At 42.2% G+C, this 72,089-nt stretch overlaps 2 protein-coding genes across 3 annotated transcripts in view; one reads left to right on the top strand and one right to left on the bottom strand.

Annotated features, from left to right (window-relative positions):
* Nucleotides 1-10,372, bottom strand: part of Trmt10a (tRNA methyltransferase 10A) — a 12,962-nt gene extending 2,590 nt beyond the window's left edge. Inside the window, exons 1-6 of one of the 2 annotated variants that reach the window (XM_051165792.1) lie at nt 10,219-10,372; nt 6,412-6,617; nt 5,486-5,648; nt 4,487-4,558; nt 3,942-4,016; nt 2,215-2,364 (exon numbers count right to left, since the gene is read on the bottom strand). In XM_051165792.1, coding sequence (XP_051021749.1) covers nt 2,215-2,364; nt 3,942-4,016; nt 4,487-4,558; nt 5,486-5,648; nt 6,412-6,596 — 645 coding nt within the window. In that variant the 5' untranslated portion in view covers nt 6,597-6,617; nt 10,219-10,372. The remainder of the gene's footprint in view (nt 1-2,214; nt 2,365-3,941; nt 4,017-4,486; nt 4,559-5,485; nt 5,649-6,411; nt 6,618-10,218) is intronic. The other variant, XM_051165793.1, reaches the window with a different exon arrangement.
* Nucleotides 10,373-22,618: 12,246 nt separating this feature from the next.
* Nucleotides 22,619-63,562, top strand: Mttp (microsomal triglyceride transfer protein). The gene is made up of 18 exons (XM_051165752.1): nt 22,619-22,785; nt 28,702-28,889; nt 30,350-30,493; nt 37,445-37,552; nt 39,218-39,334; nt 39,645-39,784; nt 40,221-40,371; nt 41,339-41,496; nt 43,044-43,212; nt 43,913-44,020; nt 47,803-48,015; nt 49,791-50,002; nt 52,000-52,097; nt 52,188-52,309; nt 53,297-53,524; nt 59,413-59,537; nt 61,424-61,594; nt 63,027-63,562. The coding sequence occupies exons 1-18, from the start codon at nt 22,725-22,727 to the stop codon at nt 63,199-63,201; spliced, it is 2,688 nt and encodes an 895-aa protein (XP_051021709.1). The 5' UTR covers nt 22,619-22,724; the 3' UTR covers nt 63,202-63,562.
* Nucleotides 63,563-72,089: the final 8,527 nt, after the last annotated feature.

Here is a 72,089-nt window from a genome sequence, read left to right as displayed (position 1 = left end):
CTCTCTTTCCCATCCCCTAGCACCTTTCTCTCAGCTGAATATGAGAGGCGCACCATCATTCTTTCTGTGGGAGTAAAGTATGTCAGCGTTCTGGGTTACCTGGGTGACAGATGGAAGAGAGACACTACAAGGTGCACTGAGGCTTCTCAGCAGCAGGGTGATCAACTTCTCAAGGTCTGAACACTGGCAGCTTCAAGCTCTTTATTGTTACACAAAAGGCGGGAAGGCACGTACACCGAAACCTCATATCTGACCTAGGGGTTGTCTGCAGGAACCATTAGCTAAGCAATTCTCAGCCATACTTGTGGGTTTGCCAGGCCTGTCAGGACTAAACTATGCAAAAGCTCTGAGAGTCCTTCAAAAGAACAGCCCCATAACATCTCAGATAACACTAAGTGACTATTTACAAAAGGCTACTTCAAAGCCTAGGTGCCATCACTCCAGAATCCATGCCAGACACAATGACTCTGCTACAAAAAATATATAAAGGAAATTCAGAAAAGCCGGGCATGGTGGCGCACACCTGCAATCCCAGCACTCAGGGAGGCAGAGGCAGATGGATCTCTGTGAGTTGGAGGCCAGCCTGGTCTACAAAGTGAGTCCAGGACAGCCAGGGATACAGAGAGAAACCTTGTCTCAAATTGCACTCCACCTCCAAAAAAGAAAGAAATTCAGTTTCGATTGTACACCAAGACATAAAAATGGTAATGAAATGAAATCCTGAGTGAAAAATATTTCAACTGTCCTTATACTCTATTTTTCCCTTTCAATAAACTAAAAGACTGTTAGATAGAGGTTTTATATTTTTCTCAAACTTAAAATGCTTGAAATCTGTATTTATCCCAGCCGAAAACTCTCATAAGACTGTCCAGGAAGTATAAGCATTTAGTATATGTGGGAGTAAAAGATGGGAGAGCCAGGGGCTTGCAGAATAGACGTGTTTTATTAGAGAAACAGACACAACCTGAGCAGAGAATCTGTTCATGCATAAATTATAAAATAGAATTTTCTACTGAGAACAACAGAAAGGCTAAACACCACTGTGACGAGGGTCCTGTAATGCTCTAAAGTTGCTCATCCAATGCTTAGCCACACCTGACAACTTTGAGATTACAATTAAAAAAAAAAAAAATCAAATTTCTCAGCAGTATTACACCTAGGAGCTCCAGAGCCATGCAGCCACCATGGACAGGCAGATATGGTCCTCTGTGACATGGCAGAAAGTCTATGTACACACTGCTGCTGGAGAAACACTTCCTTCATATACTGTACTGATAGTATTTCTTCACTTAGAAAAAAATACCCTTTCTTTAGAAAGATGGGATGAATTGAGCATGTTGCAAAATACACAATAATGTTCTCTTCAGAAAGTGGAGTTCTGCAACTTTTTATCTATATAAAAGCATAAGGTGAGAAAAGAAAAAATAATTTCAGAAATCATGTATTTAAAAACTAGTATAGGGGGCTGGAGAGATGGCTCAGAGGTTAAGGTCGGCTCCTCCAGGGGTCCTGGGTTCAATTCCCAGTTACCACATGGTAGCTCACAACCATCTATAGTGTTATCTGATGCCCTCTTCTAGCCTGCGGGTGTGCATGAGGGCAGAGCACTGTATATATAATAATAAATAAATCTAAAAAAACAAAACAAAACAAAACAAAACCAAAAAAACAAAAACAAAAAAATCCCCCAAAAAACTAGTCTAGGGCTGGAGAGATGACTCAGTACTTAGCACTGCTCTTCCAGAGGACCCAGGGTCAGCTCCCAGCACCCTCATGGTGGCTCACAACTGTAACTCCAGTTCCAGAGGATCCGACATGATTTCCTGACCTTCAAGGCATCAGGCGAGCACATAGTGCAGACATACATGCAGAGAAAATACTCACACACACAAATAAAAGTGAGTACTTTATGAAAATTGGTGTAAGCACCAAGGGCTCGTCAATTCGCTAGCATCCAGCCCCAGCAACAGACACGCCTGACACAGGCAGCCTGTGCAGCAATCTGGCCATTTCCCATAATCTGCTTTGCCACCTACCATGGTTGACTTTAGGCTTAATTTCTTTGTTCCTCGGATCCTGCAGCTGTGAAATGTAGAAATAGCTGCACTGACCTCCCTAAGCTGCAGGGAGGGTCAAGCAAGTCAACACGAAGCCTTTTGCCTGGCTTAGGTCACTACCTCAGTGGCAGGTGTTGGGCAGGAGCCGAGCCAGTACCTTATGATGGTTGTGGTCCACTAACCCTCCAATCACGTAGGCCTTGGACTCATCCAAGTCTTTCAGGACATTTGGTGAGTCTGACGTCAGATAGACCAGGTCCTCTTTTTTTATGACTTCACTGTAGTGCTCCGACTTGATGTGGATATCCTTCAAGAACAAAAGGAGAGCAAGTATACTCAGTAGCAGGGTCCTGTGAAAGCTGGATAAAATGGTTACCCGCTTCCCTAGTTCCCCAAAATAAACCGAAATCCAGATCACCTGAACTCAAGCCTGAGAGGCTATTGCTAGAGCAACATTAAAATCCATAACCAGTTCCTTACCTTGTATCTCAGCCGTGGAAATAGTCTACGAACCTTATTTCCTTGGCTGGGCCTCAGTCTCTAATCTAACCCCACACACTTGTAAAATCTAAAATCTTACTTGCATTATCCAGCCCTTTACTGTGGGGTCAACTCCAACTCTGCAACTTAGGAGCTCTCTTCTGAATATGGTGTCAGCCTACCTTTCTCACTTTTTCTCTGTTCCAAATACAAAAAATAAGAATGCATTTCCCTGCCTTCTTGATCACACAGTTTTCCAGACAAGAAATGTGTTTTCTAATTAGCATGCCCCATGAGATTCATCAAAAGGAAATCATCTCAACTTAATTAATAGAATGTGTCTGTTTCTACAAGGCACATTTGAAAGCTTTTCTACCAAACTGTCAGTTCAGAGGTAGAAGACTCAGTAAGAGCTGTAAGACATTTCAGGTCACATTAACTGCCTGATATGTCACCAGACTAAAGAAAATCAAATGAAGCAGACACTTAGATGGTATGGTACTGATTAATTACTTTTCTACAAAACAGTATACTATAAATCTGACTCCTATACTTAGTAAGTACTTCAAGAGGAATCTGAGTAACTACGGGCCAGTGATCTGTATTTCTCAAGAAAACTGAGGATGTAAACAGCTTGGCAAGATACAAACTATAAAGTATGCTTGCCTAATATAGTCATTATTCCTTAGAAAAAGAGACATGAATCTAAAAGACTTGCTAAGAATACCTTTCTTGCAAATGCAGCTTAATTCTTAAGCTTTCTTTTTTTTTAAAAAATATGTATCTTTTTCTTAATATTTATTTATTTATTATTATGTACAGTGCTCTGCCTGCATGTACACCTACAGGCCAGAAGAGGATGTCAGATTCCATTACAGATGGTTTTGAACCACCATGTGGTTGCTGGGAATTGAACTCAGGACCTCTGGAATAGCAGTCAGTGCTCTTAACCTCTGAGCCATCTCTCCAGCCCCAAGCTTTCTTAATAAATGCAGCTATTAGATTAGTAGGTATAAGTGGGAAAGCTGGAGTCTCGGAGCTATTTTTCACATCTCAGGAGTTTATAACAATGTTTGGCTAATGGCCACAAAATAGAAAGCATGGGTTTAGGAGAAATGAAATAGAGACACTTCCAAATGTTAGAGTGAATTTGCTTCAAAAGACCCTATCAAGTCTTCCAGATGATATTTATTTTTTCAAGAGGTGGCTCTAAGACCGCAGACATGATTCCTGAGGGTAATTACAAATGGGCAGGCCTGCCATTCTCTTCCCTAGCTTCTCCCCTCGTAACTTTGGGCATGGGTGTGAAGGCACGCAGGGTTTTGGAGCGTACCATTGCCGAGAACTCAGGTAAAACTTTACAAAAGCCTTTCAGGAGCTTAGGAACTTGGACCATTCTACTACCTTCCAGTTGACCCATCCTTTGTCATTTTCATTCATGTTCTTCTTCAGTTGGCCTCCGTGGCTTGTCAGGTAAAACTGATGAGTGATTGGCAGGCAGAGAAAAAGAAGCAACATGATCAGTCAAGTGCAAATTTTACCCCATCACTCAGCCGATCAACAGTGAAACCCAAAATATTTTTCACTGAGCTAGAAAAGAATTCGTGATTAACCCTGAGATGGGTGGGAGAAAGAGCACGTGTTAAGGTGGTGTCCTCTTAACCAGTGTCAGGGCGTCTCACCCCTCTTCTGGCCTCCAGAGGCCCTTATAGTTACAACCTGTCTGTCACTGATGAGAAACTGGTGTGAAAATATGCACATGCCCTTAAACAAAGATGGCCCCAGAGCACAGCAGGGCTGGGGATGTGGAGGGTCGGGGATGGCACTCGTGTTCAAAATATTTTTGTAGAAAAAGTGATCAAACAAGCATTCTGAAACTCTCAGGCAAGGGCAGCCTCTTGTCATGGGGTGGGAAAGGGCACTGGTCTCCTTTAACCCTTCATACACACCTGCACGGGATGTGCTGCTCGCCGGTTTTCTGCATAACATCGTTGAATCTGTTTATGAAGTTTCTTAATATCCTATAAAACAGCACAATTTAAAGGACAGGGTTATCAAAGTCATCTAAGGCCATCCCACGGAGCTAAGGGAATATAATAAGCAGAGTGAGCAGACAGGCACAGGCCTTTCTTTTAAAATGTGAGGCCACTGTGATCATTTTCGTTTGATTTTCCTATAGACTAACAAGATTACCATATGTAACATCAACACTATGTAATTCACCTGTCCTTTTAAAGTTCCCATCTGCTCGAATGCTAGTTGATGCTGGTTTAACAGACAACCACCAAAAAGCTTCTTTTAGAATCATGCTATTTCCATACTTTAACCCAGTGGCACTGGTAAAATGCCATATTTAAAACAAATAGTGTGTGCCTGGATATACGTATGTGTGCCACGTTCATGCAGGGCCTGAGGGGGCCAGAAGAGGGGTGAGATGCCCCGAAACTGGGGTTACAGATGGCTGTGAGCCACCATGCTGGTGCTGGGAGTCAAACCTGGGTCCTTTGCACGACCAGCAAGTGCTCTTAATTGCTGAGCCATCTCTCCAGTCATGCTACAGATTTTTTTTTTCCCCTTTTAAATTTGAGACAGGATCTCACTAACTAGTCCAGGCTTGCTTCAAATGTGCTAAATCCTAGGCGGGTCTAAGCCGCTGAGACCCTCCTGGTTCAGTCTCCCAAATGGGAGGGCTATAGACATGTGCCATCACACTGAGTAAGTGCATAATCTTTAACTAATACGTGGTTACTTAGTTTTATTCTCTAACTAGAGGGTGAATGTCTGTCTATGCATATATAAGCATACACATAAATACACTATCCATATAAAAGCACTTAATTTAGGAGTAAGAGAGCTTGAAAACCTTAAGGTATAGTTTAGTATATAAATAATAACACCTATGAAAATCAAGTGCCTTAACCTCGTTCACATAAAGGACCCCGTGATACCTTTAACACCATTAAGTCATCAAAGCTGCAGTCGATGATAAGGCGGAGGCTGCTATGAACAACATCTCTCCGAATACGCTTTCTGTCATTTCCATCCGAGCTGGATTCCAGTTGACACTGTCGTTCTAATTTCTTTCTCTTGCGTTTTTCTTTTCGTTTTTCTCTAAAATAGCAAACAAAACAATGTTTTTGCTCTTATTTGTACTTTTAGACATTCACATTTAAACTTCTAATTAAGCAAATATTACATTTTAAAATAGGGTTATATGAAATATATTTCTTCTGTGAGGAAAAAAGGTCAGATATTGGCAACTTTATTTATTCCATGCAATAACAATAACTTTACACATGAAAAAATTATTTTGCAAAGATAATATAAAGCAATTAGTGAATAACTGCATTATTCAATAGTTTCATTACTAGTACCATATAAGTCTAAGAGAAACTTATGAGTTATGAATAATTACTCACAAGTCATCCCCTAAACAATTTTCTAGTTCAATATCACAGAGAATACTACAATTTCACTAAATTTACTAAAAGAACAGAAATATAAGTCCAACTTTTTAAAATCTCTTTTTAAAATGTCTTTGGAATTAGACAATGGCTGCAACAGAAATGCTTTCATGAGAACCTGTTTTAGCCACATCTATGTCAAGCCAGAGTTTGACCTTCCTGATGGTAGTTTTACCGGGATCCAGGACATGGCTACCAGCTCCCTTGTCTGAGCAGTTCCGGCAGGTCTGCTCCTATTCAGGTCATCTTAGGCGAGAACAGGTGCTGATCTGAGCTCATCAGTACACCAACTAGCTAATAACATGCAAACCCTTATTTTCTCATCCTAAGTTGAGTTTCAGTGCAGACAACTTTCAACAGGACCCGGCACGCCGATCAGGGTCAGAGGGCACGTGCCCTGAAGTACGCACTTGCGCTGCTCTCGCTGCTCTTCCCATTGCTTCTGCTTCAGCAGCTTCTTCATTTGTCGTTTCGACATTGTCTCGGTGCCTGCATCAGTTCTTGGCTCCTGTCTCTCCTCTTCACTGGCACTCCCGCCCAGCTTGCTTTCTACACTAGCAGGCTCAATAGATGCTGGCAGCGTTTCAGATGACATAGTTGTTGTTTCTGAAAAAAACTGAAAAGCAAAATGCTTTACACGAACAGATAACAAAGTAAAATAGCCCAAATGGCCAATAGATGCCAACAAATGTTAAACTCTATCACTAATAAAAGTACAAATTTAGATAGTTAAATTCCATTTATTGGCAAAAATCTTTAATTGTTTGTTGACAGTACTGGTAAAGGACTGAAGAAATAGGTTTACATATAGCATGGAGGGTCATCACACATTTTCTCCAGAAGGCGAGTTATGTTTTGAGTGTTGTGATGCACTGATACTATCCTGGTTAGCTTCCACTGTCAAGTTGTCACAGCCCAGAGTTAGGAGAAGAAGGCTCAATGGAGTGCGGAAGTGGGGCAGGGAGCTGGGGGGAGACACAGACAACATGAACACAGATGGACCCTGCCCAGATGATACTGGTCTGTGGCCACGTCTGGAAGGACCTGTCCTGATGGCTTATTACTGTGGAAGTTTATTAATGGGGTAGCGCTATCCCTGGACTGGCGGTCCTGGGCCATGTAAGAAGGCTAAGTTAGCATGTGGAGTAAGCCCACATGTAGCAGCCGCCACACGGTCTGCTTGAGACCCTGCCCTGACGCCCCTCCGTGATGAACTGTGATCTGGAAGCACAAGCCAGAGACACCCTTCCTTTAACTTGCTTTTGGCCAGAGGCCTTTATCAGAGCAACAGAGAATTAAACTAGAGCACATGCTTTCTGGCCTAGCAATGTATTTTCTTAGAATTCCTGTAAGAAAGTCAAAAATGTACATTAAACTTTGCATCATAATTTATTCATCCTAGCATTATTTTTAACTATGAAAAGTCAGAGTTTACTTTAGTGTCAGCAAAAAGAGTAAATAAACTATGGTTCATCTATAATATAAGTTAGAGATACATACTAAGCAGCCAAAAAAAAAAAAATGCTATTTCCAAAGTTATGCACTGGTAAGAGGAGATGGTTATATTTTAAATCACAGCAAATACTAATATTCCTACTATATCAAATTACTTTTAAAAAATACAGATGCATATACATCTTCAACTTTTATTCATGGATATCTACATTTCCTAACTTGAATAATACAGAGAAGATTTTTTGTCTCGCTAATAAATGTCACTGTGTATCTGTAAACACTTTAGTTATGGCTAAAAACAAAATATAAAAATTGATTCTATAATCAGTCTGAGAAATTATTAGGGTTGAACTGAAATACAATCATTTAAAGCCAATCGTACATATCTTTACCCATGTTAACTAGACCTGAACTTGCCGATTAGGGGAGGGTGACTACACTGCCATGTCCTTTCTCTTTAATACAGACTAACAACAAAGCTTAGCTGTGCCTGTTCATCTCCACCAAAGACTAAGCATGACCTACTAAATCCTGTATGGCCTTAAGGAACACTGTTTCTTTTTTACAGACCTAGTCTCTCCACAATTGAAGCCGAAACAAAAACAACAATAAAACAAACAGGTTGTAGTAAAGAGAGGACAAAATCTTTACAGAACATGATTTAAACAGTAGTTTTATTAAATGATTCTCACTTTCTTTGAAGTGCAGTGTCACATTGCTTGAAATTTAGTTGATTCTTACTGAGCGAGGAGTTGGAAGTTTCAATGATTTTAAAAGAAAATGAAGAGAGTAAAGGCAACGTCCCTAACTCTGCCTGTGTCTAAGAATTCCTATGAAACAAGGCATCTCCAGCAAGCCTAGCAGACAGAACTCACAATAGCTGGCTGAGTAAAGAGATGGATGGAATTATGGCATTATGACTGTAATCCAACACCAACACTTCCTAATACCCTAAAACCTGGCGGGGGGGGGGGGGCGGCGAGGGGGGATCCTGAAGGACCGGGATGAGCACACACTGTGGACGGATGGCCCTAAAGGCGTTAGATAACATTCAAAAATGTATATATGCAAAGCAATGGATAGTGGGAAAAACAAGACTCATTAAACATGCAAACTGAACAGGAAAACATTTCATGAAGCAGGTTTTCAAGAGAGCACATTGCTGCCTCTCCGTGACAATATTTTTCAGCAGTTCTCCATGTTAAAAACCCGAAGCGCTGGGCTCGCCTTCCTGTGAGAATTATCCCTTACGCCAGGGGGCGCCTTCGTCTTTCACATCTAAAATGTCTCAAGTTAAATTTAACTTGACCTATCACAGAGTAGTAACATCTCTGAGCAGCCTATCATGAGCCAGTCCTAACTACTATTAATCTACTTTAGCGATTCTGAAAACATTGTGCTGGGTGAGTTTCCAAGCTTTAATTAAATAAGCGTTAAATGTGTTTCATTTAATACAATACACGAAATGCTGATAAAATACTAGCTGGCTATCTTATTTGAGCTAGAATTTACCAAGACAGCTTCCACTCCGATTGTCTACTATGCAATAAACACATCGTGTACGAACTTGATGCAATTATGTTATGCAAAACAGCATTTTCGAGCGTTCTTGGTTTTCGTTCGGGTCACGTTTAGTCTATGGCTGCGAGTCTGGGGCTCCTCCCTCGCCCGGAGTGATGCTCACTGCACATTTTCCGTTCGCTGAGCCAAGTTTAACAAGTATTTAAGAACATTTTACAGAAAGTATAGAACATAAGTGTAAAATTTTCCTTTAGTATATTTTTAATTGAATGGTTAATTCACGGATTTCTTATCAGATGGTACCACAAAACTGAGAACTGACTAATAATGACTAAGACTATCTGGTGTGAGGAGAGCATACATCACCGAAGTCCAAAGACAAAAACCTCGCCGTTTCCGAACCAGCTAAAATAAAACATCCCTTGTGGCGTGTGTTTTGTTTTCGAGAATTGCTATAATCAATGACCTCCCGGTAACAGGGTATTTTTATTTTTATTTAATGCGCTGGTCAATTCCGCAGTAGCAATAGCCCTTTGTTCAATTGTCAAATCCCTTTGGCTGGAAGGCTGGCGTGGTAGGGAATCTCAGGAGAAAAAAAAAAATGAGTAATCTCCTAGTATTTATTCTCTTTACACCTCCGGACACATAGCCACATTTTAAACACAAAGTATTTCAGTGACAACTAGAAACACGTCGATCTTAAACACAACCTCTGCTCACCACGAGGCTCGGCCGCATCTGCAGCAACCGCCCCTCGACTCCCTAATATGCGACCGCCTGGAGCATGCGGCCCCGCGAAGAGAAAGGGAATGCAGGCAAAGCGCTCTCTAAGCACAAAGCAGCACTGCGACGGGCGACCCACATTTCCTTTCCGGTACAGACCCCCATGAACACAAGCCCAGACTTCCCCGCGCGGCACGGGACGCGCGCACGCGCGTACACACAGGCCCGTCGCGCCTCCCCCTCACCCCCCCCCCCCGAGTTTGCGGAGCGCCCGGGAAACGTCTGCCAGCCGGATAAACCGCCGCCGACCAATCAGGACGCTTGAAGATGGGGCGAGGTGGGCGGGAGAAACGCGCCACCTGACGCCACTTCCGCCGAGAACCCGCAACTGCTTCCCTGGCCCTTGCCCTCTTCCCCGGAAACCCTGATTGCAGCCGAGGGAAGGGTAGTTCGCGCTCTTTTAGCATCCGAAAAGATACCAAAGAGCCCGCGCGCGACAGCCGCAGTGCCATATTTACCGAGCCGCGGGGCCGAGGGGGAACGCCAGGGTGCGGCCAGAAAGCCTTTTTGAGGTGCTCTCGGCTCCACGCGTCAGGCCTTCGGAAACTTCAACTCCCAGAGGCAGAGGCGGTGTTTGCACGCCTGGTGACGGCATTACGTCTTACGTCATCGAACTGCGCTAATTTCAAATTTAGTTGGAGAAAGGGAGGGACTTATGGGGGGCGGGGTCAGGACCTGGGTTTCTTTGGAGAGTTTATCGACTACCACGAGGTGTTTTTCCCTGTCAAGAGTTGAGTTTGTACCCGCAGGCATTTATTCGTGTATACGCTGGAGTTTCGAGAAAAAGATAGCCCCACTTATACATATGAAAATGCAAAACAGACAAGATGCTCTTATTTTTTTTCTGTGCTGAGAGGATGATCTATTGTCCAAATTATTTCTAATTTATGTAGGAAAAGGTTATCAATATTACAAGGTCTTTAATAAGTGAAAAAAATTTAAGGTGAAATTCTTAATAAAAATGTATTGAAGTTGGGAATTTTAAAGTTTTTTTTTTTATGTCCTTAGTAAAATACACACTTTACAGTCCATCCTATGCTATTTTGCAAAACGCTAGTGCTATTTCATCGTTTGTAGTACTTGACCTTATATAATCCTTTTGCTAAATATAGACCAAATCAACCGAAGGGGGCAAAAATAAGCGGTTGTGTAAGTTGACTTAAAGTTTTTTTGTCATTTTCAATTAATGACTTGTAGAATTTGCAGATAAAAACTATTTTCAAATTTTTGAATAGAAGTCTGCCCTGTCAATACAGAAAGACCCATGATGTAGATTTTTTCTTGTCGCCTGACCCTTTCAACATGTTACAGGCTCTTACATGAACTGAAACGTCTCTGAATCTGGCGGGGGAGGGGTGGCGCAGGAAACTGGTCTTTCTTAAACCCTCCGGTTTTATTTGGGAAGGTATGTGAGGCAGGATTCTGCTGTGGATCTCTCAGATCTAAAAGATTTCTGTTAACTGAGCATTGGCAGTGAGACCTGGCTCCATTTGTGGTCTGTTAGTAGGGCATCTTTTTTCAGCTGCCTCCATATCAGGGCAGAGAGTGGCTGAGGCAGGATTAGTAATTGGATATGGAGCCCTCCACATGTAGGCCATTAAATTCAGGCTGGCATAGTGGTGTGCCAGACCTCCGAACAGCTGTTCAGCTGCCCCCGAGGGATCTGTCTTATAAATAAGGATACATTTTTAGAGGCAATGCTGAGCATCCTCAATACTTAAAAGAGTTTTTGTTTGTTTTTTGTTTTGTGTTTTGTGTTTTGAGACAGGATTTCTCTGTGTGTATCCTTGGCTGTCCTGGACTCGCTTTGTAGACCAGGCTGGCCTCGAACTCACAGAGATCCACCTGCCTCTGCCTCCGGAGTGCTGGGATTAAAGGCGTGCACCACCATGCCCGGCTCTTAAGAGAGTTTTTAAGTTAGGAGAAAATCCTCAGTTTGATGATGTCACCAACTGTGGCTTGGTTATTTGATTTTGTAGTTGCAAAATCAATCCAAAATGGGGGGGCGGGGGGGGGGGCGGGGAAAGAGTACCAGTAAAACTTCAGTTTAGCCAAAGACAGAAGCATGTAAGAAGTTTAAGGTAAGGTCATGTGATATGAAGCCATCACTGATTTATGAAACTCATGTTTAACATTTAACAGTTTGTCTTAGGCCTTTATACAAATAGGACTAAATGATTCCCTCTGGCCTAAAGGCATAGGGGATCCAGAAGTGCATCCATACTTAAGATGCCTGTGGATACAAAGGAACAAGTGGATGCTTCTTGAGCGCATGGTTTCAGAGAGCTGGTAATCTTACTCCATCTTGGAAAGTAAAGAGTTTCTAAATATAAAGGAAGACAAAGAACAGTGAAAGCAAAAACCAAAATATGTGATGGTTTTACACAATGACTGAAAAGCAACAGCGAGAATAAGGAAGAATAGTTTTAAAGCTGTTCCTGATTTGAACAATAGTAGACATACAATTCCACCAACTGGCTAATTTAGAGAACACTAGAAGGAAATTGGATTTTTTTTAAACGCATAGCAAGTTTGGATTTGAATATATATATATATAATCTGGGGAATTTGTAGGCATCTAAATAAAAGCAGAGTTTAAAATCACTAGTACATATTTGTACTTTGAGCCAATATAAGAGGTTTCCATGGGTCACAAGCCTATGAAATCTGTAGGATCAAGAATGTTACAGAGGAGAGAAGTTATCTTCAGGGAAGCCTGAAAGGGCGTTTTCTTTTTAATCAGAGTACAAGCTCCAAGTTGCAATGTGGCCCCAATGATAGCAGACTTAAGTTTTGAAAGAGCAGTTAGAAATTGAATTTGTGTGAAATCTGGTTTGTTAGTATTGACATGCTTGGCTTTTTAAACTATTGAGGAGCCATTGTAGAAAATAAGAGTTTCTAGAGAAGTTGAAAATAGAGCTACTTACATAAATCTGAAAAATGTTGTTACTGCCTCCTGGATATTTGCACCCCTGTGTTCCAACTACTGTTGCCAATCAGCAAGGAAGGGAAATGAGCATCGGTCAGCATCAGCAAATGAGTGACTTAAGAAAATGGTAAATACATGTGTCATGAGCTATTGGCACTTGCCTGAGTATGGATATGCTTAGAAGACATTGTGCTGTGCATAAGCTAGACACAGATAAGTGTTTGCACATACGCGTGGAAAATAATATTCAAACACACCAAAGTAGGAGATGAAGCCGCAGTTACCAGGAAGGGGCAATGCCATGCAGGGGACATTGAGGAAGATGTGAGTCAAAATAATATGTATAAGATAAACAAGTCCAGAGAATAAAGGTATAACCCGGGGGCTGTAGGTCAGAGAGTTGCTGTGGGTAATATTTTCATACTAACGAAGCAATAGTTGGCTAACTGTGCGTGATGGGTGTGTTCGTTTGTTTCACCATAGCAACAGCATTACTTTTCATACCATATTGTCTGCCTTAAATGTATGCAATAACATTTATAGAGAAATAAGGTTTATGATATTTAATCACAAATACATATTAAACACCTTAAATAAATCATATCTGTGTACCAATTTCAGACAATTGGCCGCCAGTTTTTTAAGTTGCACTGCAGACTGTGGAGTAAGAAGAGGGCAGCAGATAGAACAGAATTTTAGGACACAGAATGGTAATGAATGCAGTTATGAGCTCCTCCATATGTTTGGCTACACTGGGTAGTCACTAAAAATTCCGTTTCTGTCAATCTAGTTATGATTTTTGAGTCTGAGTACTCTAGTAATTTTAGAGCAGTACGTGGGGAGGGGGGGGGAGTGCAGAATAACACTTGTGAGTACTTTAATTTCAGACTGGCATGCACAAAAACAATCAATTTTGAAGCATGACTCGAAAGGTATCTAAAAAGAAGAAACAGTTTGACTATTTCAGCTGGCACCTTGATTGACTTCAAAAATCGAGGTAAAAAATACGTATCTTAAAGTACCCTGCAATTCATAAATATTGAAGATGCTAGGAAGATGCCTATGGAGCGAAGTCTGTGATGCCCTCACGGGAACAAGCCCAGAGTCTAGCACAGCCACCTGGCTCAGACAGCTGAACCTAGGCAGAAAAGAAGCCGAAAGCCCTGAGGACAGGAGTGCCGCCAAACCGCCAAGAATTTGCCGCAAAATAAAGATTACTACATGACAACAACAAGAAAACTGGCGGGGGCCCAGCAGTCAGCCCAAGGTGAGTGTAAAAGAAGAAGCAGAAAGCTCTGAGGTCGCCGCTGTGGAATTTGTCAAGTCTCCACATGGGGGCGCTATTTGGGGGCCAAGCCCAGCACTTTGGAGAAACTGTGTTCTAGAACAAAGAGATGGGGGAAAAGGTCCAGATGTAAGTGAAGGAATGTCAGAAATGAAGGTTGTGACATGGGTGCCTGTACGCCATTCTACGGAAGTGACAGAAAAGGTATCCGTAGTCTTGAGAGTAGAAAAGTGGTTTCAAGCCCTTCTTTCAAATATAGATAATACCAGGCCACCAAGATGGCTTTGTGGATATGGGTCCTGGCTGTCAAGCCTAAGGACCCAAATTCACTCTCCCAGGCCTGCAAAGTGGAAGGAGGTCACTTGACTCTTCCTGACAGTCCCCACCTCCAGCCCCAGCCCCAGCCTCTGACCTCAACACAAGCACCACAGCATAGGCTCACCCACACTAAATATTTTTTTTTTAAACTTTGTATTGATTCTTTGTGAATTTCATATCGTGCATCCCAGTCCTACTCATCTCCCCATCCCTTTGTATCTGCCCTCCACTCTTGCAACGTCCTCCCCAAAAGTAAGAAAACAACAAAGAACACATCTTGTCATGGAAGCTGTGGTGTGTCACAGTGTGCCCCCACGGCATATGCTCTTGTTCACACACCCTTACCTGCAAATGTTCATTGCAATGACGTCTCGGTCTGGTTTGAGGGCCCTGGTTTCTGCTACACTATCCGCACTGGAGCCTTAGCATTGGATTCTCTTGGCTATCCTGTTGTTGCCCTGTGTCATGAAACTCCTGCAGCTTTGGGTCTGCAGGACCAGCCCCCCTCGCACACCCCAGCAGCTAGCTCATGGATGGGATGGGCCAACTCCAAATCCTGGATCTGGGACTAATAGGTAGCTGAGTTGGTCAGCCTGCCAACTCTCCCACACCCACACTACCAGGGTGAGCACTGCAAGCATTGCCCGGGCTGGCTCACTCAATGCCTCAGCTGGCGAGGGGTGGGGCCATGTCTCATGCTATCAAGCCCTTGGGCTGCCTCACCAGCGCCTTTACCACCTCGGCCAGCGTTATTATGTACAGCAGCCATGTACAGGCTGATCTTGAAATTAAGAACTCTCACCCCCCCCCCGCCCCCACCTCATGACACAGATAAAAAACTAAGAGATTTGTAAAGAGCCTCCAAGAGGAAATCTGAAAGATAGATAGAGCTTAAGATCTAAATAAATCCAGAGATGTTTTCATGCACTGGAAATTCAAAATTGTAAGAACATGGATACTTACTGCCCACACTTAGTTTGTTTGTTTGTTTGTTTGTTTGTTTTTGTTTTTTTAAATGATTTTCCAGAATGAAAGGAACCAGAAAGCACTGGAAAATACCAGATTCTGGAACTTGACAAAAATTACAGAGGGTGAGCTAGTAACCCATGAATACTAGAAAGAAAAAAAAAAAAAAAAAAAAAACCCAAACCTAAACACATTGGTATGAGGTGTGTCAAAAGGGCACAGCGAAATTGAAGGAACTCATGAATTGGGGTCAGGTGGGGTGGTTGGGTGCTCATATGTATATGTGGGTGTTGGTGAGTCTGTGTGTGTGTGTGTGTGTGTGTGTGTGTGTGTAGAAGTCAAAGGTCAACATCTGGTGCCTTCCTCAGTTGCTCACCACCTTACTTTTTGAGAAGTCTCTCACTGAGTCAGGAGAGCAGCTGCTGTCTAGACAGCCAGCAAGTCCCCAGGACCCTCCTACTTCTGTCTACACATCTGCTTTGCAGGTGAGCACAGCTCTGCCTGGCAGCCACCTCCCTAACTCCCTACACATCTGCTTTGCAGGTGAGCACAGCTCTGCCTCGCAGCCATCTCCCTAACTCCCTAAAAGAATTCTGAATGACTTTTTTTTTTTTTAAATGCAAGTATAGCAAAAGAAAGTAAAGTACTATCGGGTTATGCTCTGAGGTATAAAGTCTCTGTGAGTTCTGATGTAAAGGGTTAAATAAAGAAGTGGGCAAGGGAAGACAAGAAACATGCCAAGAAACCCTGTATTAATACATGCCACTACTGCACCGCTAAGGAGAACTGTAGCTCCTTTTTTAAGAGGGGATGGAACATAGCACTTACTTCCAAGGAGTCCAGAATAAAAAAGAATGAGTGAAAAATAATAACTTTACACGGAGAGCTGTGACAGCACCCATCAACCAGGGACTCAGGATAGCCATACCACTCATCGGTCACATTGGTCTTCTCAAACGATGTCGTGAAAGCAAACCTTGAGCTCTGTAGCCTTCTACTGCAAAGTTTCCAATAGAAGAACATTTTACAAAATACCAAACAGGACTCCACCAAGAAGAACCCAACTGGACATGGCAATCAAATGTAATGCATCCTGGATAGGACGTTGGAACAGGGCAAAGGACTCATTAATAGCAGATGTAGTCTAGGGCCTTCGAGAGATGACTCAACAGTTAAGATGGCTCTTGCAGAGCACCCAATTTTGGCTCTCAGGACTCATGGGATAGCTCAGGACTATCTGTAATTCCAGTTTCTTCTGAGGGCTCCTGCACATGTGGTACACATAAATATACTCAAACACAGACATATACACATAAAAATATTTAAAACAACAAATGTAATCTGAATAAATATGATGTTTAGTTAACAACTTATAAGTGTTTATTAATAGTAAATCTACCACATTGATATAAAACATTAGCCATAGGTGTATTTGGATACAGGCTATATGAAAAAAAATCTTTGTATTATTGTCATTGTATTTTGTAAATCTAGACAAAGTTTTTTTAAAAGTAATAGAATAGAATGCAAGAATATATAAGTAAGATGTAAAAAGGAAAATAGAAATTATTATAATAATTAGTAATAATTGCTGGCTTTGGTGAACACTCGTTTAAGCCTTTTTGTGCTCACATCAATATTTACATTTAAACCAGAAATTTTCTCAAAATATCTGCATTTGCTATTTAGTAGTCTACTTCCAAAATACAGTAGAGCTATGAATAAGTATATTTGTGTAACATTTTAGATAGCTTCATATTGAATTGATATACATTAATTTATTGAGCTTGCGCTTTCTTTGTTTCTTTCTTTCTTTTCCAAAATAGGGTTTCTCTGTGTAACCTTGGCTATCCTGGACTCACTTTGCAGACCAGACTGGCCTCAAACTTATAGCAATCCACCTGCCTCTGCCTCCCAAGTGCTGGGATCAAAGGCATGCATTACCACCACCTGACTGAGCTAGCTCTTATTACTGAATAAACATCTAAATTTTTGTTATATCACAAACTTATGTGGCCTCTTTTTTGTTACCTTTTTGTATACTTTGAGAACAGTTCAATTCCACAAAATACTAACATATAAAGAATGTGTTTCTTTAAATACTATTTCTTTGTCCTTAATATCAGTTTGCAACTTTGGGTTAGGGTCACTATTTTCTGCTGGAGTAGATTTTGCTTTCTCTTGAGACAGGGTCTCACCGTACATAGCCTTGGCTGGCCTGGAACTTGCTAGGAGACAAAGCTAGCCTTCAACTCCCGGAGAAGCTCCTGTTCCTGCCTCCAGAGAACAGGGATTAAAGGTGAGTGCTCCCATACCTTTTGTAAGGAAGATTTTTAAAGATATCCTTTAGAAGGATCTTTTAATCATGTTTTTTTTTCTTCTTTTTTTCTGGAAGCACCTTCACTTTTGTTTTAGGATTAAAACATTTATTTACACAGCATATAGAACACTATGCTGATAATTGTTGAGAGGAGTCAACTACAAATTAACATTATTTACTCTGCTTGATGAAAAAATCGTTCTAAAACAGTGGTTCTCAACCTTTCAAATGCTGTGACCCTTTAATACAGTTCCTTGTGTGCAGTGACTCTAGCCATAAAATTGTTGTGGATACTTCATAAGTGTAATTCTGCTGTTACGAATTGTAAATATCTGATATGCAGGGTATCCAAACTGTGATGCTTGTGAAAAGGTCACGTGATTAAAGGGTTCGTGACCCACAGGTTGAGAAACGCTGTTCTAAGGCCTGATTTTTTTTTTTCCCCCCATTGGTGGTGTTAATAATTAGATGGTTGTCTGTTTCTTCCTCTAAGGCGATCCGCTTTCTTATATGGCTCTTCACAGATCACCTTTTCTATTGCTCGTCTGTATTTTATAATGGTCTTGAGATCTCTCTCTCTCTCTCTCTCTCTCTCTCTCTCTCTCTCTCTCTCTCTCTCTCTCTCTCTCTCTCTCTGTCGCAATCCCCAGTGAACATCCACGATAACAGTGTAGGTTAATTTTGGCCGCTACTTGGATAATCCCCGAGTATAGTGATTGTGCGGGGCTGATATAGTCAACTGAGTTTGCACCGTGGAAGAAGCAGACAGAAGAGATGTTCAGGGCGGAAGGGTTCGGCTCAGTCATGCTGATTGTGAAGGTGTAGAAAGTGGGCCCTGAGTCGGAGGATGCTCCAGAAAGCTGAAAATAGCAGGGCAGTAAATTGTCCCCTTAAGCCTCCAGAAAGCAGCCCACTGTGCTGCTCGACTCCCAGCCCAATGATGCACTCATATGTAGAATTTCTGATTTCCAGGACTGGGGGACAAATGTCTTTTGCTCTAAGCCAGTAATTACTTATGCCAGCTACAGAGAGTTCACACATTGCTTTCCCAAAGTTCTGGAAAATTCTTCAAATACGATCCCCAGATATCATCTTCTATGTGTACTCTATCCGTCATCCCTTGAACAATCCTAAATATTCTGTATCTTTATTTTATTTTGGTAGTTACTTAAAAACTATTGGCTTCATGTTCCGCTAAAAATTAATTCATATGTTTATCCCTGTAAATCATTTGACTTTAAATATAGTTGAGCTATAGTTTGTACACGTTTAAAAGTAAAAATTTGTACCTCTACCCAATATTTTATTTTAGGCCTGAAAATTCCATCTTTAGAAGTACAATAAAATTATTTTATTATTTCTATCAAAATTAAAATTTTATTTTCTTTATACTCATCTGTTGAAATCACTTTTGCTAGTTCTCTTCAGTCTATCAACCCAGTTATAAGTGACCACACATGCCATTAGAAACCTCTTAGGTTTTTCTGATTATTCATAAACATCTGTATATGTGTTTATGTATGTTTGCTGAACTCTGTTTTGAAAAAAAGACTGTTTTTATCTTAGATTCCAACTGCCTCATGTTTAAGCCTCAAATTTACATTCATTAAAGTTAATAGTTTAATATTTCTCTATTTTAACAAAAAATCTTTAACAATATTTGTTGAAATATATTCTACCATCCTTAGTGTGAAAGACGGCATGGAACTATAAGAAAGTTCTTAACGAAGTATGTTTCTCAGGATTCTGCCAAACTGCTAAATTCCTTACTAGATGACAAATGCCATCACACTTTAAAACAGCTTCTAAGATCGGCTTAAAGTGTCTGAAATTTTGCTTCCTTCCTTCCTCCCTCCCTCCCTTCCTTCCTTCCTTCCTTCCTTCCTTCCTTCCGTGCCACATTCTTTCTTAGGACAGAGCAAAATGTTCTGATGACACCAATAGACTTCTCAGGGCTGACTTGCCACGTCTATATCTCATAGGGTAACTTATTTCCTCTCAACCTTCAGTGGGCTAAAGTTCATGATCTTCTAATCTAGGGAACGAAGGTAACTCCTAGCAACCTATGGTACCCCACAGGACACACCTGCACTTCGGATTTCAGTCCTCTGTCGCTAATTTCAGTTTCCTCATTTGTCAAGGCAGCGTGATAGTATGGCAGGGTTAGGTGCCACCAAAGGGGTTTGTGGCAGCAGTGTTGTTTTAAAATGTGTTGTCTGCTTTTGTGCTGACCAGTGCAGATCGGTGTACTTCTGTACTGTCAGCCAGGAGTATGCATCACAAAAACAAATGTTCTGTTAACTTCCATACTAAATCGCCATAGTCCTATGAGAGGACAACCCCAATTAATAACAATTTCATCCCATGTTCAAAAATTCAGTTTCTTCTGCCACCCCAACTTTAATATTTTTTAAATAGCCAAAGATATTTTATTTCTCATTTTAAGTTTCATTTTTCTTTATTCTTTAAAGTAGTTTTTAATCAATTAACCTGAGCCAAGAGGAAATGACTGTTGTGATGGCCAAATGTAAACTATAGTATTGATACCAGCTTTTGTTATTTTATTGCTGTGCTTGCCATTCTTTCCTGCTTTGTGTGCCATGCAAAATAGCTGGTGAGTTTAGGAGACATCGCTCCCATATATTGTACACTGTTTGTTCTGTGTGCTAGAGCAACACAGACGGCTACTTCGTGCCACACAGAGTTCCCTGAAGATGAAAGTGTTAGGCGTTCTTATCTCAGTGAGACAATCATGAGGAGTCTTTTCTCAAATGTCTTTGTAAAAACAGAACTATATAAGCCAAATATAAACAATGATGTTAGGACCAACAGAAGCAGCCTATTTGTGTCCTGTGATGATGAAGTGATAGTTGAATATAGTGCTTTGTAGGGGAAATCAAATGCTCAAATGAAACAGCACTCACTTGATTAGGTAATAGTGATATGCCTTTTATTGGTTGGACTCTGATACAAATGCCTGACAACTACTAGAACTTTACCCAAAGAGACACGTATCACACACCACATAGTCTAACAATGGCTGTGAGTATGTGTGACCGTGACTCTGAGATGAAAATGCAACGTATTTATTATACACCTGAGTAAGATGCAAAATGGTTCTCTATTAAAATAAATACGAACATGGGTGTAAGTGACTATAAGGCTTTCTTTGCCTATCTAACATTGTGAACACTTTTGGAGATGCATTCAAATTAAAACAAAGATGCCATTGTGGTACATGTGTTTAATCCTAGAACTTGGGAGGTAGAGACAGAGGATCACTGTGAGTGGAAACCCATCCTCTTTTACACTGCAAGTTCTGGGTCACCAGGGCTGCATAGCAAAGTGCTATCTCAAAAATGAAGTATAGTGACAACAACAGCAACTGAAGAAAACGACAAGCACTTTAACATTACAATGTATAGGGACACCTATGGCCACAAGCTCTTTTCTAGTAAAGCTGTGTGTGTGTGAGTGTGTGTGAATGAGTGAGAGAGAGAGAGACAGAGAGACAGAGACAGAGACAGAGAGACAGAGACAGAGACAGAGAGAGACAGAGAGACAGAGAGAGAGACAGAGAGAGACAGAGAGAGAGAGACAGTAAGAGAGAGAGAGAGACAGAGAGAGAGAGAGAGACAGAGAGACAGAGAGAGAGAGAGACAGAGAGAGAGAGAGAGAGAGAGAGAGAGAGAGAGAGAGAGAGAGAGAGAGAGAGAGAGAATACATGTGCGTGCCCTTTTCTGGCTCGCTGGCTCCAGGAAACACGGTGATAACAAATGAAGTTCTACTCTCAAGAGGAGACTAAAATAATTTTCACCTTTCAATTTTTGAATGTGAAAACACACTTCAAAATAAATGCTTAAATTTGGAGTTTTGTTTTGTTTTTGAATTTTGCATTTCACTTTGCAGCTATCGTTTTCCCTAAGCTGCCTAAGAGATCTAAGCTTGAGGTTTGGAGAGTGGCAGGTTTTCGGAGGAACCAGGATAAATTTAAGAACCCATTTTACACGTAAAACATGGCCGTGGGTATTTTCAAAGACATTCCATTAACCCTTGTTGCAGACTTCTTTTTCTAACCCTGCCACACATACATACCTCACACACACACACACACACACGCACACGCACACACGCACACCAAGCCACTTTATTTTAGAAGCGTTTATGTTTCTATCAGGACTCTGGAGGAAGTTTCTAGTGACAAGTGTTGGCTGGGTCAGCTTCTGAGTCCTGAGCCTGAGCAGGGAATTCACTTTAAAGAGATTTCCCACATATAATTCATTCAGCTGCAAACATGGTAAGAACTGGCACTTACCTCTGAGTCTCTTCTTAGAAATGTACCTCAGAGAGGACAGGACTCTGGCTGACCAGTCTGGGGACCCAAACGGATATTACCTGTCATTACAAACCGGTGGCCACAGTTGGCCTACTAACACAGTAACAACGGCAGTGCTGGTTTGCTCTAACCCCTGCATTTTCTCACATATGAAAACAACCATACACATTTTAGGGGTGAAAGGTCTACACCCAGTGTTATCTTTACCAGCAGTGGTATGACTTAGTTTAAATTCTAAAATTAAGAGTCATCTTTATAATGGTTTATGAATAGTATAGAAATTCAAAACCAACAATAGACAGTGGATTCTGGCTCATTCGGGTTCAATGAGGTTGGGACTAATGGGACCTCACCACTTTTTTATATATAAATTAGAGGAACATGCCAGCTTCGGCGATGATTATGGATTTGAGCAGAAAAGTATCACAACCAGAGGGGTTTTCTATTTGTTTGCTTACTGGCTTGCTTTGTTTTTACCCCATGTCCCAGGTCCCCCTTCCCCCAAACACTGTGGCCTGGTTTAGTTTGGAGTGCGAGATGAAAGCTTTCTTGATTTTCCTTCTTGAGTGAAACAAGTTTCTTCAAAGCGAGAGACTGAAGAGTATACAGCCCACCTACGTTTAATCATTAATTGAGCCCTTTCATGAACTTAGGTCCTGATTTTGGAGTTTGGAATCTGACCTTTCCCCTATAGATAAACACTGTTGTCGCAGATTCTGAGGAGGGTCACTTCCTTGCTGGCTGCCACCAGAAGAGTCCGCTTCTCAGCGACTCCTGGGGACTGGATGCAGTAGAGGGTAGCCGGGCAGCATGATCCTGCTAGCCGTGCTTTTCCTTTGCTTCTTTTCCTCGTATTCTGCTTCTGTTAAAGGTGAGTTTATGTTGCTGTGTCCTAACCTGGAGATCTCTCTCTCTCTCTCTCTCTCTCTCTCTCTCTCTCTCTCTCTCTCTCTCTCTCTCTCTCTCTCTCTCTGTGTGTGTGTGTGTGTGTGTGTGTGTGTGTGTGTGTGTGTGTGTGTATTGAAAGAGTTGCTAACTACACAAATTTTGAAAGTACATAAGACTGGAATATCTGGAGGGAAAGTGACTAAGTAGAAATGAAAACAATTTTCATTTCTGGGTGTATTTTACAAAAATGGAGGCCCCTTTTCGTTTCAGCCCGCCATCCCCTCCCCTGCTCCCCCAGAGCAGCGTTTCTCTCTTCAGTTCTCACTGCTGGAAAAAGATGTGAGCTATTGTGACCTGCTGCTGATGGACACACAGAAGTCATTTGAATTGTAAAATAGGATTTTAGAAGCCCAGTCCTGAAATTTCCTTCTAGTTGCTTAGCAATGAAACACCAAGAAGAATCAGACTATAAAAAAAAGAAAATAAAATGGGCATTTGATTGCCAAAGAATTGTGAATGAAATGGTAAAGCATGTTGGGAATTCTGTTGGCTTTCAAAGAAGTAGAATAACTCAAGTCAGTGAATTAAAGAAAATAAAGCTATATAATATGGATTTAAGAAATAAGACATCTTTAAAAGATAGTGTTACTGGTTAATAGTTTTTGTTTTAAGATGAAAATTACTTTAAAAATATATGAATTGATAACATCGGGAAAACACAAGAGGAGAAGCATTTCACAAGGAATGGTTTCAAAGTAGTGTGTAAAATGTACTGATTTGAAGTCTTCTGTAAACCCACCAACTTATAAACTGTTTGGGTTTCAGATTGTTACCTGGTATAAAGATGTCACCTTTTATAGTTCATACTGTTACATAGTTAGACTGTTAACACCAATGATCTATGGGCAGTCTTTCATGGTGGCGACCAACTTCTAGTACTATGTGCCCTGAGTGGTTGGCATAAAATAAAAACACGTAAACTCTTAAAAATATGTTTGGGATAAATTCGGCTTTCGGTCATAAAACAAAGTTTGTCTCAAGATTGTGTGTGTGTGTGTATGTGTGTGTGTGTGTGTGAAATTTCTACATGAAAAGGGACTAAATTACTACAAAAATATGTAGAGTACTATAACTCAGTTATTTTACCTGAGCAAATATGTTCTTAAACTAGAGGCAGTATTTTAAGTGCTTTCAAAAATCATTAGTGTTTAAGATATAGCTCTTGCTTAGGTAGAAAAAAACACTTGTAAATCATACCGTGATTATATTGAAGAAAAAGTAATGGAGATATAGTCATTATTGTGGCTTCTTGTTTAATTCCCATTCTGTAAACTAAAAACTAAATACACACCACACACACATACCACACACACACACACACACACACACACATACACACACATACACACACACACATACACACACACACCAGACACACACATACATACCACACACACACCACACACACACATACATACACCACACACACACACCACACACACACACACCACACACACACACACACACACCACACACACACACCAGACACACACATACATACCACACACACACACACACCAGACACACATACACATCACACCACACACATATACCCCCCACACACACCACACCCCCCACACCCCCCACATACCTCACACACCCCACACCAGCAGCATGCAGGCACGCCACCTGCGCATGGGGAAAGTGTGGCTGAGAGCCTGACAGTTTGTTGTGTACAAGCTCAATGACAAATCCAGATTTTTCAGAACCCAAGGCTTGTGCAACTGAGAGTCCGTCTTTGAGAAAACATTACAAAAATATCTTATGCTTACAAAGGTCACTGAGGGAAGATAAGGAGTGAGTACAGGTTGCGAAGGCCCTCTTCCAAGGCTTTACAAGGACCTGAGCAAGCGACGGGCCTAGGGGTCTACGATTCTCCACGGGAGTGTCTTCATTTCATTTTATTTCAAAGGCTTTCTTATGCTGAATATCACAAGCGTATAATATAGGACGTAGTTGTCTCCATTTACATGGAGTAGCCTTTGGTATTAGAGGCCCAGGATTTGTAGACTCTCTGCCCTCATAACGATTGATACAAAGCCAGCAAATGACATGAGACGACTCTACCTTCTTACTAACCGTAGGAGGAGGGGTGGTGTGGACGGCCATCGGACTTACTGAGTGTGAACCTCAGAGGCTCAAGGCTCCCCACCTGTTGTAGGTGTACCTGCCTGATTGTGGTTCTGATATCAGTGCACACTTGGGTTTTGTTAATGGGGGGCTTTTACTTTCTATTTGTTTTGTCACCCCGATACTTCCTATTGGCTTCTTCATTTCCAGGCTTCACTCAGGCCCTGGCCCCCCTCCCCCAAGTCTTAGTCCACTTGCATTAATCACACACACACCCACATCCCATCCTTCCTGCTGCCTTACATTTTTCTATTAGACTCTCAGACTTTAAGTCAATGATGTATTGGATGCCCAGTGTTGCTGGGCATCCGATATGTTTATGTTGCCCTGGACAACATAAACAGAGAAATGCCAAGGAAGGACTGGCAAGTAACACTGGAGCACAGGCTAGTTATTAGGAGCATCTTAAACTTTGGTGAAATGGACAGACCCTGGAGGCCTGTTGAACAAGGTAGGAGAAGCTGTGGGAGAGCAGGGCCGATCCTGCTCTGGGCTTCATCATGCTAGCACGGTCAGGAGCTCATCTGTCAGATGTTCCTTGCTCCTGGTAAAGTAAAATCAAGAAAGCACAGTAGTTTTGAACACTTCGGACCTCAAGAAATACTCCCTCCTACACGTTTTCCATCACGATTCTCATCAGAGGGCACCTTCGTGTAGTCCATAAACTCAGATTTCATAAAACCTAAACTTCAAAGTCTGCACTGTGTGCGGGGGTTGAACTTGGAGTCAGTCTTTGTCAGCTCTCTCACACTGCTTACCTTTCACAATTGCTGTCAGGATTAGATAAGACAGCACACTGTACTGTTGTGACCTATATGGGATTTGATAGACGTTACTAAGAAGAAAGAAAAAAAAAAAGAGTCTTTCTGGCCAAGATATCCTTCCTGGCCATAAAGCAGTGTTTGAACTGCTGTGGGGGACCAAGTTAGAATGCAAACGAGGCGGAGGAAGAAGCAGCCGACAGAGTTAGCGACTGCGTCTCCTTCAATGTCTTCTTGACACCATCTTCCTCTACATCTCGTGCCTCAGGCTTGTCCAATGTGATGTTCACACTTTGTTTTGTGTGCTAACTGGCTTTCGCTCATCTGTCACCTGCCTCTTCTGGGTTCTTACTGAAACCCTTACAGTCCTCCTTCGGAATGTTTGTCAGAGCATGGAACTCAGGCAAAAAACCAAACCAAACCAAACCAAACCAAACAAACAAGCAAACAAACAAAAAACCCCAACAACAGAAAAACCTCTTTCTGCTTCCTATCTCACCAAGTCAAACTCTAAGCCCGTGGACTTGTCCCCCAAGTCCCCCTGACGCCCAGATGTTCCTATTTAACTTCGCCTTCCTCTGCTGTGTTGTTCATTTAGTTAAGTCCCTTCCTTGCTGCTCTTGGGCCTGCATAAGATCTCTTCTGGGCTTTTGCACTTTGTGAGAATGGGAGTGGGAAGGGCAGAGGGTGACTCTTGCTGCAGATGCACACATGGCCAGTGTGAAGCTGTCCTTGCCCCACAGAGCCCTACCCAGCCTCTTTCCTATTAGACTTGTCTCCATTGGCATGAATGTCATTCTATAGTATTCATTCATATCTAAATGTTAACTCTACAAGGGTAGAACATCTGTCTCCGTGTTCATTGGCATGGCTGTTGACTCTAGAAAATTGCCCATGTCATAGGAGTTTCTCAGAGCATCCTTGTTAAAGGAAAGAATGAATTCCTGCCTCCTTTCCTAGGAATGAAAGAGAAATAAATATAAAAATTCAGAGGAGTGTAGTAAACGTAAGAGCATGGCCTCTAGAGTCGGACAGCTATAGTTCCCATCGCGTTGCCATTGTTACCCACCTGAGCATCCCTAGGCAAATTGTGTATTCCCTGTGTCCTTCCCTTCTCTTTGTCTAATGAAGATTAGTAATGCCCATCTCAGAGGCAGAGGTGGTGGTGCAAAACTGTAATCCAAGCACCTGCAGCAAAAAAAGGCAAGAAAAAGAAAAGTTCCAGGCTAGCCTCGGCTACATAATGAGACTCTATCTCAACAGACAAATAAATAACACCAGAACAAGGCTGACATTATTAGACTGTTATGAGTGTCATCACACATAATCGTGAGGCAACATGGCTTGGTCTCTCTCTTTTTTTTTTTTTTTTTTCTGGAGACTATATATTGCATGGGATGAGTGGACAGTATCTGATGTAAACCAGGCTGGCCTCGAGCTCACAGAGATCTGCTTGCCTCTGCTTCCCACGTGCTGGGATTAAAGTCATGTACCACTACACCTGGATATCTACATACTTCTTAAGGAGAAAATAAATTATGACTTTCTATTAGAGTTAAATAACAAAGCAACCCCAGTAGCCCCAAGGAAGAATATCCTTACTGAATCTTTCTTCATTGTATCTAGTGAACAACACTCAGAAAATACACAAGCCAGCTTATGTGATCATAAACTTTTTGTTGCTGAGAAAAATTTGAACCTACTATCTCTTTGCATGTCTTGGGAATGAGTTAAACTGAACTGGAAACTGTGTGAACTTCTCTGTTTTTTATTTTTGTTTTGGTGGGGGTGGCTACCAATATAGACTTATATACTATTTAATATTAAATATCAAGTTTAATCCCCTGTTAAGATTTTATGTAATTGTCTTTTTTCAGTCACAGTTACTTTAAGCTTCCCTATAGGTGGTTCTTAAATTTTTCAATTTTCTTTTAAAAATTATTACACGATAATATACCTGGGTACAGGTTTTTTTAAAGTAATTAATTAATTAATTTCAAATTTTAATTCTTTTGAAACATGGTCTCACATTGTGGCCTAGGTAAACATGAAACTCATTAGGTAGACCAGGCTGGCCTGGAATGATTATATAGCCCAGGCTACCCTGAAACTCACAGGTATTTCCCTGCTTCAATCTTCCAAGCACTGGGATTACAAGATGAAACTACCACAACCCCCAAGTGATTTTGGACAAGCTTGATAATTAAGCTTATAGAGAAAACAACAGTCTTTAAACGGAGCAAGTATACACATGAAAGCACTGTCTTTCTGATGAGTAACACTTTTTTAGCTGTTGGAATTTTAAATATATTAACTATGGTGCGGTAAAGGTGGTTCTGTGGTTTGGTTAAAAACACTTGTTGCTCTTCCAGAAGACCTGGGATTGGTTCCCAGCTCCCATGTAGCAGCTTATAACTGAATGTAGCTCCCGTTCCAGGAAATCCAGTGACCTCCTCTGGCCTCCTTGGGTACTATGTGCATTTGGTGTACATAGCTGCATAGGCAAAATCACCCAAGCATATAAAATTTTACTCAATTTGTAAAGCAAACCCCGCCAAGACCTCTGCTTGATCGTATATTCACATGATTGAAAGTAACGTGAGTGAGGCTCTAAGACTGAATTACTGTCCAAACAGGGCAATTTAGTGATGACCTGATAATTCATACAATGTTTTCTATAACAGAGTCTTGTTTGGATATTCATCAGTTAACTTAGTTTCAGGATTTTTGTTTTTGTTTGTGTGTGTGTGTGTGTGTGTGTGTGTGTGTGGTTTTAAGTCACTGCTTTTAGTAGATGGAGAAGCACACATCTTTGGTTCAGCAGGTGCTTGTTAAGCTCCACTGAGCCCCAGGGAGATGGAAGAACGCAGTGGTGGTAAGACAGTATGTCCTCTGGCCCGACAGGTGCCTGACAACTAAAACTTGACCTGTGTCCTCCTCTAATGCAGGTCACACAACTGGTCTCTCATTAAATAATGAGAGACTCTACAAGCTCACATACTCCACTGAAGTGTTTCTTGACGGGAGCAAAGGGAAACTGCAGGACAGCGTGGGCTACAGGATCTCATCTGATGTGGACGTCGTGTTGCTGTGGAGGAATCCTGATGGTGACGATGACCAACTGATCCAAGTCACGGTGGGCATTTTCTACCAAAACGAAACACGCAAGACTACACTAAGATTAGATATCAGAAACGTGCCGTCCAGAAGCATTTGTTTTGTGCTCTTGGTTATGCTTGGCTTGTTATCTTTCACAAAAAAACAAGTGACACACTCAGAATTCTGAAATTGTTGCTGATTAATAGTGAGCTTTCTCCAAATTGTTGGAGCAGGCTGTTAGGAGATACGTGCCCCATGCTACTGAGTAATGGAGTTTGATCTCCAGTTCCAGACAGCATCTTAATATGAAAAGGACATTGTATTGGAATACATCCCAAGAGTCCTGGGAGGAAGGCATTTCCCATGCATGTCATGCTAGGAACCCTGGAGACTGAAATGGAGATGCATTAGGAGAGGCCCCATTTAACAGGTGGAATTGCTAACAAGGGACAGAGCCTCTTCTAGAAGGAACCAAGCACTCTATAGAATGACAGCATTTGGTCAGCTGAGAATTTTTTCCAATGTTAATACATTGTAATTTCAAGAACCTGACATCAATGGATTCCTTTTAAAGTTAGTTAGCTCTTCTTTAGGTTAGCGTCATATAGATGCACTGGACCAAGTACTCGGAACAGATGGCTTTAGATGTTCTTTATAGTGGTTTATTGCAACCCAGCTGCCAATCCCTTGCTGTTTCATTGGATGTCTCTAGTGGTTGTTGTGTTCTCAAGTGATCAAGACATCAATATCCATTTCTCCGAGTCATTTATCACTAGAACAGCAAGCTTTCCCTCAGAAAACGTTGCCTACATCCTTGTTCTGTGACTCTGCTGCTCACTCTCCATTTCATACATGAGGATGTGGGATGGAGAGAGACCCTTGCAGACACACTACAGACAGGGGAGTGAAGAGGCAGGTAGAAGCTGTTGAAACAAGTTAGAAAAGTGACGATGACACAAAAGAGCCAAATTCAAGTCATAGATGATATAACTCAAGATCACATTATTTTGACTAGTTAGATTTCCCAACATTAAATACCTTCTCCATTCTGTTAAAGGGGAAGACATGGTGAGGCTCTGCACCTTAGTTGGTTAAGGTGCTTTTCGAGTAAACTTTGAGTAACAAATTCTATGAATCAAGGGTTGAAAGACGACAATTAGGCCAGGCAGTGGTGGCGCACGCCTTTAATCCCAGCACTCGGGAGGCAGAGACAGGCAGATCGCTGTGAGTTCAAGGCCAGCCTGGTCTACAAAGCGAGTCCAGGATAGCCAAGGCTACACAGAAAAACCCTGTCTCAAAAAACCAAAAAACAAAAACAAAAAAACCCCAACAAAACAAACAAAAAAATCAATCAAACAAACAAAATAAGAAGAAAAAGAAAGAAAGAAAAAGAAAAAGAAAGACGACAATCTCCATCAGTCTTCTTTACCGCTGTATTTTTCAAGAGACAGATGTGGGATTTTTTTTTCTCTAATAGCTTTCTTTCCTTGACTTTAGATAACGGCTGTCAATGTTGAAAATGTCAATCAGCAGAGAGGAGAGAAGAGTGTCTTCAAAGACAAAACCACAGCTAAAATCATAGGAAAGGACAACCTGGAGGCTCTGCAGAGGCCCATACTTCTCCATCTCGTCCGGGGCAAGGTAGAGGCTCTGAGCTTGTTTCCCGTTGTTGCCTACTGTGCTCCCTTCAGCAGGTGCTGCTCCGAGGGAGTCGTATTGCTGCTGCCTTTATTTTCAGTGACATCATCTCAAGAATCGAGGGACAAAGTCCCCAAAGTAAATTAAATCATGCCCTGAATTCTGTTTCCCACCCAGTCTTCTCTCTCTCTCTCTCTCTCTCTCTCTCTCTCTCCCTCTCTCTCATTAATGACATATTGGCTTATAGCGGAGAAACACCATTTCTAAAGTGCATCTCTTATTAAATATTAAATCAGGAAGGGTTACAGAGCTAGTGTAACACAGAAAATCATCACAGCACACTTGAGTGCATAAATTCAGGAAAGTAGGTAGACTAGAATGAAAGGTTAGAGCCTAGATAAATAATATTAATTTGTGATGATATCTATCTGGGAAAAGTACAAAACTGACGTTTTGCTGTGTCACACTGAACACACAGCAGCTTTCAAAATATTTAGGCATTCTTTATAAATATGACTTGGAAAAAGCATTACGCATAGCAAAATGACAAATGAATATTGTAATATCCATCTAGAATCCCAGTAAGGAAATTCTAAACGCTCTCAGAAGTTTTATTACTTAAGTCTAACCTATTTTAGGTCTTAATATGTTGGAGCTGCAATTGTGATCAGTTAATTATCAGGCATTCCATAGTCTGTTTTAGGAAAGTTGCTGCTATTTTACTCATGTAGGGAAGCTGGAAGCTCGAGTTCAGTCATGAAGTAGAAAAACAAATCAGGTGACAGGGAGAGTAGCAGTTTTCATTTCCATATCTCCAAAGTTCAGCTTTCTGCACTCAAAATAACGACGAGAAGTACTTGGATGTAAAAACGTCAGGAACCTCAGTTGCAAACAAGATGCACGTTCTTATGTTATGAACTTCTGAGGAAGGACTCAGAGGCAGGCATGTGCTGGCCTCACACAGAAAATGAGCCCCAGTATCTCAGAACACCTTTGTCTTTCACCACTACTTGAATATTTTTAAAATTTTTTTAATTTTTAATTTATTCACTTTACATTCCAATTATAGTCTCCTCCCTTATCTCCTCCTGGTCCCACTCTTCCTCCCTCAAACCCTCTCCCTCCCTCCCTAAGTTCTCAGAAAAGGAGAGCCCTCCTCCCCTATCATCTGACCCCAGCCTATCAAGTCTCATCTGGATGGCCTGCATCTTCTTCCTCTGTGGCCTGGCAAGGCCACACTACTGGGCGGAAGTGAGCAACAAGTGGGCACCAGAGTCCATGTCAGAGGTAGCCCCTATGACCCATATTATGAGGCCCACAAGGAGACTGTGCTGCCTATGGACTACATCTGAGCAGGGGGTCTAGGTCCTCACTAGGCATGGTCCTTGGCCTCCTTCCCCACCCACCCTGGCCCAGATTTGTTGGCTCCTTTGTCCTTTTTGTGGAGCTCCTTGTCCCCTCCAGGTCCTTCTATCCCCCAACTCTTCTGTAAGACTCCCTGCACTCTACCCCAAAGTTTGACTGTCATCTAAGTATCTCTTCCGGTCCCCTGATGGGTGGAGTCTTTCAGAGGACCTCTATGGTAGACTGCCGTCCCGTTCAACCACTTCTGGTGTCTATGCTATTTGCCTTTCTAAATGAGAATTAAACATCCTCCATAGGGCCCTCCTTGTTATTTAACTTCTTTAGCTCTGTGGATTGTAGTGTGCTTATCCTGTATTATGTGGCTAATATCTGCTTATAAGTGAGTATATACCATGCATGTCTTTCTGGGTCTGGTTACTTCACTCAGGATGATCTTTTCTAGCTCCATCCATTTGCCTGCAAATTTCAAGGTTTCCTTGTTTTTAATAGTTGAGTAGAATCCCATTGTGTAGATATAATACAGTTTCTTTATTTATTCTTTGGTTGAGGGACATCTAGGTTGTTTCCAGATTCTGGCTATTATGAATAAAGCCTCTATGAACATAGTTGAGCAAATGTCTTTGTTGTATGGTGGAGCATCTTTCTGGTATATGCCCAGGAGTGATATAACTGGGTCCTGAGGTAGAGCTGCTCCCAATTTTTTGAGAAAGCACCAGATTGATTTCTAAAGTGGTTATACAAGTTTGCCCTCCCACCAACAATTGAAGAGTGTTCCCCTCTCTCCACATCCTTGCCAGCATGTGCTGTCACTTGAGTTTTTGATCTTATCCATTCTGAGGAGTGTAAGATGGAATCTCAGAGTTGTTTTGATTTGCATTTCTCTGATGACTAAGGATGTTGAGCATTTCTTTAAGTATTTCTTGGCCATTTGATATTTCTCTATTGAGAATTTTCTGTTTAGCTCTGTACCCCGTTTTTAAATTGGATTATTTGGTTTGTTGGTGTTTAATATTTTGGGTTCTTCATATATCTTGGATATTAACCCTTTTGTCAGGTTTTGGGTTAGTGAAGATCTTTTCCCAGACTGTAGGCTGTCGTTTTGTTTTGTTGACCATGTCTTTTGCTTTATAGAAGCTTTTCAGTTTCATGGAGTCACTACTTGAATCTTTACTGTGATTCAAGCTTTGCTCACATGTCTGCCTTTCTTCAATAACATTCACACCCTCTTAGTCAGCGGGAAGCAAGCATTTGACTTCACCACACTCTTGGTACTTGGAAACCCATTCCTAGTTCTTCCCATTTTCCTTCTAAACATCTGTATTTGTTGCTAATTTATAGCTTTCAGCAGAGAAAATGGCCAATCCTGTTTATAGTCCAGTCCCTCTACTCTCTGCCGAATGTACGTCTTCCCTTTCCCAGAGTACCTCTGCCTTGTGTTGACTGGTTCGTACATAAAGCTTTCCTCATGTCCCCTACCCCTTGAGATTATTTCTACTGAAGTGTTTGTCACAGACATTCCAGCTCTCTCTGTCTTCTGTCCAGCCATTACATCTTTCTCTCAGTGCATTCAGCAACTTGCTTATGGTGAAAATTCAATGAGTGCAAAGTAACGGGACGAACACAAGAGTTTATTTGAGGCCAAATAAGCCAAACTCGCTTGGGATGGGGTTAGTGGTAAGTAAAGGGAAGACAGAGCTTCCAGTGAGCTGAGCTCTGCCTGTAGACACTCTGAACGCTGGCTCCTGTGCTAGTCACAGACCTAGGAGGTGGCTGCTGTGTTGTCATCATCCTTTGGTGACATGAGGAACTAGAGTTTTGAGAAGGTCATGAAGTTGGCACACGAAGCAAAGTCTGTGCCCCAGCTGCTCTACTCCACTGTCCTCTCATTGCAAACCCTCCTGGGCTGACTTGGAAAACTCTTTATTTCGATTTCACCATATGAATTCACTTATTTGATTTGCATATGGCTCAGCTTTATTAACACAAAACACAATCATTTTCTTCTCTGGGCCTCCAAAGTGGCAAGCTTCTTGAGTCCATTAAATATTAATTGCATTTATGATCTTAACCACAACCTATCATTTTACAGTGCCGTTGCCGGAAGCTAAGTACAAAGTCTCTTTACCCACACACATACTCACACACACACAAGAACTAGGTGCCCTCGCTGATCAAAGGCTGGAGGAAGCTGCCACATCACTATTTCAGTGACACAAATGTGCCAGCCCAGTGGGTGCTGTGGTCTAGGGTGGTTTGCTGTAGCCACAGATTAAAGTACATTTAAATATATATGTATATATATTTAACATCATATATATAATATATATTATAATAAAGTACTTGGAAAAGGCTTGACACTGTAGACTAAGAGGAAGCCAAAGGGAATTTCCGGCCACAACACTGTTAGAAAGGTCATTGTCATTTTAGATTACAAGGAGAGAAACTGTGAAGGCAGACAAATGGCTGATGAACCATTTTCTTGGAGGACATTTCTACCCTAAGCCAAAATTAAATTCTATGCAAGATTCCTGGGATTTCAAGAGAATCTTTTTGATCTTCCAGAGCCAGCCCCCCTTTCTCCTCTCCCCATCTAAGGCTCCCATATTTACAGTGTGAAAGAACCTAACAGAATACTTAGATACATACTCATTGTGTGTTTTATTTTTCCCACAGTCACTCAATGCCCATATTTAAGTGTTTGGGCATGATCTGATTTTGTGTACCTGGAATAAACTAAGCAGGGGACGAGGTAATTTCCTGCTAAGTTCACTAATACTGGCAGATGAAAGGGGCCGCTATTCTTAGCACAGAGTCATTCTTCATCTGAAATGCTAACCCAGCCAACTAGACAACTCCCGGACTCCACACTTGTTTTTGCGTGTCTCTATTGATGAAATTAAGTTTGCCTCTCATTTTTCATTCTTTTCTGGTGTGGATCTGCTATCTAAATCTGGCTTTGCAGCTCCTACTCACTGAGGGATCCTGCAAAGGAGCTGTGTGTGGTACCTGTCAACACCAACTTGGACGCTTCCAAGTTCTTCTTCACTTATGCGTTCTTTCCTTCTGTCCCAAGACAGTATTTCTTAACTATGTTCTGTCTTAAATAAATATCAAAGATATTTGTCAGGATCAATCCAACTTCTTTTGTCGTTTAGGCAATGGATGTAAACTTGCCTTCTGTTATTGTGCCCGTGAATTAAGAAGGCGTCTTCTTCCTGGAGAAAATATAGTTTAAAAAATAATGGCTCCAGGTTTGACCACATGATGCCAGATGTTTCCTTCTTGCCTACCTGCCTAGCCTCACTCTGAGTTCCTTGTGTGGAAAACTTAGCTTGCTGTTCTCTGGAAACTGGTGACTAGATTCAGATGGACGGCCTGAGTACTTGGGTATTTAGAATCCATTTCAGAACTAAATGAGGTGATCAGCTTTATGGCCCCAATGCCATAAAACATGCTCAGCTCCTCTTGTGAAATAGTGATTTTAAGATTACTGATGTGACAGTCACATGGGTCAAACTTCAAAGTTCTAATTTATTAACATTATCATTGCTAAGTAATTTTGACGTTTGATGAATATGAAGAAGAATGTCATCTTCACTTTGGGTCAGATAGGTCTCCTCTAAAAATGAACAGTCTTAGCTTCTGAAATTGCAGCCATACAAAGGAAACAAACAAAACCAAAAAACCCAAAACAAAACAAAAAACAAAAGGCTTGTTCACTTTTCTAGTTGTAGAAAAAACAATAAATACCAATAGAAAATAAATAAAACTTTTGGTTGTGACTCAAGGTTTATGCTTTTCAGATTACTTACTTAGGAAAAAAAAAGGCTGCAGCATCATTTTCTTAAGTACAGAGGCAGCCAGATGGGTGTCACAGAGATCACTAGTAGAACAGCCCGGGACCTGATTTGTAGACTGAATACAAGGCTCAGACAGAACTCTATGACGTCTTTGTGGGCTAAGGACATGGAAGCTAATAGGATAGTGGGTTAGCTTCTCTGTTTAATGGCTTCTGAAGCATTTAAGACTCTGACCAAAATGTCACCCTCCTTGGTCACACACACACATGACCACCGTCTATGCACTTCGGACTCTCCTGGGCCTCAGAACTCCAGTGACAAGCCTCTGGTAGCCATATATCCAGATATATCCTTCCCTGGACATTTGCCCTGGAGACCACACTGTTAAAGCTAAGGGGAGGAACTCTACTTTCCCATATAGAGCCTTAGAGAGCCAGCTTTGGATCTGAGAAACAGCCAGTGGCTTGTTTGAGAATAGGATTCCTGGATTTTCAGACAGTGAAGTCACCGGCGTCCAGGGGTTCAGGTCCCTTTTAACCAGCACAGACAGCACTATCTCAACCCTTCAGGATCAGGCAGGGTAGTGACTAAACTGAACACAGACAACTATATCCAGAAAATCTGTCACTAGGCACAGTATGCCTAGGAAATAAAAATAGAGATCAGAGGCACTTGTATGGTTAATTCAGGCACAATATTGTCTCCTAAAACATGGGAAAAGTGTTAGGTTGAATTATTCAGATGGGTATTAGTTAAATTCATATGTTACTGAGCTGTCTATTTTGTTTGAACTTCTTTGTTTTTTGTTTTTGTTTTTGTTTTTTCTTCTTTCTGTGAAATAGTAGAGCATGGGGCAGGGAGCAGGAATGTTCTTCCACTGCGTCTGTAGAGCATAGTAACTTAACAGGGAAGGCATACCTGTCCTCTGCTTCTGAACCGTGTGATGTGTTTGAAGTCAACACAAGGTGAGAACAATAGGCTGTCCTGTACAAACTTCTCTATATTTGTCCTGTTTCTTACAGATGGACTGACTCATTAAAACACTGTAAGACATGGTGCCAGTAAATGTCAAGGATAAAACAAAGCCAAGTCACTCCCTATTCCTGCCAAATCACCCTCTCCTCATTTCAACCTCCTCCCCTGTCTCCTGACAAGAATCTTAAGCAGTGGCCATGGGCAGGTTGTACAGTAGAGACAACCCCTCCAGCCCTCCAGCCTCCGAGCATCCTTTATCCAAAGAGCATCAGTGCTCTGGAAACACTTTGGCCCCTCTGTGTTTCACTCATGGACAACTTGGTCATCCATGAGCAAACCTGGTCTTTTGCCATAGCCTACAGACAGCATACCATTCCAGAAATCTTAACTGCCATTGGTGGCAATTGTCACTCTCTTCCAAGAAGCGTTTACTCACTGGCTGGCTTTTGTTTCAAGCAGAATTACAGGCAAAAGATGTGTGACGTGAAGGAAAGGAATGCTCTTAGGTGTTCTTCCTTGCACAGGCCCGGTTTCCACAGAAATTCCCACCTCTATGCAGTGACCTTCATCCTCAGAACATTCCCTTTTGCCTCCCAAGTCTCATTTCTGGATGATCTACCTTCTTGAAGATGAAACCTGCTTCTTTTCACAAGAAATCACATCTTTGCACTAACAGAATAATCTCTCACCCAATCAGCAGAGGTGAAAATCTGGCCTCTCTAGCTAGCTTTTTTTTTTTTTTTTTTTTTTTAAATCAACTTTGATTAAAAAAAATGTACCTTTGCTTCATTTGTATTTTTCTTTTCCCCTTTAGGTCAAAGAGTTCTACTCATATGAAAATGAGCCAGTGGGCATAGAAAATCTCAAGAGAGGCTTGGCTAGCTTATTCCAGATGCAGTTAAGCTCTGGAACCACCAACGAGGTACTTAGTGACAGTTCTAAGAGTTCAATCAGCATCTTGGTGAAGGGTGAGGGGCATTCATCTGTAATCTCAGCTACTTGGGAGCTAAGGCCCTATTTTCAGCAAAGGTCGGCCTGCGCCATATAGTAACTTTAAGACAGCCGGAGTAACTTAGTGAAACCCATCAGGTCTCCACCGCCCTTATCAAAGCTGGATATGGCCACTTGTGTGCCAGTAACCAGTGCTACACACAGAGCAGAGATGCTGAATTCACTGGCCACCTCTGCTGACCCAGTTGGTGAGCCTCAAGTTCAGTGAGAGAACTTGTCTCAAGGGAAAACTGCAGAAAGTGATGGAGAAAAACACCCTATGTCTTCTATGACCTCTGTGCATGCATGTGGATGTGTGCACGTGCATACACAGGTGTACACACACGCGTTTACTACACATGTATACATAACACACACCTACCTCCCAAGCAATAATAAATAAAATATAGAAAGGGCTGGGGATATAGATCAGTATGAAGGGGTCATTGAGTATGTAGCAGGCCCAGCTCAAGTCTCAGTACTACAAAATAAATGATCAGGTCAATAAATTAGTCAATCAACATCTTATTTGTCAATAGGCATATCAAAACCATTTATAAACATTTCTGCCTATTGAAATGCCACAGAAAATTATAACTGCTGTTTTACTTTAAGGAAGTTGACTTAAATTGAATAGCCAGGTCTCACTTACATATGAAATTATTAATTGCTTAAATATAGAGTGAAGGAATTGCAATCAGTTATATTAAAGGAAGCTTTGGATAAATTGTTAAATATTCAGAAAACTTTGGGGGGGATCCAGTGGTTGTTTGGTGTCTGTGTCCTGCTGCCTTGTGGAGAGCAAATTAAAAATACATTCTCTAGACTTATCTCAAGGATGTCGAAATTGTAGATAAGCAAAAAGCTGAGCGGCTGTATTTTAATAATCTTCAGGTATTTGGAAGGCATGGTTGGTGTGCAGGATCACTGCTTTTATCCCATGCACTCTAATTCAGTGAGGAAATAGAAATGAGTTAGACAAGTAAGTAGGTCACCAGCTATCATTCTGGAGTCAAGCTGGACACCAGTTTCCCTGAGCTTAACTCATCCAAACCGTGAGTAGAAGAGACAGTGTGATGGCAGGGCTGGGCCGAGGGAATGTGGCTAGCTTGCTAAAATAGCTGCAGGCATGGTGCTGGCAGGGGGCCCAAGGGGAAAGCTCAGAGGAGCCGAGCAGAGGCTATTTTGGGATGTTTTTGTCTAAACTCAAATTCTTATTATGAAGGACAACGAATTTGGCTAATGCCATGAGTTAAAAATCTCACACAAACCACCTTGATAGAGCCTTTTAGAAACACACCCCCTCACCAGATAATTACCCACATGGCCAGAGATTTCAGTTATGGTTCTGCAGTTTATCAAAATCCTGAGTTCAGAGAGAGTTAGGATGATTCCTGGGACAGCCGAGGAGGTGTTTTAAGATTCAACCAAGGACAGTGGGAATCAGCATCCTGTAAGGGCCATTTTGCTTTGTCATCCACGGGTAGGGCAGAGTTCTCAATGGCATATTAAGGAGCCCAGGATCCCTGCCTCTTTCCCTGAGAATGCAGATGGCCCACGTGGCATCCCAAGCATTGTGCTCTTCTTTCTGTTCCAGGTAGATATCTCTGGGGATTGTAAAGTGACCTACCAGGCTCAGCAAGACAAAGTGGTGAAAATTAAGGCCCTGGAGACATGCAAAATCGAGAGGTCTGGATTTACAACGGCCAATCAGGTACAGCAGGCATTGCTTCCTTTGAGATACTCAGAAATGACATTCTGCAGAGCTTTCAAAGAACAGAAAGGCGGCAAAGCATTAGAACTCGGAAAGATTTGTCACTTTTAGTTGAGGTTTTATCTCCACACATACCAAATGGATAGACATTTAAATGTGTTGTGTGCATGTGTGGGTGATGGGCAGTAGTGTAAGAGAGGCACTCTTTTGAAAATTGAAAGACAGCTGCTAGTTGATTCAATTATATTATTTCAATAATATGATTTTAAAAATAACTGCTTTCTACTTATTCATGTGTTTGCTCATGCAGGTGTTGGGTGTCAGTTCAAAGGCCACATCTGTCACCACCTATAAGATAGAGGACAGTTTTGTCACAGCTGTGCTTGCAGAAGAGACAAGGACTTTTGCCTTGAATTTCCTACAGACCATAGGAGGGAAAATAATGTCAAAGTAAGACAATGCTAAAAGTGTTATTTTCCCTTCAAATACTGTTACATCAGAAAAAAAATCACCATTGAGACCACCTTTTGGAAAATGAACTTTGCTGATTGATTTGGTTAATAGATGGCACGATTGCCTTGAATGGGAGCTTCAGAGAGTCTAAACTCAAGAGGGCTAGCAGCTCATGTCTTGCTCAGCATACCAGCAAATTTTCTTTCTTGTATTCTCTTGGAGTGATATTTTGAAAATCTAGACCTAAACTTCCAAACCTTTGAATAAAACAGTTACACCAGAGAAGCTACATAATGTTGGGGCTTAAGGTATCCCTGAAGGTGCCATGGAGTAAGCGTAATTGGATAGAGTACACTAGTTAGTTTTGTGCTTTCTGAAAGAGTTGGCAATCTTAGTATCTTAAAATGTGCTGCTTCCATTTGGCGTTGCACAGGCAGAAACTGGAGCTGAAGACAACTGAAGCGGGCCCAAGGATGGTACCCGGGAAGCAAGTTGCAGCTGTAATTAAAGCAGTTGATTCGAAGTACAAGGCCATTCCTATTGTGGGACAGGTCGTCCAGCGTGTCTGTAAAGGATGCCCTTCAGTAAGTGCAAGCAAGCTCCAGGCTAACACTACATTGTTATCCTCTCTCTCTCTCTCTCTCTCTCTCTCTCTCTCTCTCTCTCTCTCTCTCTCTCTCTCTCTCTCCCCTCCCCCCTCTCTCTCCTTTAATTTCTTTTTCTTTCTTTCTTTCTTCCCTCCCTCCCTTCCCTTCCCTTCTTTCCTTCCTTCCTTCCTTCGTTTCTGCAGCAAAAGTACCTGCTATTCTATAAAGGAATCAGTCATTTAAAACAGATAGATAGCATGGTGATTTACCACAGAGTTAACAGTCACTAATAGAATTTAACATTCTATGCAATGAGGTTTTTAAAGAAAGCACTGAGGTAAGGAATGCAGTTGTTTGGCTTATTTCAAAGCTGAAAGATGCCACTTGCTAGATTTATTATTATTTTCAAAACCATTTTATGATAACTGCAGTGTGTGGGAAAGCAGCCCTTTTCTCAATACTGCCCATTAAACATAGACACAAGCTCTTAGAAGTTCAGATCCCAGCAACTGCATGGCATTGGATTTCACACAAGCAGTACCGGAAGGAAAGTAGGGAGCTCAAGCTATCTGAAAAATTGATTTGCTCTTAGGTTCAAGTTAGAAAGCAGGAGCAACTCTGCAGCGCATCTTCCTTTGTCGTTCCCAAATACCAAATCCCCTGCTGTTAGTGAAACTTCTACACATTTTCACTAGCCCGCACCAAGCCTGGCTCAGGTGTAATTACCACAACACAGTCATAGGTGGACGTGCCTGTCCAAACATCAGCTAGCTACTGTCTAAGGGCCTGCAAACCCAGCACTAGCGACAAAGCAGTCCTACAGAGGGGGAACAGGCCACTGCAGTTGCGTCTAGTTTCACACAGTGAGTGGTGGGGGGTGACTATTGCATCTTTATGGGGAAGAGCAGCCTTTGGAAATTGGAAGCTCAGAATTAAGGGGTTCCCCCGGGGCTGTGTTTTGCAGCTGGCGGAGCACTGGCAGTCTATCCGAAGGAACCTGGAACCAGACAATCTGTCCAACGCCGAGGCTGTCCGAAGCTTCCTGGCCTTCATTCAGCACCTCAGGACTGCGAGGCGGGAAGAGATCCTCCAGATTCTGAAGGCAGAGAAGAAGGAAGTGCTGTAAGCCACACTGTTGCTCAGGGCCAGCTCTCTGTCAGGAAAGGACTTCTGCCCCGCGGCTGGCTTGTAATTGTTTTCAGATCGGTTTACTTTATGTGTACGAGCATTTCGCTGCAGGGATGTATGCTCAACATGAGTGGCTGCTGCTCGTGGAGGTCACAAGAGGGTACCGGATGCCCTGGAACTAGAGTCACAGGTGGTTGTGAGCTGCCGAATGGGCGCTGGGAATCGAACCAGGTTTTTCTGCAAGAGCAACAGTGTCTGCCCTGAAACACTGGGCCGTCTTTTTTATTAAATAAGAAGGACCCCTTTTCAGTTTTCTGTCCTACCTCCGAACCAGACGTTCTGTTGGCCTGCACGTTCTATCTAACAGCTCCAGGTCAGGCACTTAATGCTCACTTGGCCAGAAATACACCAGCGAGTTTTCACACTGATTCTCCTACTATTGTTTTGTGTGCATAAGCTTAAGTTAGTGCAGGCTTGGTTTGTCATGCTCTGGGATGGGGGTCGCCTCTCTTCAGTGGGATTGTGTCCTTAAGCTGTTAATCAATTTGTTTGTTTGATGTATTTTGAGACAAGGTTTTACTCTGTAGCCCACGCTATCCTGAAACTTACTATGTCGTCCAGGCTGGCCTTGAACCTGGCTTGATCCTCCTGCCTCAGCCTCCTTAGTGCTGAGATTACTGGAGTGAGCCACTGTGAGCATGAGCTCTGTATGTAGTATTTACACACACACACACACACACACACACACACACACACACACACACACATATATATATTCATTAGTGTGAAATATTAAAATGTTATCATATCTAGATCCAACTAAATGTTTTTTTAATGACCATGGAAGACAATAACATATTTACTGTAGATAAAATAGAACTTCTATGGTGTCTTTTTTTTTTTTTAATTTATTTATTTACTTGGTTTTTGAGACAGGGTTTCTCTGTATAGCCTGGACTCACTTTGTAGACCAGACTGGCCTACAGAGATCTGCCTGCCTGCCTCTGCCTCCCTGAGTGCTGGGATTACAGGCATGTGCCATGGCATCCAGTTGTCTTTTTTTTTTTTTTTTTTTTTTTTTTTTAAGGGAAAACACTTCACCCTTACATAAGAAGTTAAAATAGTTATTATTTTCATTCAATAACGTGCTTCAGTTAAATAAGGCATTTGAGAAAAATGTATATGTTTGCAAAGCTATTTCAAGAAAAGTTGAATTTGGGACTTTATAGTCTATGTATTACATAGGAACTATTTTGAGCATAATTTATGATTTTATTTATATAATTTCTTCTTACAAATCTTCAAATTGTATTTTTTTTTGGAGCTAGCACAGTGTAATAGTTTAAATTTTCTGAGAAGAGAAAAATGAAATTAAAGAGAAGTATACTAAAGAGGTCTTTTGAGAATATTCATATTTTTCTGTTCAGAGAAAAATGTACTTCTTTAGAAAGTTCAAGCTAACAGATAGCTGTGAGCCATAGAGGTCTGGGATAACCCCATAGCACTGTAAACACTGATATCTGGGGTGACCTGTTTTACAGACCTCAGTTGGTGGATGCTGTCACCTCTGCTCAGACTCCAGACTCATTGGAAGCCATCCTGGACTTTTTGGATTTCAAAAGCAGCAGCAGCATCATTCTCCAGGAGAGGTTCCTCTATGCCTGCGGATTTGCCTCTCATCCTGATGAGGAACTCCTGCATGCCCTCCTTGTAAGTCAGGGTCACTGGAAAAATAGTGACCATGGGCAACTGAAATTAAAAAAAAAAAAAAAAAAAAACAGATAAACAAAAAACGTCTTAAATGTAAGCAGTCGTTAAAAGTGGACTCAGTCAGAGTTGAAGCCAAAAGAGAGCCCTCCTATTGCACACACTAGCTTGCTGGCTTCTTTTCTGCTCATTAGCCACTAACAGTACAGCAAACCTTCTCACTTAGGGCCTTCGCAGGCCTAGAGACCAGCACAACCTTACTTTATGACAACCTGGACATTACAGCCACCTGTCTTATAAGGCAAAGGACAAAATGTCAGAGTGGAGAGTCTATATGAGGTTCCAATAAGCAATTAGAACTACTTTGACTTCAAAAATCTTCATGTTGTTTCTACATATACATTGATGTCCCTGATTCATATAAAGACTTTTTTGGGGATCCTAGACTAACCCAAAAATCAAATTCCTGAACTCTGAAGGGTTGGCAGACTGGGAGTAAGATCATCTGGGATCAGGCATTCCAGCAATCCTTCCTGCAAAACTACGCGACACATTTCTAAGAGACCCAAAAGCAACACTCTGAGTTGGTTGTCTGGAGACACAAAGTCATTTCCTCAGATGTTGGTTACTTTACTAACTGAAAAGCATCCCTTTGGAATGCTGGAGTGTCCTGGTGACTTCTTTGATCCCTGTTTGGCTGCAGAGTAAGTTCAAAGGTTCCTTCGCGAGCAACGACATCAGAGAATCGGTTATGATCATCATTGGAGCCCTTGTCAGGAAGCTGTGCCAGAATGAAGGCTGCAAGCTCAAAGTAAGTGCCACAGTATCATGGCCACCGCTGCCCAGACTCCCCCGTGCTGTGTCATGGTTCCGGCCTGCCGCTCCCCACGCCCCAACTCCACTTTTCCTTTTTGCCTAGGAACCACGCCCATCTCACACACTTTACAGTTTGGCTGCTCGTTAGCTTTCTTGCTTATTTCTGTCTCACTGGAATATAAGCTCCACACAGGGATGAGTCTGTTTTTCGACACCAGCTGCTTAAATCGTGCCTGCTGTGTAGATTGTGATCAATAAATACTCCCCAGAAAGCAAATCATTCATCAATCTTCCTCCTAATATACAGATTTGTTGAGGGTCCTCTATGTGTGTACTCAGGCATGGTGTTGCCTGGGGTGTATTTGGTCGGGGACAAATTGTACACACACACACCACACACACAACACACCAAAGAGTAGACACACACACCACACATGAGATGACACACACACACACATATACACACACACACACACATATATACACACACACATATATATATACACACACACATATATATACACACACACACACACATATATATACACACACACACACATATATACACACACACACACATATATACACACACACATATACACACACACACATATGTATATATACACACACATATGTATATACACACACACACATATACACACACACACACACATATATATACACACACACACATATATATACACACACATATACATATACACACACACACATACACACACACACACACACACACACACACACATATATATATGTGTGTGCGTGCATGTGTGATAAATGTGATGCTTGATACACTTATCGTTGTGCAATGATCAAGTTGGGGGATTAGCATATCCATAACCTCCAACACATATTGTCTGCTTAGAATAAAGACATTTAAAATATATTCAAGGTATTTCAAAATATAACAATACAATAATATTAACTATAGTCACCATGCTGTACGGCCTCCTCCTTCACTGGAACTGTGTGACCAACATCTTTCTTCTTCCGGTCCATCCTCTTTTCTGCCTACTACTTCTTCCAGAGTATTTAGTTGTCTGTGCCTGGCTTATTTCACGTAGCACAATGCCCTCTGGATCTAACCATTTAACAAATGACAGACTTTATTTCTTTTTAAAGACTGAGTAGCACTCCATTCTGTGTGCATTCCCCACTCATGGCTATTATGAAGAGAAATGTAGTGAGTGTGGCTCTGTAGGTATTTCTTCGGCGTACTGACTGAATTTCCTGTCAGCAAATACACAGAAGTGGGGCTGCTGGGTAATTGGTAATTCCAGTTTTCCAAAGCAAGTGTACTAATTTGTAATTCTACCAACAGTGTTCACAGGTTCCCTTTTCTCTGTTTTGTAGCACTTCATGTAATTCATGTAATTCAGCTCAGTTGTAATGATGACCACTGTAAGAACCGTGAGGCAGTGCCTCTGCTTACTGACTTGCATCTCTGTCCTGATTTGAATACGTTTCGTGCATCTGAACCATTTATAGGCCATCTTTTCAGGGATGTCTATTACAGTCCTCTTTCTGCTTTCCCAACAAACCAAAATAGGTTTATTTGTTTTCTTGCGATTGAGTAATTTGAGTTCATTGTGTGTTTTAAGTCTTAACCCTTATGAAGTGCTTCCATTAGTGCCTTTTTGTTCTCCTTGCCTCCATGTCTTGGGAGCCTTTCTGAGGAATCTCTGCTTCCTTCTAGATATTTTGCAGTTTCAGATCTTAAGTTTAAACACTTAGTTGATTTTGAGCTAATTCTTGTAGAAGAGTGAGCAAAGGGTCCACTTTCACTCTTTTGTATGTGAATGTACATTTTCTCACAGCCACTGTTGAAGGTACTGTCCTTTCCCCATTGCATGCTCGTGGCATTTTTACGGGAAATCCTTTGACCACTGCTGTGTGGGCTTATTTATCCCAAGCTGTTTCCACAGGCATTGTTTCTATAAGTGTATGCCAACACCATGCCATTTTTAGGACTGCAGCTTGGAATTGTATTTTTAAAATGTGATGCCGCTAGCTTTGATCTTTGTACTCAGTTGCTTTGGCCATTTTGGTGTCTTTTTTATTCCGTACAGATTTTAGAATATTTTTTTTAGTTCTCTGAAGAACAGCACTGGTATGTTTATGTGGACTGCATTGAATCTGCAGGTGACTTTGGATCATGTGTAAGTTTAATGATATCAGTTCTTCCAACCCATAAACATGGGATGAAATTTTTCTTATTAGTGAGATCTCCACTCATTTCCATCACCATTTGCTAGTTCAGTATACAGTGTCTCATGTCCTGGGTTATTAATACTCATAAGTATTTTTGATGCTATTATAAAAGGGCTCTTTTCTTAACTTCTTTTCAGATGTTACGTTGTTAATGTCTAGAAACACTACTGATTTTGTTGGTTGACATTATGTCCTCCAACTTGACCAAATCCACTCATCTGTGCCAACAGTGAGACAGTGAGGGCTAAAGCCATCTGGTGTGAAGCAGCTCATCTCACACACTTCTTTTCCTACTTAATGGCTTTTATTTCTATTTCTTGGCCAATTACTCTGGCTAGGAATTTCAGAATGATGGTGAATAGTGGTGCCTCCTAAGCATTCTTGTCTTGTTCCTGATCATGGAGAAGCCTTCAGCTTTTGATTGTGCGGTGTGTGAGTTATGAGGTCATCAGTGTGGCCTTTATCCTGTGGGATGTATCTAGCTGGTTTGTTGAGAGCTATCAGAAAAGAAGGTAACATTTTGTCTAATGTCTCTTCTTCATCTGTTGAGATAGCCATATAGCTACTCAAATTGTCAGCTACATTTTTTTTTCATTTGCATTTGCAGAACTCTGGCTGAATTCATCCCAGGGATGAATCTCAATTAGCCATGCAGAATGCATATATTGGTATTTTAGTGTGCTCTTGCTTCTATTAAAGGGTTTATTGATTTTATGTGTATGAATGATTTGCCTGCATGTATGTAATTGCACTGCATTTGATCCTGGTGCCTGTGAATGGCAGAAGAGGGCATCTGATGCCCTGGAACTGGAGCTACTAACGGTTGTCAGCTGCTACTTAGGTATGGGGACTGAACCAGGGTCCTCTGCAAGAGCACCAAGTGCTTTTAGTTGCTGAGCCATCTCTCCTTCTCCCTGCTGCTTGTAGTTTGTTGAGAGGTTTCAGATCTATGGTCATCTGTGACATTTGTTCCTCGTCTTCTGGTAGTGTCTCTGGCTCTGGTGTGGGCCAAGACATTAGCATTACATTCTCTTTAGGTTTTTGAAAGGGTTTGAGAATGGTTGATAGAAGGCCTTCTTTAAATGTGAAGACACTGGTTGTGGTCCTTTTCTTCACAGGAGACTCGCTTCTCCAGTCTGTCCTCTTCCTTCCTGGTGTGTTCACAAGACTGAGCTTTCAACATTTAGACTTGTTTGTGCTAACCGTTTCAAGCAGCTGGGCTGCTTCCTTAAGTTGTGTGGTCTGTGTGCCCCCTTGATCCTCACAGATGAGGACCCATGGTCTTCTCTTGTTTGCACTGCTGAGGAAACTTTCTCCATATAGAATGACTGGGCTTCACCTGGGGTCGCCTTTATGCATTCAGGGTGTGTCAAAAGAATATATGCCCCAGTTAGTTATGCTCTGCTGTTCTACAACACTGAGATTTGAGAAGGCACAGTACCTAAACAAGTTTTACCTGACAGCCAAGCCAAGCTTTCTGAAAGTCGATGGTGTTCTCTTGTCTGAGTGTTGTGGCTGGACATTTGTCTGAGGTGTGTGGTGTTTTAGGCAGTGGTTGAAGCTAAGAAGCTAATTCTGGGAGGACTTGAAAAACCAGAGAAGAAAGAGGACACCATGATGTACCTGCTGGCTCTGAAGAACGCCTTGCTTCCCGAAGGTATCCCGCTCCTTCTGAAGTATGCCGAGGCTGGAGAAGGGCCCATCAGCCACCTGGCTACCACTGTTCTCCAGAGATACGATGTCGCCTTCATCACGGATGAGGTAAACATGTTGACTGTCTACCACATTAGCAGAAGGAGAGAGCAAAAACACTTCTGGTAAACCAGATGCTATCTACTCTCAAGTCACTCTGGTTTTGGTTTTTGGTTTTGTTTGTGATTTTTTGCTTTGCTTTGTTTTGTTTTAGTTTTTTCTTATAATAGACACACTCTTTTGCTTGGTAATCATTCTTAAGCTGTATTTAAGGCTAATCTCAGCCAGCCTCACATTTTGAACAGGTATGTTCTGTGTCCTGAAACATATACATTGAATCACATTTTCTTATTTTAAGAAACAAGTTCTAGTAGCTGGCCAGGTAGCAAAACATGGTGTTAAGAAACAAATTCTCTTTAGACATATCTTTACATTTGTACATTTCAGAACATTGTTAAATTTTCAGCTGGTTGAATGAAGTATGTGACCTCACCTGCTTGTGTATCGTCCCTGGAAGCCACCCACATTATGATTTTGTTAAGGCAGAGAGTATCTCAGTGCGAGCTGTCTGTGAGAGTGTCTTCCACTCAGGATGCTATCTGCACTCTGCAGCCCAGTCTCGCCCTGCCCCTTCTGTGTGAAGGAAGCTGGTTGCAAGGAATGAGGTCTAGACTGTTAAAGACTGACCCAGCTGTAAACTCTCGGGAGCCCTTTCCCAGTTGTTTATTCTTGGATGGGTTATTTAACTCCCACAAGTCTGAGAACAAGGGTAAGATGTGAGACGCTACAGAAAAGGCAAAAGGCAAAAGGCAATGAGAACAGAAGAAAATGACGTGGTATACGTAGAATAAAGAGTCAAGAGAGTGTAATCCCTTGCAGACACCAATTCTTGAAGGAGCCAATGTGGCTCGATGAAACCTTAATTAATTGCTCCCAAGGGCAATCTCCCAGTGACCTATCTATGTTGCTCTAGACCCCACCTCTAATGACCACATATACAGCCTTCGGGGGGACACACTTAAGCCGTAGAGATTGGTACAGGATGTTGATATGGGGGATTGTGCATGAGCTGGGCTTGGGGATATATGAAAACTCTAGTTTAACTATGAAAATAAAATGATTATTAGAAACTAGCCCGCTAAAATTTCCTTTTAAAAAAGAAAGGAAGGGAATCTAAGACACTCTATTGTAAGAAAATACCAGCTCATATTGCCTCCTCAAAATCCCCCATTGTCACAGCAGCAGACTGAGAAGTTCATATTAGGTAATACCAAGTACTGTTGCAGTAACACATGATCTGCAAAGCCTTACTGTTGGTCAACAGTTTACTACTCGTACTGTGTCTAACATGGGCTAGGGAATATGTGGTTATATGTTTACAGCCATCATGAAAGAGATGCAGAAGCATGCCAGCTCTTAACTGCCTCTGCCTAAGAGCCATTCACGTCAGTTCTGTTCATGGTCCAGCAGCTAGCCTTGTCACGTGGCATCAACCTAATTGCAAAGGAATCTAGCAAATGTAATAACAGGGGCGTGTCTAAATAAGCAATTGTTAGTCTCGCTACAATATCAAATTAAAAATCATCACATTGATTTATTGATTGGTTGATTGTGTGTGTGTGTGTGTGTGTGTGTGTGTGTGTGTGTGTGTGTGTGTGTGTGTGTGTGCACCATGGCATTCATGAAGAGTTCAGAGAACAACCTTCTAAGACAATTCTCTCCTCTTGAAGGTGAAACTCACACACCATCGGGCTTGGCTACAGGTGTGATGATCCATCTCACTGTCTCTACAATATCTGTTTTAAAACTCTATGGGTGTGCTAAGGTTAAACATCTTCTAACAGGTAAAGAAGACCTTGAACAGGATATACCACCAGAACCGTAAGGTGCATGAAAAGACTGTGCGCACAGCTGCCGCTGCCGTCATCTTAGAGAACAACCCATCTTACATGGATGTGAAGAACATTCTGCTGTCTATTGGGGAACTTCCCAAAGAAATGAATAAATACATGCTCACTGTTGTGCAAGACATCCTGCATTTCGAAATGCCCGCGAGGTATGATGTGGTCCTCATGGGTCTTCTTATGCAAGCTTGCTTGTATGCTGAACACCACATACATAGCTAGTAATCGTGGCCTGGTCATTACACAGGTACATGAACCCAATGACTGTCAAATGTTCCCAATGAAACTTTCTAGTGAGTTGGATAAAATAGCTTCCCTTTTTCTGGCTGTGATTGGGAACTCTGGGTAGGCCTGTTTCTCTGGGTATCCACTCGGTATAGTAAATATATATGTGTAACCAAATGTTAGTAAAGTTTTAAAAAGTCTAATTGCTTTTTTAACAGGGCTATTTTGGTAAGTAGCACAATGAGACAAAGCAAGTTGTCAACAAACACTCTTTAGTCTTAGCTTTTTAAATGTGAGGATTCTTTTTGAAGACTTTTGTCCCAACCCCCCTAAATTTGCCACTTAAGTGGCAGATCTTATTTGCAACCCACAGTTTAGGAAGAGCTGGGCCTCTGACTTCACTGTGAGCAGTCATCTTACTTGTCTCATGTCATACCATTCCCCAAATGCCGCCTTGCAAGTCCTCACTCACCCTTCAGGGCATCTCCCTAAGTTCCCACTCACTGGAACCCAAGAGGGAGGTTCATCTTTGACCCTCACAAGGAACACCTCTGCCAAGGATGATCAAATGTGGACATTTGATACAGAAAAGGGAAACGGGACTAGAGTGGGTGGAAGTAAAAGGACAAGAAGGGAGACCGGGTAAGAAGGGACGGGGGTTAGGGGAGGGGGGTTGGGGGGATGGAGGGGTTGGGAGGATGGAGCGAATGGAGAAGGGGTGGAGTGGGGGGGGCCCCCCGAGGAAGCAGGCATAGCAATCAGAAAGGAGCTGAGTGGGGTCAGGAGCAGGAACAAATCCAGGCCTTTCAGGACTGTGTGGATCGGATTCTTCTGTTTCTGGGTTGTTATGTGAAACTTCTTGGAGGAGGCCCCATGTGGAGTTGATGCCTCTGCCTTGTGAACATAGTAATCCAGGGCAGGAAAGAGGAGGTAGTGGGGCAGACAGCACCTGGGAATTGGAAAGAAGCCATTGTAAACATTTATACCAGATTTTCAGAAACAAAACCCTTAAGGCTGAAAGGGATATTAAGGTCCGCCTTGCTTGCTATGTATCTCTTTCCAGTGGAGGGGTGGGGTTTGTTGTTGTTGTTGTTGTTTTGTGTTTTTGTTTCTTCTTCTGGCAAGTGACACCAAACTCCATTTGACTGTCTGGTGTCAGGAAACTCACTGCCACTTAGCAAATCTAAGCCACTGTTCAGGGCTTCATCGTTGTGTCTTGCTGTGCCCTGGTGCCTTCGTACTGGCTCTGGCTTTGTAGCTAGAACATACTAGAATGTCCTAATGTTCATCCATATGAAACCCATATGAGAACGGACCTTTTCTTCTAGGCTAAAAACCCAGTGGCCTGGTGCTATTGTGGATTGGGAGATATAAAGAGCCATTCCTTAATATCTGCAAACTGTTTCCGCCTCAGTCCCAGGCCTGGCTTACTCTGGTTGATTACTAGAGACTTCTGCTGAGCTTCCTCTGTGGTAGGAAATGCATTAGACAGCAATCCTCTACATTTGTTGCTTTTGTATCATCTGTCAATGGTGATTTTAGAAAGTAGAGAAAAAAGTAAAGAGAATGTATGCAGCCTCCTGCTTGGCACAGCTTTCTTAAATTTATGGACAGTTTTAATAGCACAACTGCGATGACCCAAAGGACACATGTTTTCTGCTCCAAAGTGTGCACCAGTCAGCAGAAGGCATCTCATAGCTGGGCACCATTGCCATCTGTCCTTTTGACCTCAAACTAAGTATTTGAGGAATGAAGGGAAAGCCCTCGCCTTGCCCCTTATGCCCAGCTGGCACTTCTTTCAGCCTTGGAGGGGCATGAGGAAAATGTGCCCTTCTCTCTAACACTGAGGAGTTGGTTGCATTGCCGATATGATTTGGAAAACAGACATTTCCGTGAATGAGATGTCTTCTCTTCTGTGTTGTAGCAAGATGATCCGCCGAGTTCTCAGGGAGATGGTCGCTCACAATTATGACCGTTTCTCCAAGAGTGGATCGTCTTCCGCCTACACTGGCTACATAGACCGTACGTGACCCGCAAAGAGCTTGCCCTCCCGCCCCTTTCATTAGCATTGCTGGAGCTGTCACTGAGTCCCGTGGTTGTTTTTGTCATTAGGTAGTCCCCATGCGGCCTCCACATACAGCCTTGACATCCTTTACTCTGGTTCTGGCATCCTGAGGAGAAGCAACCTGAACGTCTTCCAGTACATCGGAAAGGCGAATCTGCACGGTAGTCAGGTACCTCGTGTCCCATGAGTTATGCATGAAAGTCACTGGCCTGAAGTAAAATGACATATACCGAGAACAGCATTACAGAAGGTGTCTGTAAGCTAATGGTGGCCTCTGCCATAAAGTTGGAAGTCTAAAATCGAAACCAAAGTACTTTGGTTTGCTTCACTTCCCAGATGTCTGTCTGTGTTTCTAAAGTCATTAAATGTTGATTTATCTTTATTATGAAGTATACCATCATTTTAGTTTTAGGAATAGTGTAACCTTCTAATCAAAGTTATTTCAGTTAGGAAACTTCAAGTGCTCACCAACATAAAATAACCACACCCTCCAATATAATCCCATTCCTTCCATGCCAAGGCACTGCCATCTGCTTTCTGACATGCACTCGGAAATGCCAAACATACAGTGGCCAGAGCCTGGCTATGCAGGATGGAAAATAGGCAAAATTCCTTACATGCTAGTCATCAGGGTATAAGCTTTCTCATGGCGTGGCCTCATTTTCAAGGTGAGGGATGGAAGTTTGACATGGAGGGGTGTAGATGTACCCTCTCAGAAACAGCAGGTTGGGTGGCAGTGCTTATGTCCCTCCATGTCCTGTCAGAGGCTGACGAAGATGGCAGGTCCGTTGTATGAGACGGCGTGGAGAGCTTAACTGTCTCGGATGATACCCACCAACAGAAGGTCTGAGGGCTTTGTAGTGGTCTAGGAAGGATTCAAGCCCTGTTTCTGCCACATTCTACCTGGGAGACTTTTCACCTGTCTACTAAGTGAATAAAGCCTTCCATACATCCAAGGGCAGTTGTGAAGGTCACGTGAAAGAAATTCATGTCCACTATGTTAGGCATAGAGGTGTAATTTTTATTTTTTGCCTAGCTGCAGAAGGGATTTGAGGTTTGAGTTCTGAAAAAATTCTCTCTGTAGCTGAGCTATCTTTGTGCCTCGCAGAGCAGGCTGGGAATTGCAGTCATCACCCTGGGGTCCTTGTCTCCCTAGGTGGTCATCGAAGCCCAAGGGCTGGAAGGCTTAATCGCAGCCACTCCTGACGAAGGCGAGGAAAACCTTGACTCTTATGCTGGCATGTCCGCCATCCTCTTTGATGTTCAGCTCAGACCCATCACATTTTTCAATGGATATAGTGATTTGATGTCCAAAATGCTCTCAGCATCTGGCGACCCTGTCAGTGTGGTGAAAGGGCTTATTCTGCTAATAGACCATTCTCAGGTAAGTCTACCTCTCTCGGCCTATAAGTATTGAGTCCCATCACATTGGTGTGTGGGTGTGGGTGTGTGTGCGCGCGCGCGCGCGCCCATGCATGTACAATGAGCACATCTTTGCATGATCAGATTATGTGGAAACCAGAGGTCAACCTCGGAAGTCATCCTTAATTGCTTTGCAGTTTCTTTTTTTGAGGCAGTCTCTCAGTGACTTTGGAGCATGCTCAATTAAGCTACTATGGCTGGACTGCAAGCTCCAGGCACTCCCCTGTCTCTGCTGCCCAACACTGGAACTGCAGGCGTACACTACTGTGCCTTGATTTTATATCGATGATGGGAGCTGAAATCAGGTTCTGTGCAGCAGACACCACACCCAATGGAGCCTCTCCCAGGCCACCACACACATTTTAAACAGGTCTCAAAAATACAAGCTAAAGCTCTGAGGATCTAGGAGCTCTCCCTGTATGCATGCGGTCCTCTTGCTATTGCTGCCCTTCCTCCTCAGCTACTGATAAGCACCATTTGCTTCCTGTGTTATTAGTTGCACAGTGAAGAAGCCTGAGTTGCAACAGAGCAGAGATGGCATTACCTGCATAGTTGGTTTTTCTGCACCCTGGGGCTTGGTCATTTATCCTGAGTGCAGGAGCTGAGCTAGCCAGCATCATTTGTGAGGTCGATGGTTATGAAAACCAGTGTGGCACATCATTATGAGGATGGCAAATAAGTGAAGGCCTGAGCCACTGCTGACACCAGCCCAGGTGTCAAGTCAGTGTGTTCTTAGGGAAGTTTCCTCATTCATAGAGAATGCAAGCACTTTCTTTCTTTCTTTCTTTCTTTCTTTCTTTCTTTCTTTCTTTCTTTTCTTTCGTTCTTTCTTTTTTCTTTTTCTTTTCCTTCCTTTCTTTTTTCTTTCTTCTTCTTTCTTCTTCTTTCTTTCTTTCTTTCTTTCTTTCTTTCTTTCTTTCTTTCTTTCTTTCTTTTTAACCTTGTTCTTCAGGATTTTTTACAGTGCTATAAGACTTATAATAGTTCTTATATAGAAGAGATTCAGGGGCTAAATACTGTGGCATTCAGGTGCTTAATGCTTTTATCGTTAGTGTTTTGATGCATGGCCTGCCTTAGCAAGACGGTACTAAAAATAGAACATTACGAGGTAGCATTTTATGGAGCCACTGGTATGTACTCTAATGCACATCTATTAGATTGAAGTGCTATACGGAGATTTAATTTAAAAATGGATGCACTGTGGGGCTGGCTTCTTTTGTGGCGTGCTGACATCATACATGGCAGCCTGAGTTTGAGGTCGGCTTTTACCAGCTCTCTTGTAGTGATTTTTGGAAGGAAGCTACCGAATGGTTTCCTACTACAAAGTGAGGCTGTTACAACAGACCCAAAGACTCTATCAACTGAATTGATCTTCACCAATAATTTGAAGATTCAGGTTTTGTTTTGTTTTGTTTTTAAGATCTGGGAAACCTTAGGTTTTCGAATTTTGTTAAAACTCACCCCAAAACTTCAATGGCTGGAATTAAATGTTATTATGTCTCCATCTTTATAACTTCTTATATAAGTTCATTGTCATGGTAGCCACAGACAGCAAAAACAATTTGATAGTTTGGCTTTAGTGATGTAATAACTATTTGGTAGTAGACAGTCCAGGGTTAACAAGAAAATCTGCAGGGACCAGAATCTGTGCACTTCAGTTCAGCCTGCTTAATTGTGGCTTTATTAATTAATTAATTTATTTTAATGAGACAAGAGACAAGGTCTTACTGTGTAGTCTTGGCTTGCCTGGAAAATCACAGTAGAGACCAAGCTGGCCTCAAACTCTCAGAGATCTGCCCACCTCAGCCTCTCAAGTGCTAGGATTAAGGGTGTGAGCAATTGTGCCCAGCTTTACTATGACTTTACTCTCACACTGGTCAACTTGTGACTATGTGATGGCCACTCCCTTTCAGGCACAGCGCCCACTCACCACCATCCCCAAAAAAGGAAAAGGGGAAGGAAGAAGAGGTGGGGTGTCCTTCTTGAAGTCCTGGCAGAGTGTGACTGACCAAAGTGGTATCATATAGCTATCTCTACCCTCAAGGGAAGTGCAGCTTTGCGCTATGTCTTAGTTACGGTTTCCATTGCTGTGAAGAGATGCCATGAACATGGCAACTCTTATAAAGGAAAACATTTAATTGGAGTTGTCTTACAGTTTCAGAGGTTTAGTCCATTATCATCATGGCGGGAAGCATGGTGGCACACAGGCAGACATAGTGCTGGTGAAAGAGCTGAGAGTTCTTCATCTTGATCCAATCTGCAGCCAGCGGGAAACGACAGTGACACAGATCTTCTCACAATGCCACATCTCCTAATAGTGCCACTCCCTATGAGCCTATGGGAGCCATTTTCTTTCAAACCAGCAGGGTATAGGTGCACTTGAAGCAAAGTATTTTTGTGTGTGTGTGAATGGAGAGAAAAGAAGGAGAAAAACCAGAGGTAATCTCATACTTTCCAACCCTTAAATCATACATAAATAAACACTTGGTACGAGCAAACCTGTAAAGAGCAGACACTGAATATTTCAGGCGTCAAGAGCCAAATGGTCTCAACATGCTTCTGCAGCCCTATGATTACAGAGGGAGAACAGCTACCAGCAGTGTATTAAATGGGCAGAGCTGTGTTCCAATAACAATTGATTTACAAATGTAGCCAGCAGGGCAGATTTTCCTGCAGGCTATAGTTTGTTAATCCTTGACTTAAATGTCCTTATATGGTTTTTCTGTTAAGACAGGGCATTCTGGGCAAGGTGTGGTTTATGAAGGATTGCCCCTTCACTACTAAACATAGCCAGTGCCCGTGTACTTGGCAGATCTGAGGCTATTTCACAAGTAAGCTGCTGAGGCCCAGGGCTGTGCAGAGCACTCCAACACTGCCATCTTAGCTTCAGAAGCTCATGCCACTCCAGGCCAAGTGCTGGCATCCGACGGAATACTGGCAGCTGGCAGCCTGTCACAGCCACCAGGGCAGATAGAATTACTCAGTTCTCTCGCCCTCCCTCACCCTCTTTGTATGTGTGTGTGTGTCTCTGTCCCTGTCTTTCTCTATGTGTGTATGTGTGTATTGATTTGTTTGTCTTTGCCTTTGTCTGTCTATCTGTCTCTGTCTCTCATTGGATTACATTTCAGAGACAGATGTCTGAAAAAGAGGAGTGTCTTAACCAGGAAATAACATGTTTTATTTCCTCTCTCTCTCTCTCTCTCTCTCTCTCTCTCTCTCTCTCTCTCTCTCTCTCTCTTTCTTTCTTTCTTTCACATTATTTCTCTGTGTAGCAGAGCCCTTAGATGTCCTGGGTTCACTTTGCAGACCAGACTGACCTCAAAAGAGATCCACCTGTCTCTGCCTCCCAAGTTCTAGGATTAATGGCACGCGCTGCCATGCCCAGCTATATTTTCTTAAGTAGAAACAACAAGAGGAGCTGTCAAAAACGTCAGGAACTATTCTATAAGCAACAGCTTTCAGGTCATTCTTAAAGAGCAAAGGGATAACATCAACCAGAAGCACATAGTTCTGGCACCTTCTTTTTCTGTTTCATAGACAAAGCATTAACTCAAAGTGTATTCTGGGCCAATCGAGGCTTTGAGTTTACACTCCATCTTCTTTGCCATACTCCTTGGAATGGACTTTCTTACAGACTGTGAGGCTGAGTTGTGACTGTGTGACAGTAATTGATAGCAACTGAAAACCCCAACCTTAGACACAGCATGCTTAGTTCTTCTGGCTCTAAGTGCAGGCTCTGAGCTACAGTTCTCCTATCAGTGAAGAAATCTATTGCCTCCACTATAGATCAGTGCGAGGTTCGAGTGACTTACCACTGGTAAGGCTTTGGGCATACAGGCACTCAAAATCTGCTAGGTCCACTTCATTTTCTTAACTAGAACCAATGTACTCTATGGTTTAGTCCCTTTGATAGAGGGGAATGCAGGCTGGTTTGTCTTCATAAATAGATCCAGTAGAATTCTTTGTGGCTACATACAAGTCTTCTTCCCTGGTCCCTTTGCAAGGAAGAAAAGGAATCTCGTTTGAGAAAGCCAAAGTGTTTCTCCAAACCACTAGCAGTGGACTGCTCTTCTCACATAAGGCCTTGTCTGATAACTGTGAAATAAATGTCTTTTCTATCCAGGTCATGTTCAGCCAATAGGAAGGTCGAGATTTACATCATAGGGTCCTACTGGACTAGCTGAATTAGCAAGTCTACACATTTCAAATCAAGAAAACAGAAGCTTACTCAAAGAGAGAAATATTCTTGAGGCAGGACACATTAGGAGTTACCTGGCAACTGACATGGACATGATGCACAGCAGACCTCTGGTATCTCCCATTTTTCATAGGTTTAAGTACACATTTGGGCATGACTGTTGTGCACTTTACTGGAGAGGTTGCATTTCTTTACATTAGTTACGAAGCATGACATAGACCCTGCATCCTGTGGCAACCACATTTTTGTCCTAGAGTAAATATAGCTTAAGTGTCCTTAGTGATGTCACTTCAGGTGTCCCAACCCTGGCACTGATCACTCATACTTTTTTCAGGAGTGTCCTTCAGAATGAACACATTTTCATACCAAGGTCAAACTTTCTTAGTCCACTTGGTTGTAAACCAGTTCTCTGAGGTTTCCTGCCATGTTTGGTTTTCTGGTTTGTTTGAAATTCAGAGAGAACAGCACGATTCTTTCTAAAAAATGCAATCACGGCCTTTGTGCTTGGCCAATGCACAGCGTTTTGGGTCTGCTTATGGCAGCCACACAAAGAAGTTAGTCACACTTTTAGCTGCCAGGAACTCTTAACATCCTTGGAGGTATACCAGCAAGAAGGGTACAGAGCCCAATGTCAGTCTGTCCCGCAACATCTTCAGTCAGCATCACCACGCTTCATGTGCATGCCAAGTGTGAGGGTTAAAGTCCACATACAGGCGAACAACACTAAGCAGTGGGCTTCAGGCAAGAAGAAAACTATCCAGGATAGACTCTCTTTTTAAAATGGTCACTGTGTTTTTGGGAAATACAGTTGAGTTGATGCTCAGTGGATGATGCTCAGCTTGGCCATTGTTTGGATGCTATTTCAGATGCCAAACAGCAGGGGGCTAAAGCCTAGTTCAATTGCCTTCCCTTCCTTTTCTAGCTTGAAGTGGGCAGTGCCTGGAGCTTGAATCCTGCACTGGGAATTGTCATCCTGCCTTTTTGGTTTGTCAGATGCAGTTGTCTGTTTGCCCCAACCTTCAGCTAGTAAAGTGCTTCACGACTTGAAGAGATCATTTTGGCCGTTCTTCCTGTTTCCAAAAGAAGCCATGGTGGGATTTCTGATGGAAATACCTTCATCTTCTTGGTCCAGTGGTTTTCAAAATCAGTTTCATTAGAACCTCCTGAAGGCATAGTAACAGCTGATTGCTGGGCCCCACCCTCAGAGTTTCTAAATCAGTAGGTGTGGGGTACCTGAGAAATTGCCTCTGATACTGTTCCCAGAGAGTGGTGTCTCTTTTAAAACTACACATTGGAAATAAATGGCCCCTCCGAGGGGAGGCAATGATCAAAGGAAAACAGCCTTCTCGGCTGATAATCCATTTTTCTACTATTGTTAATGACTTATTTAGCAAACCTTCAATGCCTTCTTTTGGTGACCAAGATTAGGATAGCATATCCCCAAGCCTTCTTCACTGGGCATGTTGTTTGGTGGCAGAACACTAGCTTAGTAGAAAGGTCCTGGGCTCTCAGCGACACAAACAATTAAGCATTGATTTAAAAAGTCCCCCAGCAGAGCAGGGTAAGTATTCACTGTACATCAGGAAGCCAAGTGTATCTCTGGAAGATGTGTTAACTAACTTGTGCTTATTACTATATCTTTTTGCTTCTAGGATATTCAGCTGCAATCTGGACTGAAGGCTAATGTGGAGATCCAGGGTGGTCTAGCTATTGATATTTCAGGCTCGATGGAATTCAGTCTGTGGTATCGAGAGTCCAAAACCCGAGTGAAAAATCGGTGAGCATAAGGGGAGGAAAAGCAGGAATATGTCTTGGATATTTAACCTTTAGACTTTCCCAAATCTGTGTTTTCTATTTGCAGTTGTAAGCCAGGGGGTTAGGTATGATTGTAGCATCTTAGAAACAGGTCAGCGTGAGCAGCACTGAGGGTCTTTCTACTTTTAAAGATATCAACAGACAATGTAAGTAGAGATGAAGGTTCATCCTCTCTTCATATTTCACTATAGTCACTTGTCTGAGTTCTATTGCTGTGATAAAACACCATGGAAACAAGTTGAGGAAGAAAGGTTTTCTTGCCTCTCACAGCTTATAGTCCATCCTCCAGGGGAGTTGGGGCAGGAACTCACAGCAGGAACCAGTGCACGGGGGCAGTGAGAGGTACTTCTTACTGGCTAGCTCAGCCCACTTTAAAAAAAATTAGCATGCAGGAACATCGGCCCAGAGATAGCACCACTCACAGTGAGTTGGGCAATCCCACATCAATTACTAATTTTTTAAAAAATGTCCTATAGGAATATGCCTGTGGTCTGATTGTATGGAGGCATTTCTCAACTGGGACTCCCACTTCTCAAATGATTCAAACTTCGGTTGACATCAGCTAGTCAGCACAGTTGATCCTTTGTCAAACTGATCCACGAACACATCGCTGTTAAACCATAACCTTTCCTTTCTTATTCATCCCCAAGTTCTCATATTAATATTCCAATATGAAACATAAAATTTTAAGCTTATCTCTGTCACGGGCATCAGTCTCTTTTTATTTTGCTAATTCTACTAGGCTATAATAAAATGATAACCTCATTTTAACCAAATTAAAATTTTTTCATTATAGATAGTTATCATACCAAAGAACATTCCCGCACAAGTATACATTGTTTGTTGAGCTCATTTTCCCTTCACCCCTCCATTCGCTCAGTGTCCATATTGTAAATATTCTGCCCTTTATCTTTCATGTGCTCATTCATCCACTTAAATATTACCCCTAAACATTTGCTTGAATGGATAAGACAGTGGAAGATTCTGGTAAAAGACTAAATGTTAAGACAACCCTTGGCTCATTTTATACTGAGAACAATAGCAGCAGAAAATCTTTTATAACTTGCCAAACAAAAGTTAGTATCCCTCTTTAAAAGGAAATATATGGACGTGTAAATCTAATTTCACCATGAACATAATTTCCCACCACTTAGTTGAAGTTTGCAATTGCTTAAGGAAATCCAAACTTGGATTGGATATTTTAAAAACTTCTTCATTGTCATCCAAGTCATGTCCCCAGGTTATCCAACCTGTCTGCTTGCTTCTTTAAGTGACCACTGTTAAACCCATCCAATCTGTCTGTACATATCCCACTGCAGGAATGGTTCTTTGTCACACAGCACTCTTTGAAGTATATTGATAACCATGTACATGCCTCTAGTGAACCTCTGGAGAAAGTAGTAAAATGGAACTGAAATAGCTAACTTGAAGCCAACAGAGATAGTTAACAACAAAATTAGCATAAATGCCAACTGTCTTCTTGTGTGTTCATACTTCTTTCTAAGAAAATGTGGGTGTTTTGGGGACTGAGAGAGGATTAGATTTCAGGCATGTTTCATCTTGGTTTCTCGTACACATATCCCAAACAGCATTATATGTGATGTGCACTTAGCTCCCATGTCTGGAATCCAAGGCAAGGAAGGCCCAGGGAAAGAGCAAGTCTTCTGTGGCCAATCTTGGGCACCACTGTGCCTTGGTTCCAACAAGGTTTTGTGTGCGTTGAGGTCACTTCTCTATTTTTAAATATTTCCTCCCAGTCAACTGGTGCCATGAAATCGAGATTTGGTGAAGTTCTATTAGTTCTGCTCAGTTAAATGTGACAATAAGAGATGTTTGTCAAAACCACAGGGTGGCTGTCGTAATGACCAGTGACATCACAGTGGACTCTTCTTTTGTGAAAGCTGGACTGGAGAGCAGAGCCGAGACAGAGGCGGGCCTGGAGTTCATCTCCACAGTGCAGTTCTCACAGTACCCGTTCTTAGTCTGCATGCAGATGGACAGGGCTGAAGCGCCATTCAGGTAAGACAAATGCTCACGAGAGCTCCAGAACCGCACCAGGAGCTTGCGTTCAATCCTTAGCTCACCAGGAGCTTGCGTTCAATCCTTAGCTCACCAGGAGCTTGCGTTCAATCCTTAGCATTCAGTCTGAGAATTAAAAGAAGACAGTAGAAAGCAGGTAAGCAGCAAGTTATCTTTAAAGAAGTCAGAGAATGATACAAAACAAAACAAACAATCAATCAAACAAACAAACAAACAAACCCAAAGGAAACTCAGTTTCTAAGATACCAAGATCCGTCATTTGATATGGAATTGAGTCATATTTAATCTGGAAATCACTTTTTAAGGAAACAAAGGGATTCAGTTTACTGTAGGAATTACCATATGGTTTCAGAAAAAAAAAAAAAAAATAGCACCCATGCCTTTGCTGCCTGGTATCTTTGTAATTGCTTCCCGGACAGAATGCATCTGGTCATGCATTTCCTACAGACCAAGGGATCCAAAGTTATATGTAAAGAGAAACTTGACTTTATTTAAGTTTGGGCCCAGTCTTGAGAATTTGGCATCCTTCCTTAATTAAAAAACAAAAACAAAATGCGTTAGAAAACTTAGTCCTTAAAAGCTCATTAAAAAATTGCCCGCGTATCTTCACAACTCCTCTTCCAATTTGAACCTCTTATTAGCACCAAGTCCCTGGGTCTACCTGCCATTCTTTGTGGCAGAGCTATCCTGCGGAGCTAGAGTGATCTGAGTCTAGGTAATACCCAACTCCTCCACTGTAGTTGTAAAGGTTTCCTTGGCGTATCTAACCACAAAGTATAGCCTGTACACTTAAAATAACAAGTTACAATTTATATCATCTTCTGTGATAACTAGGCAAAAGTTGAGAATTGTATTCTACTGGGATTTCATGATTCATATTTTTAAAATGCATCAATTAGTTAAGTACAAATAATAGTAAGTTACATTTCCTGAAACAAGTAATAGTAGCTTACGCTCAGAACACCAAGTGTTCACCAACGTTAACGTATGTGTATGTCTGGAATAATTCCCCACGAGGCCGGCCAGATGGGGAGCTAGAGAGGTTCACCATTTCACTTGGACCATAAGCTGGAGGAATAGTTGTCTCACAACACTCTGCTCTTAAATCCTGTTGGACTTAATGCTTTGGCGGGACACGCCCTTGAGGCGGGGCTTCTGGTATGAGCTGTGGGATGTAGAAAGGCCTGTGAAGTTTAACAGCATCTCAAGAATTCAGGCCTTGTTCCAGAACACAGCATGGAAGGACTCCCGAATCCCAGCCAGTCACAATGTACTTATTGGTATCAGAAGAAAGAACGATGGGAAAGACTCCTCTTGGGACGGCGCTTCCAGGACAAGGCGGAAGCACGCCTGGGAGGACGTGGGTGGCTTGGCCGCGTGTAACTCTGCCCTTCCTCTTCTTGCTACACAGGCAATTTGAGACGAAGTATGAAAGGCTGTCCACAGGTAGGGGCTATGTCTCTCGGAGAAGAAAAGAGAACCTGGTGGCCGGATGTGAACTCCCGCTCCATCAAGAGAACTCTGAGATGTGCAACGTGGTCTTCCCCCCTCAGCCAGAGAGTGATAATTCCGGTGGATGGTTTTGATAAGCGAGGGGCTTCCCTTGGATCCGTCCCAGCGAGAGCGATCAGCCTTGAAGTACCTGACCCTTGCTCTCCGAGAGCACAGTGTTTACATATTTACCTGTATTTAAAATGTTTGTAAAGAGCGGTGGAGAACTTCAGTTGATTAAATTTGAGCCCCACAGTGTCACTCTGAGTCACCATATGACACTTGCAAGAACGTGCCTACTTTTTGTACTTTGCAAAAGTCCTAATGAGTACAGTGAATCTACTTTTGCTCTAAGAAGAAACTAGTGTTTGCATAAAAACAAAGGCAAAAAGAAAGCAGAACAAACAAAAAGCAAAACAAGACCCACACCATAAAGGCTTAGGTGAATGTGAGTTTCATTGAACTTTCACCCACGTGAAGCCTTGAGAGAACCTTAGGCTTGCTTTCTACGAAGCCCACTGCCTGAGTAGGACAGGGTGAGGGAAACCCAAGCAAGCCACTTTCTTCCTTTTTTTTTTTTTTTTTTTTCTTCTCTTTCTTTACCTTTTTTTCCCGCCCCCCTTCTGGTGTATCTGGGAAGTTCCAGAGAAAGGGTAGAGACAAGACTTAAAAGAATTTTGTTAGTCAATTTCAAGAATTAATATTTATGTTTTCTGCTCGATTTATAAGCATGAGAGTAAGAGACAGACTTAAAGCATACTTTGACACATCTCCGCTAGCCAGACAGTGAGACTACTTGAAAGTCATTCACCCCCTTTTTTTAAAAATGGGATTGTCATACAGGAATAAAAATAAAAATAATTGAGTCTTAGAGCATCCATTTCTCAGGATGTATCTTTTTTGATAATGTAATGTGGTACTCAGTTCTTGGCAGGGGGTACCCTCGTAGTTACCACTTTATCTACGTCTCAACTAGTTGACCAGTTGGCTACAGTTTGTGCAACTTCAATAGCAACTGAGGATCATTGTTGCTTCAAGGAAATGATGGGGGCTGGAGAGATGGCTCAGAGGTTAAGGACACTGCCTGCTCCTCCAGAGGTCCTGAGTTCAAATCCCAGCTCACAACCATCTGTAATGTGGTCTGATGTCCTCTTCTAACCTGCAGGTATACATGCAGGCAGAACACTGTATGCATAATATTTCAAAACTATGAAATTAAAGACCATCTTTATTTGTATGAATCAAAAGGCCATACCAAGCATTTAAGCATATTTATTAATAAAGCAGATGTGCTTATTATAATAACACCTCCCCAACATCAGGTGCTCATTTGTCCACTAAATAAATGAAATTTAAAATGGAAATGGAAACACATAAAACGGAAGTTCAGCTGAAGAAGAAAATGAACTGTGATGATGAAAAATAAATGCACGTAATTTACTAAGCTCTGCTTGTCTCGTATTACGTTGACTCTATGGCTCTCTGATCCAGCTATTTCTGCACTTAGCTAACCCGCTGCATCAGGCTGAGCACTTGTGGTCTCTAGATGGGTAGTCAGCTCTCTGAAGGAAATAACACCAACTCTGCAGGAGCTGGCCACTTGCAAACAGCACACGACTCAAGTTTTCAACAAAGCGGCATAGATTGGCACACTTGTGTGACTTGAGAGTGAGAAAAGGAGGCAAAAGCTGAAGGTGGGTGGGAATGCGTTTAGGTGATGGGCTGGCTTCTGGGGAAGTGTCCTTCTGATGCTGCAGGATGGACAGGTTGATCTGGGCCACAAATTGAGGTGTCACGGACTGGGGTACTTCAGTTCTAAGCCTGTTGACTAAGCCACAGCTGCCTCTGTGAGATGTAACGTAAGCATTTCTCTAGAAGGGAAGGACTGTGGTGCCCTGAGCATGAGTGCCCCATTTGCCTAGTTGAGCCCAATCACTAGAGACTGGGTAGTACTTAGCATGAGCCTGATCACTAGAGACTGAGTAGTACTTAGCATGAGCCCAATCAGTAGACACTGGGTAGTACTTAGCATGAACCCAATCACTAGAGACTGGGTAGTACTTAGCATGAGCCCAATCACTAGACACTGGGTAGTACTTAGCATGAACCCAATCACTAGAGACTGAGTAGTACTTAGCATGCTTCAAACATGTTCCAAAGAGACAAGAATCCATAAATCCAAGGCAAAGCAATAAGTCCTTTGTAGATAAATAAGAGAAATTTAAGAGAACTGGGCTATATGGGAAACACAAGTTTGAACCCACATAGAGTCCTCTAGTCCTGACCACTTTACTGCTGTGAGTAGGAGAGAGCTTTTGTGCTGTGGAGAGATTTGGAAGCTCTGGGATTCTCTGAAGGTGGGATTCCAGGCCCTGCTCAGTCAGCAGCTGCCTGCACACCTTAAGGCTTTAGCCTGGCTTCTCTTCCACGAATTGAAAGTGCCATCACCTATCCTTGGTTGCAGGCTGGCCCCTGACAAGTGGTAGACTTGCAGGGTTACGCTACTGCACTGAACAGTTAATTGATTGCTGTAGCACAGAAGCCATTTTCTGGCCTAGGGAAAGCAGTGTCACCCCAGCACCTGCTCTCAGGCCCCTCTCTCCTATATCTGTCTTTTAGTTTCAAAGATTTGATGCTACAAGAACTTGGCTGGTAGGCTCTGTAAAGATGCAACAGCATCTACAAAGCTTTGAGGAAGAGCCCCAAGTTCCCAAAGCTCTTGTGTCCCTCTGTCGATCCCGGTCTGTAACTGCACAGAAGTCCTCCCCAACTCTATCTGTTGTAGGCCTCTTTCTTTTCTTTTTGTTTTTCTTTTGCCCAAAGTCCCTTGCTCTTTGAAGAGTTTTTGGGCCCAGATGCAAGTTTGAATTTACAATAACATATGCATAATTTTTGCAAAATTTCTATGGGAGTAGAATTTACACATGCTACCTCTAACTTGGAAGTCAGTATTTTAATTTACATATGGTGCTATATAGTCTTCATGATCATGTTTAGAACATTTGCATCATTTAGCTGTTGCTTCCAATCTTCTCTTTTAGCCCTAGGAAATCAATAACCTATTTGTTCTGGACAGCTCATACTAATGGAATAATAAGATATATTACTTGTTATTTGATGTCTGGCTTCTTTCACTTAGCATCGTGTTCTCAGCGTTTGTCTACACTGTAGCACAGCCGGTGCTTCATTCTTCTTTATGGTTGAACAGCACGCCACCACATAGATGTGACACGATCCTCTGCCTCAAGGACCCTTAAAAATGGCCAGAAACGGTTTTGTAATGTGATAAACACTTTGAAAGTAGGAGGATACTCCATCAACAAAATGAAATCAGGAGTCTATATACCAATAGCAAGCTTCCTTAGGAAGAACCCTGGAATAAAATTTTGTTCCCAACACCTTCAAAATATTCCCAGGAATAAGCCTAACAAAAGAATTAGCAGAGCTCTGTAAGGAAACTGAAAGTGATACTAGCAGATTAATAGACCTCCCATGGTCATGGAGTGTCAGAATTAATACTGTACAAAGGCTACCTCAAGGAAAGCAATCTACCATGTGCCTCCACCAAAATTCCAGTGTCATTCTTTACAGGAAAAACAAACAACAACAACAACAACGCCCTCAAGATTTCATAAGGAAGCACAAAAGGCCTAGAATCCTAGAATAGCAAATGCAATCCTGAACAGAAAGAGCAATACTGGAGGTATGGCAGTGTCTGACCTCAAATTAGACTACAGAGCCTTTGTAACAAGAACAAGGAATGGACACAAAGGAGATGCATGGACCAGTAGGACACAATAGAGGACCCAGAAATAAAGCCCACACAGCTATAGCCACTAAGCTTTTGACAAAGGTACCAGGAGCATAGATTTTTAAAAAAGGACAGCTTTTTCAGCACATGGAGTTGGCACAAAATAAAACTGGACCCAATTTGCTCACTTTGTGCACACACATGCACGGGCGGGTGCACACACACACACACACACACACACACACACACACACACACACCAAAAAAACAAAAAACAAACCAACATTTGTTTTTCAAAATGGGTCAAAGACCTCAGTGTAAGACTTGGAACTCTGAAACTGTTAGAGAAAAACTCAAACAAAATATCTCAAAACAGAGGCATAGGCCTGACCTTCCTGTAGAGAGATTTGAATAGCACAGATGTAATCCTAAGAATTGACAGATAGAGTTGCATAAAATTAAAGGGGGTTCTGAACAACCAAAGAAACAATCGGCAGAAGGGGGAAAACATCCTTCAGAGTAGGAGCCTATCTTTGCCAGCTATGCAGCAGACAAGATGTTAACAGCTGTGATCCATTCAGGCTTTTGTTGTGCTTTGAATGCAGTGTCCCCTTTAGGCTCCTGTTTGAGCGCTGGCTCCTAGCTGGTGGTGCTGATTTGGAGCTATGTGGAAGTTTGAGAAGTTGAGTCTCTCTCACTGGAGAAAATAGGTTACAGACAGGAGGCTCTTCCAGCCCTGACACATCCTGTCCATCACTTCCTGACCACAGGCCCAGTGTGCCTCACATTCCTGCTGCCATGCCAGTCCACCATGGCGGACTGCAAATCAGAAGTCCAAACAAACAATTCCTCCCTGAGCGGATGTTTGTCCGGTACTTGGTCATAGCAACAAGAATACAATACGACTTGTAAAAATTAAGCACCTAACCTCCCCCAAAACAATGTGGTCATAAAATGAACTGACAGTTCTCAAAGAAAGAAATGCAAGAAGTCATTCAATACTTGGAAAAGTGGTCAACATCTTTAGCCATCAGGAGAAATGCACGTCAAAACTACACCGAGATTCTACCTCATCCCAGTCAAAATGACTAACATCCAGAAAACAAACCATAATTTCTGGTGATGATATGGAGAAAGAACAACCCTTCTTATTCATTGCTTGTGGTCATGTAAACTGGTAGGGTCCCTGTGGAAATCACTATGACAGTCCTCGAAAAGCAAAAACTCCAGCTACCATATGCTCCAGCTAGGATACTCTTAGGTACTTACTCAAAGGATTCTAAGTCAGCATACCACAGAGATACTGGCATGGCCACAACAGCCAAGCCAGGGACCTAGCTCAGTTGCCCATCAGCAGATGACCTGGGGTATATAATACATATATACACGGTGGCGTTTCAGTCAGCTATACATTCTGATATTTACTGGAAAATGTATAGGACTGGAGAGAGTCATGCCAAGTGATATATGCTAGACTCGCAAAGACAAATATCACATATCATTTACATATGATGTCTAGATTTCAAACCCCCCAGTGTGTCTGTGTGTGCACGCGTGCGTATGTGCACGCATGCGTGTGCGTATGTGCACGCATGCGTGTGCGCATGTGCACAAGTGTGCATGTGTGAGACATGAAAGTAAAAAGGAGACAGGAATGGAAAGGAATGGGTAAAAATGAAGGAAGTCAACAAAAACTAATGGTATGTATACAGCATGAAAACACAAGGCAGGATTCTGGGTGAAGGAACAGGACGAGCAAGGCAGGGTATGTAGGATATGGTGAGAGGAGCTGTGACAAGGGGATACAAAAACAACACACACACACACACACACACACACACACACACAGAGAGAGAGAGAGAGAGAGAGCAAATGTGACAATGAAGTCAATGACTTTATGTGCTAATTTCTAAAACATTAAAAGCTAATAAAAACTCTAACCCATTTTGAACTGTATAAATGGAGGCTTGGCAGCTAAGATCACGTGCTGCTTGCTCTTGCAGAGGGCCTGGGTTCAGTTCTCAGCGCCTCCACAGTGTCTCACAACTATGTGTGACTCCAGTCCCACATGCGAGTACTGAGAACAAGTGACTATTGAACTCAGCTATGAACAGGAGGTCTCTAGCAGCTCCTCCCCTACACTCAGGGAATTCAATGGGAGAGGGGCAGACAGAATGGAAGAGCTGAAGATGAGGAAGGCTGTGAAACGCTCTCTCCTGGCCAGGACGTGGCTGCTGCATCCAAGAACTCACAGCTGCTGTGGTTCCCTGACAATGATAAGCCTGACAACCTTCCAGTATGGAAGGGAGTAGGGCCATGAGGCCCCACCCCTAACTGAGGAGCTATTAGCAGCTAATGGTTCTGGGCAAGTGTGGGTCATGTTTCATTACCAGCGTACTCCAGGAACCTAACCCATGCTTATACAGGCAACCTTAATTACGTCCAGTAGGTTAGTTAAAAACAAAGAAATAAAAAGTCAATCAAGCCGGGAGGTGGTGGCACATGCTTTTAATCCCAGCACTTGGGAGGCAGAGGCAAGTGGATCGCTGTGAATTCAAGGCCAGCCTAGTCTACAAAGCAAGTCCAGGGTAGCCAAGGCTACCCAGAGAGACCCTGTCTCAAAAAAAAAAAAAAAAAAAAAAGCCAACCAAACAAACCTACATGGAAGTAAGAGGGGGCCCAATGGGAGTGGGATCGACATTATTGAGGGCAATGGAGGAGGCACGTGATCAAAATACATCATATATTATATCATGTATGAAACTGTCAAAGAACAGTTCTGTTACTTCCATCTTCTTGGGCTATGTTGTATCACCTCAGGAAATCTTAAAGGAGACAATCAGCTACAACAATATCTGTGTGTTATAAACTCCAAAGAAGGGAGAAAAAATATCCAAGGAGTGACACTTGAGCTAGATCCCATGGTTTCTTCAGCTTTGCCCCAGTCACTAGTCACCAAGAACAGCCTCCGGCTTTGGCTGTTGCCCAGTTTCCCTCACTGTCTGGGTCATCTGAGATCCAGCGCAGACTGAGGTCTGTATCTTCAGCTGGCGCGTAGAAACACCTTGTGCTCAAAAACACCCAGCTGTACAGCTGCAGACCACATGTGATAAGAAATAATGCAAAATGTTAGATTCCTAGAATCTCCACTGGTTATTTCTCTTCTACCCTGGTGTCACTGGTGGTTTAGAACATCAGGGATTCCCCCATTAATGAAGGTTTAGTTTATTTACAGTTGACTTGGAGTATCACACAAACCTATAAACTATTTCCATCCTTCTATTTTTACTAGAAAGATTCCTGGGGATTACACATAAAATTATGGACCTTCTCTTTTCAGCATAGACCTAAGGTTCACATGACTTGTCAATTCCATCTCGCTTTAGAGATCTGACTCCGTTTTTTAAATTTAAATAATTTATTCAAATTACATCTTGATTGTTGTCCCCTCACTTGTATCTTCCCATTCCCCCCTCCCTCCCTCTTTCACCCTATTCCCCTCCCCTAGGCCTGTGAAGAAGGGGACCTCCTCCCCACTATATGATCACAACCTATCAGGTCTCATCCTGGTAGCCTGCTTCCCCTTCCTCCGAGTGCTACCAGGCCTCCCCTCCAAGGGAACGTGGTCAAATAGAGGCAGCAGGGTTGATGTCAGTGTCAGTCCCTGCTCTACACACAACTGTGGAGAATACGCTGTCCATTGGCTAGATCTGAATAGGGGATCTAGCTTTGCTGTATGCACTGTCCTTGGGTGGTACAGCAGTTTGTGCATGCCCCCCAGGGTCCACATCCGCCAGCCTTGGTGGTCTTCTTGTGGGGTTCCAGGACTCACTGGGTCCTTCTATTTCCCCATTCATCCATACCTCTCTCACCTGGAGTCCCAACAGCAAGTCCCAGCATCTGTCCCAATGCCCCACTGGGTGAAGACTCTCAGAGGGCATCCATGTTGGGCTAGTATCCAATTATAAGTGAGTATATACCATGTGTATCTGTCTGGGTCTAAATTAACCCATTCAGGATGATCATTTCTAGTTCCATCTGTTTGCCTGCAAGTTTCAAGATTTCCTTGTTTTTTTAACAGCTGAGTACTGTTCCATAATGTAAATGTACCACAGTTTCTTTATCCATTCTTCAGCTGAGGGACATCTAGGCTGTTTCTAGATTCTGGCTATGATGACTAAGGCTGCTATAAACATAGTTGAGCAAATGTCCTTGTTGGGTGGTCAAGCATCTTTTGGGTATATTCCAAATAGTGTAATGAGATAGCCCTATTCCCAATTTTCTAAGAAAGCACCAGATTGATTTCCACAGTGGTTGTACAAGTTTGCACTCCCACCAGCAATGAAGGAGTGTTCTCCATTCCCTACATCCTCGCCAGCATGTGCTGTCACTTGAGTTTTTGATCTTAGCCATTCTGACGGGTGTAAGATGGAATCTCAGAGTCATTTTGATTTGCATTTCTCTGATGACTAAGGATGTTGAGCATTTTTAAAAGTGTTTCTCAGCCATTCAATATTCCTATGTTGAAAATTCTCTGTTTAGCTATGAACTCCATTTCTTAATTGAGTTATTTGGTTTGATGGTGTTTAATGTCTTGAGTTCTTTATATATGTTGGATATGAGCCCTTTGTCAGATGTAGGGTTGGTGAAGATCTTTTCCCAGTCTGTAGGCTGTCACTTTGTTCTGTTGACAATGTCTTCTGCCTTACAGAAGCTTCTCAGCCTCATGAGGTCCCATTTATTAACTGTTGACCGTAAAGCCTGGGCTGCTGCTGTTCTGTTCAGGAAGTTGTCTCCTGTGACAATGAGTTCAAGGCTCTTCCCTACTTTTTCTTCTAACAGATTTAATGTCTCTGGTTTTATGTTGAGGTCTTTAGTCCACTTGGACTTGAGTTTTGTGCATAGATATGCACATATGGATAATGGATCTACTTGCATTTTTTTACATGTACATCCAGTTAGACTAGCACCATTTGTGGAAGATGCTATCATTGTTCCACTGTATAGATTTGGCTTCTTTGTCAAAAATCAAGTCTCCATAGGTGTGTGGCTTTATTTCTGGGTCTTCAATTTGATTCCATTGATCAACTGGCCTATTGCTATGCCAGTACCATGTTGTTTTAATTACTGTTGCTCTGTAGTACAGCTCTAAATCAGGGATGGAGATTCGTCCAGAGGATCTTTTATTGTACAGGATTGTTTTAGTTATTCTGGGTTTTTTGTTTTTCCATAT

The sequence above is a fragment of the Acomys russatus genome, chromosome 23 (assembly GCF_903995435.1).
Source record: "Acomys russatus chromosome 23, mAcoRus1.1, whole genome shotgun sequence".
Taxonomy (NCBI): Eukaryota; Metazoa; Chordata; class Mammalia; order Rodentia; family Muridae; genus Acomys; species Acomys russatus.
Note: the sequence above shows the minus strand (reverse complement) of the source record. Positions and strands in the feature narration are given on the sequence as shown.

Bases quoted from the DNA above. Each gene is read 5' to 3' on its own strand.
- Mttp (XM_051165752.1), top strand. From the start codon at position 22,725: ATGATCCTGCTAGCCGTGCTTTTCCTTTGCTTCTTTTCCTCGTATTCT. The intron at 30,494-37,444 runs GTAGAGGCTCTG...TTTCCCCTTTAG, and splicing joins TCCATCTCGTCCGGGGCAAG to GTCAAAGAGTTCTACTCATA. The intron at 52,098-52,187 runs GTACGTGACCCG...TTTTGTCATTAG, and splicing joins CTACACTGGCTACATAGACC to GTAGTCCCCATGCGGCCTCC.